Source organism: Neophocaena asiaeorientalis, unplaced genomic scaffold (genome assembly GCF_003031525.2).
Source record: "Neophocaena asiaeorientalis asiaeorientalis breed wild unplaced genomic scaffold, Neophocaena_asiaeorientalis_V1.1 scaffold82, whole genome shotgun sequence".
Lineage (NCBI taxonomy): Eukaryota > Metazoa > Chordata > Mammalia > Artiodactyla > Phocoenidae > Neophocaena > Neophocaena asiaeorientalis.
Window position 1 is genome coordinate 4972310 of NW_020173068.1, and position 61726 is coordinate 5034035.

Genomic DNA, 61726 nt, shown 5'->3' on the forward strand with positions numbered 1-61726 from the left:
CTTTTGCTGCCCTGAGGTTTCTGAGAGCTTGGCCCCCAGCCCCACCCCCCAAGAGCCTCCCGACTGCAAGGGCCACTGGGTGGAGGGGTGCTTGGGGAGCAGCCTTCACCCCTTCACCCCTCCTACGGGTGGGCGCACATCTGCTGCAGGCAGTGAGGCGGGCAGTGTAGATGAAAGCTGCTGACAGCAGGCCTCTGAGGAGGAGTCTGGAGGGGAGGAAATGGGGGGAAGGAAAAGGAAGAGGAGGAGGAGAGAGACCGGGTGAGGCCTGCTCCCTCCCCACGACCCACCCCGGACAAGCTAAGAAAAGCTCTGGGGGAGAAAAACCGCCAAAGATGCACAGTTGCCCTCCCCAGCCCACCGAGCTGGAGGCCCTTCCTTCCCTGGAGCCAGCTGCCCCCGGCAGATTAGCATTTGGCTCCGGAAAAGCAGGCCCCACACACCAACCCACGGGAGGCTGCCAGCTGAGTCAGACTCTCTACCTGTCAGGAAATCATTCATAAAATACGACACCTGCCCAGCGCCCGCCCTCACCCCAGCCACTGTCAGCCACCAGCTCCACAACCACAGTGCCTCCAGCCCCCCCTCCCGCCCCCACCCCCCAGCCACTTTACACATTTCTCCTGGGATAGCTTGAAATAAGGCCGGCTCAGCCTCGGTAAATCAGTATTTACGGGTCGCCTGCCCTGGTGATGACAGCTGAGTCTAGAAGAGCGACAACTTCACTCAATTATGAACAAATGACAGTGACACAGATTCCAAAGCGTTTTCAGTGTCACGGCCATGCCAGTAGTCGGTACTTCTTTATCTTCAGTTTATGTACAGACAGCTGGAGGCTCCCAGGACACCTCACTAGACATAGCTAGACAAGGACCATGTGGCCAATCCTCCCACAAAGGAAAACTGGGGGCCCCAGGGGGAGGTGACTTGCCCCAGGTCACATGGGAGTTCAAACTCAAAGCCCACATTTTCAAAATGCAGATGATATTCCATGTTCTTCTCACTTTCCATCACTCAAACCCTGATGCGGTCCTCCTGCTGAAGAACTGGATCCTTTATCACAGACCCTTGTGCCTGGGCCCTGCTACCCTCGGCCCTCATCACACTCCCCCTTGCTCTCCTTCTGCAACCACTCTGGCTTCCTTGTTTCTCAAACACACCAAGCATGCCTCAGGGCCTTTGCACATGCCACCCCTTCTCCCTTCCATTCATTACATGTCAGGCTCCCTATCATCCTGCAAGACGAGGTTCCTTGTCACCTCGGAGAGACCATGAGAACCACCCCCCGCCCAGCATTATTTCCTATCCTTGCATGAAAACTGTTCCCATCCTAACCCATATTACAAGTTGGTCGTGTACTTCTTCACCTGTCTACTGCCTGTCTCCTCAGGGAGAGTAAGCCTGAGGGGTTGGTTCTACTCACCATGACGTCCTCAAGTCCTTGCACAATGCTTGGTACAAAACAGACCCTCGGTAAATATTTGTTACACGAAGAACTGAATGATTTCTCGTTGTGCGCAATCAGAACCCCTCAGGCTGACACTCGAGTCCCTTTATCCTCTGACCATACCACTAAGTTGAGCAGTTAAATTATCAGAATACGTCTTCCGAGTTTATTATTCTTATTCGGTGTTCGTGACAGAGAGGCTAAGAAGAGGCCTGGAGTGTGAGAGTGGTGTCCAGGAGTTGGGAGCCCAGGTAAAGGGCCACTCGGCCCCACCCAGCCAGGTAGGCACCCTGACAGCAGGACACTGTGGGTACTGTAGGATGGTGTTCTGTAAGACACTCTGAAACTGCTCTTATTTCTATTCTCTGTGCCCCCAAGAGTGGCAGAGAGTCATCAAACAATCGCTGCTTCACGAGAAGGGTTTCAAGCCGCACCTGGGTCACCCTTCTGATCAATCTCTAACCAGTGCTGACCCACCAGGACTCAGACCTACTTTAGAAGCCAAGGCAAATATATCCAAGTGACAGGATCAAGGGTTCTCAACATTATATGTACATTAGAATCACCCAGGAAACCTGTGAGAAGACACAGATGCCCTGCCCACTCTGTCCCACGCTGATTTCACAGGTCTGGGCTGGGGCAAGGCAAGTGCCCAGGTAGATTCTGATGCACAGCGAAGGCTGTCAGTGATTCCAACCCTGGCCAGACACTGCAACGATCTGAGCAGCTCTCCCCTCTGCTGCAGAGATCCTGACTCAAGGGCCAGGGGTTTTCAAACATTCCCCACGTGCAGCCAGGGTTAAGAACCACTGCCCAGATGCTTGCTTTCTAGACTGTTCTAGCTGACCCAAGTCAGGGGACCTGGCTTTTCTTGTGGGTGGTGGATGTTAGGTGAACACTGATTGAGTGCTTGCTATGGGCTGCACTGGACACACCCCTGCCCTTAAAACTTCCACTCCCACTCGAACTGGGAGACCGCTGTGAGGGGGGCCAGGCGGGGAGGCAGGGCACAGATGCTCCTGTCCCTCTCCTGCCTAACCCCTGTCCATGACTCCCTTTAGGACCAAGTCCTAAGGCTCACCTGGTAGGATCTGGTCCCTGACTATCTTCCTATCTCCTCTCCTGCTGTTCCCGTTCCCCAGCACTCACCCAGGGGCTCCTTCATCTTAAACCACATCCAGTTCTTCCACAAGCGCCACGCGACTTCCCACCTCCCTGCAAAGGGAGCGCCGTTGCCCACAGCAGTGCCCTCAACCCCCACTCACCAGACTGCTTCACTCCTGCTGGGGCCTCACCCACAGGGCCGAAGGCTCCATCCGGGCTCCTAGGGCATGTACTGCCCACCTCCTCCAGTGGGCATCTATCACACTGCCCTGGAGTCGCTGTCCATCTCCCTGAGATGGACATCTAACACAGGCACGTAAGAGGCTGGGGAGCAGAGGGTAAGAAAGGGCAAGTTGTGTTTTTGGCTTACCTTGGCTAGGTTCTAAAGACTTCTTAGAGAATGGACAGCCTCGGGCAGAGAGGAGACTATTCAGTACCAACCCAGGAACTAGAAAGTTGCCACAAGAATAGAAACCTAGGAATTGACAGGCTAGAAATCACCAAAAGATGCCTCATCACTTGGTTAAAATCCAGACTCTACCACATACGAGCTGTGGGCATTTGGGCAAGCTATTTAACTCTCTGAGCCTCAGTTTCCTTATCTGTACAATGGAGATAATTATCGTGCTAACTCAGGGCTGCTAAAAGCAATGAAACAAGCCAAGGTATATAAAGCCCTTAATGCAGCAGTGCCTGGCGTAAGGAATCACTCAGTGAAGGTTGGCAATTATCACCATTATTATTACTCACGGAACACCCGTGCTGAAAACGCCTTTAGAGATCATCTACATTAACTCCTGCATTTTACAGTCAGGGAAGAGGAAGGTCTCACTGGCTCTTCTGCCCAGGCTTGCAAACCCAGAGCAGGACCAAGCCGATGGGGTCTCCTCCTGGGCCACTGAGGAGAGCTGGGAGGGTCTGCTGGGGAGCACTTGATGTGCTGGCAGGATTCCAGCCGGACTTTCTAAGGACTTGGAGCCTGACAGTCCCAACATCTCAGCTCTGTTTCAGGCAAAATCACTGAGCATATTTTAGGATCAGCAAAAACCCACAATGCCTTTGGCTGAGCACTTTCCCTCTTCTTGTTGAAGCCCAGGGGTATTTTCTAGGAAATTGAGTCCATCTGTTTCTGATTCATTTGTACTTATCTCATCACCAGGCTGTTTTGTAATAGCCCTTTGATGTGAAAGCAGCCTTATTCTATAAGCCTCTCTAAGCCTTTATTTAGTCAACAGTAGGTAAACGGGGCTCTCCAAAGAGGCCAGAGGCAGCTTCCTCATCTCGCTCAACACACAGGCCATGTGAGGCCTGAGGCGCGGCCCTGAGACCCCTCTCTTTGGGCCTGTTAGGGCAAAGCGACCACTCCCTGACGCCGGCCCAGCCCCCAGCACCTGGGGCGTCCTCCTGCTCTTCCGCAGCTCACTGCCTGTCCGCGTCAGTTTACGACTTCCTGCGTGTTGCTGGAGCTGCTTGGTTTCAATTCCTCAAGGGTGAGCGGCCGGTCTCCCCCTTTACGGCGCCCCTACCACCCGGCCCTGTGCAGTCACAGGGACCAGCACTTCCAAACCAAAAACCCACGGGAGAGGTCTAACACGTGTCAGGGTCCATCCCCAAAGGGACAAAGGGGTGGAATATTTGAAGGTGGGGCTGCCTGGAACTTAGCCGGCAGCTCAGAGAACCGCTGATTGAACTGGAAGTCCCAGAGTACAAAGGAGAGAGTCTGTCTCCCCTTCCCTCTGCCACCCAGACCAAAGTACCCGTGAAGTCTCAAACCTGCCTGCTTCATTCAGCAGGATGAAAAATCGAGGAACCTCCCAATCTAAGGAAACGTACGTACGAAACTCTTCACTGAGTTCAAGGCTGAGTCACAAAGTGCTCCTGAAGGGAAGCCAGGATGTTTAAGGGGATGTCCCTAACTTTGGGCTGGCTTTCAAGGCTCCACAACCCAATCCACAGGCATCTCTGTTAGAGGCAGGATCTTGGAGGGGCCCAGCGGGCTGGCAAGACCCTGTGTTTATTAAAGACATAGTAAGCAGTCTCTCAAACGCAGGGGATGGTGTAGCCCAGTGGCCTCAAATGCAAGCGTGTATCACAGTCACCCTCCGAGGGCTGGTTACCGCGTAGAGCACCGGGTCACACCCTCAGAGTTCCTGACCCAGCAGGTCTAGAGCAGGGCCCAAGAACCTGAATTTCTAGTGGGTTTCCGGGTGATGCTCATACTGTGGGTCCTGGGACTGCACTTTGAGAACCACTAGTCTAGCCACTCATTGAGTCCCAGGGTGAGAATCTCATGGGTGGAGGCGGCTACCTACTGCCAATGAATGTGTTTCGTTTCCCCTTTTCTCTGAATACTGGGCTTAGTACTAAGCTAGTGAGGGGCTGGCAGCGCAGGCTGTGAAGCAGGCCTTGGGCCCCATGCCCCACAGAGAGCACCTCATTCGGTCCTCACAGTTACCCCGCGAGGTCGACACTATCTCCATTTTACAGATGAACTGGAGAGGAGAAGGGAAGCAACCCTCCTCAGGGCCACACACTACTTAGCCCAGGAGCTCGCGCACAGCAAGAGGTCAACATATTCTCACCCGTGAACACAGATGGTTAAGAGACGGATTTGAACCCAAATCTGACTCCAAAGCTCAGACTCATTCTACCACATTAGCAGGAAGTATCAAAGGAGGTAATGTAAGCTCTCGGAGGGAAAGGACTAAAGCTTTTCTCTATTTCCTTCCTCCCTCCCTGCCCACCCCCCTTCCCCTCTCTCTTTCTTCCCTCTCTTTATGAAAGTAGTGATCTGACTAAAGCTTTTCTGAACCTCCTGTCAGGGCTCAGGGTCTGACCTAGTGCAGCAGAAATGAAAAGCAGTGTTGAGGAGCTGGCCCCGGAGGGGCCACAGGTGAGAAGTGGGACCACCTGCCAGAGGAGTGAAGACAAGGCCCAGGTTATGGGCCCAGATCAGCCCCAGGGAATCACCAGGGCCTCATTAGGGACAAGCATCTAGAAATAATTCAGGTAGTTGGGGTGGAGGAAGTTTAGTTGTTTTGGTTGAAAAAAATATATTTTTACCAAAAATAACCGATGTTCTTAGCAATCTGGGCGGGTAGAGAAGGAGTTCTCTTTGAATTTTTTAACTGTGCACCTTTCATGTATTATCTCTATAAACAGAGCACACTAACGGATGCTTACATTGAAAAACTTAGAAACTACAGATAAACAAAAGAAAAAATTCAAAACCTGTAATTCCATGACCTGGAAATAACCACTGATAATGTTTTCCCTTAATTTAAAATTTTTTTGAATTAGTTTTTATTGGAATACAGTTGCTTAATGTTTACGTTTATACCCATTTTATCTACTTACTAGTTTATTTCTATGTAGACATTTTTTACAAGAGTAGGTTCACCTTGATCTTATTGTTTTGTAGCCTCACTTTTTTTTTTTTTTTTTTTTGCGGTCCTCGGGCCTCTCACTGTTGTGGCCTCTCCCGTTGCGGAGCACAGGCTCCAGACGCGCAGGCTCAGCGGCCATGGCTCACGGGCCCAGCCGCTCTGCGGCATGTGGGATCTTCCCGGACCGGGGCACGAACCCGTGTCCCCTGCATCGGCAGGCGGACTCTCAACCACTGCGCCACCAGGGAAGCCCATAGCCTGGCTTTTTAAAGCAACACATCATGATCATGATCCTTTCATTGTCTTCAATATCCATTTCAATGGCTACATGCTCCTCCATTACATGCACACACCATAATGTATATAACTAATCTCTTATTGCCTGATACTAGATTATTTTCAATTATTTGCTATATTAATTTTAGTTTATTTTGGACTAGTACATTGTATTCATCATTGGGTTACCCATGGTTTGAAAGAGCCTCATTTGGATCAAGAGATGATATTTTAAGATTCCTCCTGTTTTAACACAGGCTGAGAAGTAAAACATTCATGGAGATGTTTCAGTGGGGGGTTGATTTTTGTAATACTTCTTAATTTAGGTAAGTTCTGTTAAAACCTTTCTAATTGGAACTTTATGGAATATGAATTGTATCTTGGTAAAAACCAAACAAAAATCCTTTCTAGTTGGGAGTTAGAAGACCAAAATTCCAATTGTTGCCATGTAACCTCATGCAGTGTAACCCTTGATGTGTCCTTTTTCTCAGATACTGGTGTAACAATACCCAACTCTCAGGGTGTCCTGAGCTTCAAACAAGATGGTGTGTGTGAAGGAATGAATGCTGTTGTCTATGCATAATCACCAAAGCAAGAAACAACCTACTCCATTGGTCACTGGTAAACAGATTTATAAACTGGGATGTATCTATACTATGGAACACAAGCCATGGATAAAAAGGAAAAAACTACTGACATGTCAATAACATAGATGAATCTGAAATACATTATGCTAAGTGGAAGAAGCTAGCCACACAAGGCTACATACTGAATTATTTCATTTATACAACATTCTGAGAAAGGTAAACTGTGGGGAAAGGGATCAGGTCAGTGGCTTCCAGGACTAGGAGTGAGGGGAGGGGACTGACTATAAAGACTCATGAAGGGATTTTCTGGGGTGATGGAAATATTTTATATGTTGATAACAGTGGTGGTTACACAACTGTATACATTTTTCAAAACTCATTGAACTGTACATTATAAAGGGTGAATTTTACTGTATGTAAACTATGCCTTAATAAATTTAACTCTTCGGCTTCCGTGGTGGCACGGTGGTTAAGAATCCGCCTGCCAACGCAGGGAACATGGGTTCGAGCCCTGGTCCGGGAAAATCCCACATGCCGTGGAGCAACTAAGCCCGTGTGCCACAACTACTGAGCCTGTGCTCTAGAGCCCGCGAGCCACACTACTGAGCCTGTGTGCCACAACTACTGAAGCCCCCACGCCTAGAGCCCGTGCTCCGCAACGAGAGAAGCCACCACAATGAGAAGCCTGCGCACAGCAACGAAGAGTAGCCCCTGCTCATGGCAACCAGAGAAAAGCCTGAGCACAGCAACAAAGACCCAACACAGCCAATGAATAAATAAATTAATTAAATTATAAATAAATAAATAATTAAATAAAATTTTAAAATGAAAAAAAATGACTCCGCTCAAAAAAACACAATATAGGGAATTCCTTGGCAGTCCAGTGCTTTCACTTCAGAGGGTGCGGGTTCAACCCCTGGTTGGGGAACTAAGATCCCGCAAGCCACGTGGCATGGCCAAAAAAAGAAAAAAAAAAGTATAGTACTGTCCAGGTATAAGGTATCATCCATCAGGCACTACCTATAGTACTTTTCACAGAAATTCTCAAATGCCTTTGTGAAACACGGCAAACGTAAAATAAAAAAAAAAAAGAATAAAATCTAGAAAAGACCAAATGTGCTCAGGAAAATATGTGTTGTTAGGCGGCCTTTTGGAACGGCCATTTCTACACTCTAGCAAATGCTCATATGTGAGGCAGCTGGTCCCACTGGGGAGCAGCTGACCACTTGTACTATTTGGGGGTTCTCCTTTCATCACCTGTTTGTTTGCTTATTTGTTTTTAACACCACCAGAGTAAAAAGAATCAACAGTGTCAGAACTGAACAGTGAACGCCTCCCCCAACCCAACCAGGACAGCTTTTGTCCTCCAGGGAAAGAATACAGGTAATTCTGGTTGATCTCCTCTTGGCCTGACCACTGCCATCTTAATGAACACCATGCTCCAAAAGTAAATAAAATATAAAATAAGAATAACCTGCAGCCAAAGACTAGGCTAATGGACAGCAGATTTCTAAGCAGAACAGAAACAAGAGGGGATCAGTACAAAGATGAAGTGCTAACAGTGAGAAAGAATCTGCTCAAACCTGCCAGCACTGCGTCAAAATCCCTGCCCCGCAGTCCGTGGCCCTGATCAATGCTGACAAAATTCCAATACAACCAAGGGACCGAAGTAGTTCCTGGAGTTCATAATGGGATCTGAACTACAGCAAATAGAACTGAGGATATAACCTCCTCTTGCACAGAAATAAGGTCGCTGAAAAGAAAGGGTCATCTATCTGTGTGCACCGCTTAGCACCTGCTCCCACAGGGCCCAGCGGAGCTCCGGCCCGTAGGAGGCGCTCCAAGAATGTTTGTGAGCAAGGCATTCAACTGCTCTTGGAAGATGGGTGCCCAGCCCAGCCCCCCTCACGGTAAAGACTTACCTCTAATCCATGTTACAACCGACCAACAGTCAAACCAACTTCCCCAGATTTATTCTTCTAAAGCCACGCAGGTTTGTTAACAGTCCTGCATGGAGGGTCTACACAGTCTCATTTCAAGTAACAACGGGGCCTATTACCCTGTTACCAGCTGGGGGTGGGGAGGAGTACAGCTGACTGATGCCAGGTGTTGGGGTTACTGAGCTGAAAAGCTTCTTACCAAGAAGCTCACATGCTAGTGTGAAAGAGAATTCTGGAAACAATTACAATAATTTGATAATGAAGAGCTCACCATTAGTTGAGCAGACATTGTGCTAAGTGATCTGTCCAATAACCTTGTGAGGTGAGAACTATACCCACTTTAAAACGAGGAAACTAAGGTTCTGAGAGGTTAGGCGCTTGCCTGAGGTCACAGAGGCAGTGAGCAGAGGGGCCAGGAAAAGAACCCAAGAGGTCTGACTCCACAGCCTGCACTCCTGGCCCCTGCCGCAGAGATATGAAGAAGACCTGAGACCTGGAGCTGTCAGAGGAGGCCCTCAGACCTGTCCTGGCCACTACATCCTGAAGCATGGGGGAAGCACTGCAGCCCGAGGGGAGAAGAGGCAAATGGCCTCATGGTGGACCAGACGCTGCGGTACAACGCGATGCCGCCAGGAGGCACGGGAGATGGAGCCCTGGGAGACACAGGCAGGGCCAGACCATGGGGCTTGGTGTGCAGGGAGTCTACACTTCACCCAGGCCCCCAGCAGAACCGTGAGCCTTTCGATCTGTCGGCCGACATGAGTCGCGCCCGTGAGAATGCTCATGTAGGGCCAGGCCACGCTGTAGAAGCTGGGAAATTGAAGACTGGGGAGGGGCCATCACAAAGCCACTGTGCCGGTCCAGTTGGGCAGGAGAGCCTGAACTGGGCAGGGCCAGGAGCTCCTTGGTCAGAATCCGCCCAGGGGAGCCCGGTACAGCTCTCGCAGAGCATCTGACACGGACCAACCCTGGACTGCTTGCTGGGCTGATCCCCCTCAGGTCTTTCAGGACCCCGTTTCTGAACCAAGCAGACCCCATGGTTCACAAGGCACCACAGACCACTGGCCAGCAGCCAGTTTCGATCTCTAGTCTCAGTTTCCCCATCTGTAATGCAAATGGATTTAACTAGATTGCCCTTTAGGTAGCTTCCTGTTCTGACATTCTGTGAATTCTTTTTATATTAGATTCCCATGGTATCAGGCAAACGAAACCTCATGGACACATTTGGAAGTTCTGTCCAAAGGCACTGATTTGCTCTTCTTTGGGACGTGTGGGCAGTAATCTTATATAAATTGGAACAATCTCTGAAGAGGTCAGTTTGGCACTGTCATGGTTTGGTTTGTGCGTTAACTTGGCTGAGCCACTGTGCCGGATGTTTGATCAAACATTACTCTGGATGTTTCTATAAAGGTGTTTTTGAGATGAGATTAACATTTAAATCAGTGGACTTTAAACCAGAGAAAAGCAGTTCCCCTTTGTAATGTGGGTGGGCCTCATCCAATCAGTTGAAGGTCTTATTAGACCAAAGATGGACTCCCCCACCTCCTCCAAGCAAGGAATTCTGCCAGCAGACTGCCTTTGGACTGGATCTGAAACTCTTCCCTGGGTCTCCAGCCAGCCAGCCTACTCTACAGATTTTAGATTTACCAAGCCTCCACAATCCTGTGAGCCAATCCTTTAAAATAAATCAGTCCTCTCTCTCTGTCTCTCTGTCTCTCTCCCTCTCTCACACACACACACACACACACACACAGCTGGTTCTGTTCTCTGGAGGACACTAATACCCACACTATTTATCAAAATTGTAAATGCTGGTTATAACCCATCCACACATCAGAATATATTGTAGCCACAGAAAACGATGCAGTCCCTTTAGGTACTGACATGGAAAGATCTCCAAGATATATTAATAATAATGTGTATAGTGTATAATCATCTGTGTAAACAACAAAAAAAAGAGTAAAAATTAAAACTCGTATTGCTTACCTGTGGGGGAAAAACTCTCTGGAAGGATAACTAAGAAATTAACAGCAGGGGTTACCTGCTGGAGGAGGGCAGTGGGGGAACTGAGTAATGGGAGACAGGGCAGAGGGGCTTTTTGCTTTATTCCTTCTATATTCTTTGATAAATGCACATATTCTTTGAGCCAGCAATTCCACATCCACATGTTTACCTTATAAATACACCCCCCCACATGTAAAATGGTGTATAAAATTCAGTTGTAGCATCGTTCATAAGAAAATAAGAATGGAGGGACTTCCCTGGTGGCGCAGTGGTTGAGAATACACCTGCCAATGCAGGGGACACAGGTTCGAGCCCTGGTCCAAGAAGATCCCACATGCCGCAGAGCTACTAAGCCCGCGTGCGCCTGTGCTCTACAGCCCACGAGCCACAACTACTGAGCCTGCACACCTAGAGCCCGTGCTCCGAAAAAAGAACAGCCACTGCAATGAGAAGGCCGTGCACCGCAACAGAGTAGCCCTCGCTTGCTGCAACTAGAGAAAGCGCACACACAGGAACGAAGACCCAATGCAGTCAAAAATAAATAAATAAAATATATAAATTTATATATAAAAAAAAGAATGGAAACAACCCAAACACCCATCAGCAGGAAAGCGGTTAAATAAATCATCCATTTGTTCAAAAAATGAGGCTGCTCTCTCTGTTCTGATGTGGAATGATTTCCAAGTGGGAAAAAGTGAGGTGCAGGACACGGTGTGTATACAGTATGCTACCATTCGTGTGGGAAGAAAAGTCAAACTCAGTGCCTGTGTATTTGCAAATGCATGAACACAGAATAAACTCATGACAGGTGTTCCCTCTGGGGAGGGGAACTAGGTAAGTGGGGAGTGGGGTGGGAGAAGGAATTACTCTACAATGTATTTTTTGAATCATGGGCATGTATAATCTACTCAAAAGTTTGGAAAATTTCTGAGGGGAAGGGGAGAGGTAGGAGGAGAACTTACGTGCCAGGGTGGTACTGAACACAAAGCATTCATCCACTCCGCTTTTTATGATGTTTTTAACCTCAGTTTCCCCTGAACTGATCTTACGAATTCCCACTTTGGACCACGGCAAATTTCACTGAAGACCCAGGGCCCTCACCAAAATCAGGAAGATAATTTTTTTTTTTTTGCGGTACACGGGCCTCTAACTGTTGTGGCCTCTCCCGTTGCAGAGCACAGGCTCCGGACGCGCAGGCTCAGCGGCCACAGCTCACGGGCCCAGCCGCTCCGCGGCATGTGGGATCCTCCCGGACCAGGGCACGAACCCGTGTCCCCTGCATCGGCAGGCGGACTCTCAACCACTGCCACCGGGGAAGCCCAGGAAGATAATTTTTGAAGATAAGAGCACTAGCTCTCTGAAAGGCAGGTGACTCTTTAATCCATGCATAGAGACGGCCAGATGCAGACCTGTTCTTCAGAACCTTTTTTATTCTTCTTCTAACCACCAGAGAAGGTCAGCTTGAACCAAAACAAGCTGAAATCGCCTCAAAAGGCCCACCTCATTACACACAACAGGGCAAAACCTGAAGTGAAGCCTCAGTTTTTTTCAGAGCAGACCCAGCAGGTATTCTTACACAGGTGTCCACTAAAGACTGATCAGCAAAGCACCACCACCACAAACATACAAACTCCGCTGGGGGCTCCCCCGTGTGTCATTCACGGAGTCCACCTCTTCCTCAGCCATAAATAAGTCCTCGTTCTTTTGCGGGGGAAGGTCATCAGTGCGTATCTTGAGCGATAGACCATTTGTTTACTCTGGAACTTTGAAAGGGAGGTGACTCGACTTATTTCCTCCCCTGCATCTGAGATGCAATCGCTTCTCTGAATATCTAAACCGTGACCTGGGAGATAGGTCGTGGAGGGTCCCTCAACAAAGACTCTTCAGGACCAGCCTATCAGGCTCCTTAAGTACTTAATCCTTTGTTTTTCAGAAACCTTTGCACCTGGGCTCCCAAGAGGCAAGCAGGCCCAAAGGAGCGGCCACAGGCCTGGGAGCGAGCGGCCTCTCTGAGCAGTCATGGGGGAGGAGGAGGGGGCAGGGAGGGGGCGAGGTGGAGATGCAGGGGGACAGAAATCAGCTGAAACACTCCATGCTGGTTCTGACTCGCTCCATCTCGTGCAGGAAGCTGTAGAACTGAGGCAAGGTTAATTCTGGGGAGAGAAAATGCAGCTTCAGGTGAGTGTTTCCAACTCCACAGAATCATCCAAGAAAATGAATTTCCACCCGGAGACTTTCTTTTTCTTTTTTGCTTTAGTACCTCTAAGCAGTTCTTGACAGGTAATTGATCACAATAAAGAACTGAAGCCTTAAAAAAAAAAAAAAAGAACTGAAGCCTTGAACATAGAAAGTTCTCAGCTCCACAAAAAAAAAGGAAGGGGGGGATTTAAAATGGCATTAACTCCCCAGCACAAAGGGATGAAAGGGGGTCATTCAGGACAGTAGTGGCTCCTACAGCAAGAGCTTCTTGCTCTTCGATATTCGCCATTCCTACCTCACCCTTTCCCTTTTGCAAAAAGGTCTAAAAGTCTTCAAACTGTGGGGTCTCCAACCTGCTGATGGCTTATTATTTATGAGAGCAAAGGCAGCAGAATGGTGACTCCACAGCTTGGTTATGACTTTTTCTTCTGGAAAAATGATTGGTGGCGGGCTTCACAAGCCCAATGACTGAAGAAAACATGGAAAAAGGGAAGGAGCTCTAATGGGAATTTGGACTCACCTATGTATAAATTTTCAGTTTGATTTCCTTTCTTAACCACCAACTTTAACTGATCCAAAAAGGAAAAAGAGAAAGAAAACATTTAAATTAAAATGATGACAACTGGGCAAAGAAATTCCTGAAACTTGAACTGCCACGTAAACATCAAAGTATCCAGCATCTCACTTGAGAGTTACTAGGGAGCAGTCTGGATCGTCCACCACCAAAACTTCTAACAATTTCCACGATTATATGAATAATCAAACTTTCAAGAATAATATCCCGATCCTATTAATCTGAAAGTAAGCGTGTTAGTGACTACATCTTTGGCTGACCACATTGCTCTGAGATACACAAGGCACTGGATATTAAAGAAACCCGATGTAGATTTAATACCAAGTCAAAAATCTCCCAATTTTCAGAGATCAGGAGAAGACTTACTTGTAAAAAAATACTTCCCACTTTTTCCAGTTCGCTGCTCCCAGACGTCACTGTGACACAAAAGAGAAAACCAGTAAGTGACTGGTTGAGGACTCACCCTGAAGACCCCAATCTTGTAAGTTGTACAGCAGAAGCCATGTGGGGGCCAGCAGAATGTGCTTTTCAGGAAGTGAACTTATTGAGACCCGCGGATAGGAAGAGCTGCCGAATGTTGACAGCGACACAGAGAAGCAGGTGCTGGACCCAACAGTCTTGGGGGACCAAGGACACCTCTTCCCCAGCAAAGTCATCTGAAAGCCCCTGCCACCCAACCCTACATCACCCAAATGACCCAGGACTGGCTCTAACTAGTTACCTCCAAATGTCCACTCCATATCTATAAGCTGGTTAATCATCAGAGTCTGACCTATGGCCCATCGAGCAAGGGTGGGGGCATTCTGTTTCCACTGGAACAAAAGCAAAAAGCCAAAGTCATAACAATGGGAAAAAATCCCCCCTCTTCATTCCGCCCCCAACACAGCATGTTTAGTCTTTATACAGACAGTGGTAAGCATGCAGAACGAAGGGCTCGGCCTATGTGCACAGATCTGGGGGCTGGGGGGAGTCAAGAGGGGCAGGAGACAATTTAAATGTTTTCTTTTATTCCAAGATTTAATCCAGGTTGGAACAAAAACTGTATGACATTTATATTCAGTCAAATCAGAGGGAAAAAAATTAGAGATGCACTGAATAGTGCTGTTTAAAAGCTACATGTCTGTCATTTGCATGAAACCAAATGAAAAACATTAAGCTGGGAGATGACACATGACGGATGACTGACGGTTTTTCCTTAGTCAGCGTTTTCCATTTGTTTCTTTTCATGAAATAAAAGCAAGCGATCTTAATTAACCTTGATTAGGAGGAATTATGATACCTTTTCAGAAAAGTAAGTGGCTTTCTCCTCACTGAGACCTATAAGAGAACAGAAGGAGACATGAACACGGTGAAGGGCTGCAGGGCCTGTCACCCTGAGCAGCCTTGGTGGTCACCTACCCAGAGTTATGAAATCAGCCCGGACCTGCTCAGCTGTGAGACTCTTCTTCAAGGCACCTAGGAAGGAGGGGAGAAATCAGTCAAAGAGAGCAAATCAATCAATCAGCTAGCAGTAAGTATTTAATGGGCGCAACCTAAGTGACCAGGATGACAACAGGAATGAGCAGACAGCTCCATCTCAGTCCAGTCGGGGAGGAAGGCGCCCCCGAGACCCGGGAGAACGAGGCAGCACATTTTGGGGCTTTTTTGGGGCCACACACGTGTTGGCCCCTCCAGAAAGTATGGATGAGGTCAGAGCCAAAAGAAAAGACTGTATGGACTTGGGGATGGGGCACCTGATCTGAGGAAATAAGGCCACAGACTCCTGGAGCCAAGCAAGGGAGTTCAAGGTCAGACAGGGTGCCGGGGTAACAGCCCAGAGCTGCGCTGTGTGATCCATAACCATTGACCATACGTGGCTCTTTTTATTTATTTTTCTGTTTCTGGCCGCACCACGAGGCTTGCGGGGATCTTGGTTCCCCGACCAGGGATGAAACCTGGGCCCTCGGCACTGAAAGCGCCAAGTCCTAACCACTGGACCGCCAGGGAATTCCCCTCTTTAACTTTTAATGAATTAAAATTAAAGAAAATGTACGATTCTGTTCCTCAGTGCTCAACAGCCACACGGGCCCAGGGGCCACAGCACTGGTCAGGGCAGATCATACCACCATTCCCATCTACATACTGGCCAGCCTGCCGCAGAGATCAGCCCTCAGGAAGTAAACCCAGGTGGACTAAGCAGTCTGGCCTCTACAGTTCCCAAGTCACTTGCAGAGGGGCTATCAGGACCTGCCCCCAGGAGCCCTGGGAGCCCCCTCCCCGTGGGAGCCGCTTTGTCCTGCCTGCAGCCTCCCAGTTCCTGAGAACAAACTGCTACCAGCAGTCCGGGCTTCTCAACCTTTAACCCGCAGGCTACAGCCTCGAGTCACGATCTGGCAGCGGCTTTAAAATTTTCCACTTCTTAGTCTTCCAGAAGATGACTCATCAAAGAGTAAGAAGACATCCACCACCATCCAGGGAGGGCCCCGAAGTAACACCCTAAACCTGAGCCTCCGCCCCCATCGCACTCCAGAAAAACAACCCTAAAGGCTGTTGTCCCCTGCAAAATAAACCATGTCAACAAAGGGAGGAAATCTTTTATCTGCAAAATCAGACCGAGCAAGGAAACCACCGGGAAATAAAAAAGGCAAGACCCCAGGAAACCTTGGCCATAAAAGCTCTCCAAGAAGGCGGCTACATTCCAGACACTCCAAAGAACTCCTGGCTACCACGGGTGCTGCTCCTTAGTTTATATCCAGTTCAAATCCAATATTCTGTTTGATGATCCCAAAATATTCTGAAGTAGAGATTATTATGGTAACTTTTAATTTACCAGGAAGTTAAAGATCAGAATGATCAAGCTTTTGGGGGAGAAGATTTGGCAAATCCATAGTCAACGACTGCACTGCCAAGAACTCAACTGCAGCTATGCCCCCAAATACACTGAGATCTACGTGGGCAGCTCTTCAGCAATGTGGGCAGGAGAGATGAAATGTCAGCAACAGCACGTTGGTTTTGGTGCATCCACATAACCGCCTGGGCGCCGAGGTGATTTTGTTAAAACTTAGGTCAGACCATGTCTCCCCTCTGCTCAAAACCCTCTAATAGCTCCTGTTTCACTCATAGTAAAATCCAAAGCTCTCACAATGCCTGGCAGGATCTGGCCCTCTTTAGAACCCTATGCTCTCTCCCCTCCCTTAGCTCTTCTTGTCATTTGCTAGGCAGGTTCCTACCTCCAGGCATTTGCCCTTGCAGTTCCCTCTGCTGGGAACACGTTTCCTCAAATACGTACATGCTCACTCCCTCACTTCATTCTGGAATCTGCTTGAATCGCACCTCCTCTGAAAGGATCCCTGACCATTCTTCAAGTATACTTTTCTGCAGCGCATTTATAACTACCCAACTTTATGTTACATATTTATTGTCCATTTTCCCACTAAAATGTCAGTTTGTTGAGAACAAGGACGTGGTCCATTTTGCCTACTGCTGTGTCCCAAGCTCCTAAAAAAGTGCCTGGCGCTGTTCATTGGTTGGCACTCAGTAAGCACATACTGAATGAAAGGATCCATACAATGGAATACTATGCAACCTTTAAAAAGAATAAGGTAGCTCTTGATGTGCCTATTTGCAAAATATAATTGAAAGAAGAAAAGGAAAGGTAAGAACAGTCTGCACAGTGTAATCCCTTTTGCATAAATAAAGAAGTATATATTATCTATTCTTATTTCTAGCTTTAATTATATCCTTATCTTATAGCTAAGTAGACAGATGTGAGGCATATTTTTTCTGAACATATCCACAAAAAACTTAAGAGTGGATATCTTTTGGGAAAGGGACTGGGTGGGACTTTTTCTTTGTGTCATTTAAAAATGTTCTAGCTGCACGCTGGTTTTTTTATGTGAAGACAGTAAAATTGTGAGCCATTTTTGTTTCCTTTCTTGTACTTTCTATAATTAAAAAGAAATGTCCCCCACGCCAAGAAAAAAAAATTATATGAATTGCTCAGGGCCACAACAGCTGGCAAGTGGCAGAGAAAGTCGCTTACAGGCCAGAGGGTCCCCAAACCCAGGCTCTTTCCACTCTAGGTCATTCTGAGATGCTGTCGGGGAGGCGGTACCAAGGCCACGCCTTGACAGTGACTGACAACAGAGGCTACCAAGCTGCAGGGGCCAGAGCAAGCTCTCCGTCCTGATGTCACCTCATTACCTGGGGCAGGCAGGAGCCATACTTTAGAAATATACATATGTATATATATATTTGCATTGTGCTAGGCCTCAAGCCCTTAGCTTCTTTTTCAGCTTTTTCCTTTGGTGATTCCTTTGTCCTAAACGCAAGACAGGCCTGCAGCCTTGACCCTATGTCAGATAGAAAACTCTGAACTCCAGGCCTGGAGTCACCAGAACATGTCACTAGGGGAAATCTGAGAATGTCCTTTAAACACAGATAACCATCTGGGATGGTTTATAAAAGTCCTTGAGCTCCACTTTTCACTGGAACAGTTGCCTTAGGCAAACCCCCATTGCCATCAAATAGGACGGGTGACAAGACAAAGACAGAAGTGTATGTGAGGGTGAGGGTTTCAGGAAACAGTTGGAAAATTAGCAAACACTATTCTTCCAGCCAAAATCTATGTAAGTTTATTCAGTATAATAAGGGAAGCCCAAGCAACAGAACTAAGCCTTGGTGAAGAGCCCTGGAGGAGGAAGCAGATGGGAGAGCACAGTGAGCCCCATTCATTCAGCCATTACTGACCCTGAAGGCTGACCAGCTGAATCCACCCCTGTGAGGTTCACGGGGAAACAGAGGTCACGGTCACTGTACACAGATGTACTGAGCACCCACTATGTGCCAGCACTGTGCTGGACCCTGGAATACATCAATGAACTGAATAGGCAACAACCTCTGTTCTCCTGAGGCTCACAATCTTTTGGGAGGAGAAAGACCAGAACAATAATGTAACAAGTAGGTAAGCCATATAGAGTATTATTGAAAAGTGCCACAGAGAAAAGTAACAGAGCAGGGTAAGGTCAGGAACCCTGGGGAACTTAGTTCAACGTTTGATTAAATACCATTTGTGACTATTGTTCAGTGCCGATTATTCCTTTTTTGGCCCAGCCAGACAGACTCCTTTAGGAGTGGGGAAAGGGAGTTATCACCTTTTCTTAAAAAACAACCAGTTACTGAGTACCCACAAGGGCCAGATATCTTGCAATGTATTAAAGTAAAAACCACTTAAATTATGGCCCTACTGTGAAGTTATCTGTGATCTTTTCTAGGAGACAACTCATGATGATAATGACAATCAATCATCATACCAGCGGCAGTGTAGCTACCACTCATTATTGAAGCAAGCGCTTTACATTTATCTTTCTCCATTTTTTGGGAAGAAATGGTTTTTTTTTATTTTAATTTTTAAATTATTTTCTTTTAATTTTTTTGGCTGCACCACACAGCTTGTGGGATCTTAGTTCCCCGACCAAGGACTGAACCTGGCCCCGGAAGTGAAAGCGTGAGTCCTAACCACTAGACTGCCATCTTTCTCGATTCTTGCAACAATGTATGAGCTACTAGTATTAGCTCCATTTTATTCCTGAAGAAACTGATTGTCAGAGTGGTTAAGTGATGTGGCTCAAGGTCTCAGAGCTGTGAAGGAGCCACAGTGACAAGTGAGCACACAAGGGCCACCTAGGAACCGAATGCAAGGTGGGGGCCCTCTATTGGGATCCTGATGAGAACGCCACTTACAAATAAAATGTACGAGACAATGGGGAAGTCTGAACACTGACTGCATATTTTGATTTTAGATACGATAATTGCACAGCGACTTGATAAGGGGGAAAAAGTCCTTTATCTTTTAGAGATACATAACTAGGAACTGAATGAACTGAATGAAACGATATGATATCTGAGATTTGTGTAAAAATAGTCCAGTTTGGAGAGCAATGAGGAGAATTAGTGGGGCACAGATGAAGCAATTCGTCCATGGGATGATAAAGGTTGATCTCAGGTGGTTTTAAGAATTACATACTAAAAAAAAAAAAAAAAAAAAGAATTAAATACTTAGTAAAAGAAAAACATTAAAAACAACAAAAAAAAAAACCCAAACCAAAAACCCCACAACCTTTGAGCTAATCAAGGGAGGTTCTAGCAGCAGCTTTTCCACTGTAAGATCTTAAGTCACTTCCCCTCTCTAGGGCTCTGTTTCTTTATCTCCAATACAAAGATCAGACCAGATCAGCACTTTACAAAGCTTTTACTTGACCCTCCCCCTGCCCCCCTCCCCCCCTCCAAAAAAAGAAGAGGTCCATGGTTAACTGTTTCACAGATACTGGTTAAGCAGGTTGCTTTACTGCAGGACTTTTCAGAGCCTGAGATATGTTAATGTGTGTGTGACTCTCCAAGATTCCAAGGCTGGTGCGGGGACAGTATTTTATGACCCTGTCTGGCCACTGAAGTCTTTTCTGGATGAAAACACCAATCTGGGGAAGACTGATCTGAAGAGTTCTCGAGATCCTTTCAGCTCTAACAAGCTGCACTTCTACAGTGAGGTCTTACTGCACAAGCAGGACCAGGATGAGGGAAGGGGAAGAGAATGAGGGCCTTACACTTCAGACTAGATTGGGGAAGGCCTTGAATGCCAAGTTAAGGACTACAGAATTTATTATGCAAAACAAACAGTTGAGAGGAACAGCAGGGTCCAAGGATCCAAGTTGTACTATACTCCAGGGCAAACTGGAATCTGGGATGGGAGAACAGAAGAGGAGATGGTGCTGCCGTAACAAGGCATGAAGGGCTAAGAACTAGTTCTGGGATGGCAGCCTTTGGGACTGAAAAGAAAATGGCACATTGGGAATTCCCTGGCGGTGCAGCGGTCAGGGCTCCATGCTCTCACTGCCGAGGGCCCGGGTTCAATCTATGGTTGGGGAACTAAAATCCCACAAGCCGTGCAGTGCAGAAAAAAAAAAAGGAAAAGAAAATGGCACATCAGGCCAAGGGATGAGGAAGAGGCCAAGAGACTTACAAGCTACCTCAGATGCTTAGGAGATGCTCTGGAAGAAATGGAGAATCCAAGCAGAAAAACTCTGCAGGAAGAGAAAAGGCAGATTGCATGAGAACAAAAAGAAGAGTAAAAGAAATTCTTGAGAGCTACTGGGAAGTACAGCAAACCTGAGACTTCCATTCTAGAACCTGAAAAGCTTGAAAAGCTTTGGGACATTAAATAGTCAAGAGGTGTATTCAGATCCTCTCCATTAGATGAAGGAAGGAACGTTTTACCTGATGATCTGATATCGAGGCAAAGGACTGAAATTAACTGAACAATCAATAAATAATGCTGAAGTTCAGCAAGCACTGTACTAGCTCATTCATCCCTAATGCCAACACCATAAACTGCTCTTATTATTCCGTTTTCCAGATGAGAAACTGAGGCGCCAAGAGGCCGCTTTGTCCAAGGCCGAATAGCTACATTAGGTGATATGATCAAGACTCAAATCCAAGTGAGCTTGCAAAGCCCATCCCTGGAACTCAGCATACCTCAGTGTTCTCTGCATCTATAGAAAGCAGTCTGCTATAAACATGGATAATCAATCCTGCTTGAAGAATATACACCCAGCATCCCCTGGGAGAATCACAGGGTCTCCCAAGTTCAGCTCAACTCACCTAGCATGTACTAAAATCTCCTGCTCTATGTCTTCACTTTACTTGTGACTGTGGCTTAGGAAAGTAGTACAGACATGCCCCTGACTTCAAAGAACTGTCTGTTAGGGCCACGAGATAGACACACACAAAACAGCATGATCAACAGAAAACAGAATGATTATAGTCCAAAATGAGAGCTTCAGATAAAAGAACCTATCTCGGTTGTTGAGAGGAAGGGGAGCTCACCATGGACTGAAATGGTTTGGGAAGACTTTCTGAAAGAGGTAGAACAGAGGCTGGAGCGCTAGGATTAGGAGGGATTAAGGCAATCTGGCAGGATGGAATGTGGTGGGGAGCAGAGATGAGAAGGACAGGAAAGAATGGAGGCAGGGACACCAGACAGAGATCTCCTGAAAAACCAGTATCCAGAACAGCTCACAGGTTTCCCCATTCCTACAGGTGTAGGCTAGACAATGAGAATAAAGAGAATAAGTACTCCTGGTTCTGCACTCTGGGCACCTGTCCTACGAAATGCTCACGTAAGTTGAGAACATAGATTTCCTAAGGACGTTCACTGTGATATTGTTTCTAAGAGTGAAGAGTCAGAACTAAAATGTCCAGCAACAGGAAATGGATTAACTAAAAGAAGATACATTCAGTCCAAGGTACACTGCAGTCATCAGAAGAATGAAGTTGATGTGGAGAGATCTCCTTGATGTACTAGGTATGAAAAAATGCAAGCCGCAGAGCAATTCTATGGTTTATTATCATTTTATATATAAAAAGATATACACTGGACTTCCCTGGTGGCACAGTGGTTAAGAGTCTGCCTGCCAATGCAGGGGTCACGGGTTTGAGCCCTGGTTCGGGAAGATCCTACATGGTTCAGAGCGGCTAAGCCCGTGTACCACAACTACTGAACCTGCGCTCTAGACCCTGCGAGCCACAACTACTGAGCCTGCATGCCACAACTACTGAAGCCCACACGCCTAGAGCCCATGCTCCACAACAAGAGAAGCCACCGCAATGAGAAGCCCGCACACCGCAACGAAAAGTAGCCCCCGCTTGCTGCAACTAGAGGAAGCCTGTGCACAGCAACAAAGACCCAACGCAGACAAAAATAAATAAATAAAATTAAAAAAAAAAAAAAAGGATATACACCAAAATTATACTGTGATTATTCCTAGAGACAAGAGTGGGATGAGAGTAAAAGGGGATTTTCCCTTTGACTCTCCAGAGCTCTGCAGTTTTATTGAAAATTTATTTGAAATAAATAAATAAATTTATATGAAAATTTATTTCTGTGTTAAAAAGACTGCAAGTTCCCATCCAGCCTTGTGGTTCTCATGCTTTAACCTGCCATGAGGGCAAAGAGTGCAAGAACTGCACAAACAGAGGATCATAAAATTTCACAGCTGGAAACCTCAGGGATGTTCTGATCACAAGACACGGCAAAGGAAAGGATCTGCACTAAGATATAACAGAAGGCCCGACAGGAACAAACAAATCAAGCACCCAACTTTTTTTTTTTTTTTTAAGCACCCACCTTTTAATGCACCTTTGAGCTGAGATCTTGGGAAGATCAGCTTATTACTGATTTTTAAAATATGCAAACTGGGGATGCTGTTTTATCTCCTCTCAGGCCGGCTGACATTTATTCATTCCTTAAGACTGGGCTCAAAGGTCATGTCTCTCTTTAAATAAAATTAACTTTTAATTAAATTGCCAAATTAATTCTTGCAACTTTTTAGACAAAACATAGCTAAAAATAAACAATTAAAACAACCTGCAGTCCTACTACCCAGATAGAGCCACAGTTAACTTTTTTTTTTTAATGCAAAAATAGGACGGTGGCAGACAGTATTCAACAGAATACTGTGAAAGGTTTTCCGTATCATTACATTTTCCTCAACAGCATCTTTTTAAATTACTACATAATTTGAAAAATAAGAACCACCTTTTGCTGAGGTACTGTGCTAAGCATTTTATTTATGTTATCTTAAGTAATCTTCAAAACAACTCCATGCACACACCAGAAACCAGCTTAGATGGAGGGGACCAACTGCTGGGGGACGGCTGTTGCTAGGGGCTGAAAGAGATCAGGTACTTAGCCAAAGTCACACCACTTATCAAAGGCCAGACTCCCACTCAGGTCCTACTAACTCAAACTGAATTCTTGACCACCGTGATGCTCCCCTCTTAACAATGGACCTCAACTCGTTACACCAATTTCTAGCTGCTGGGTAATTTGATTGCTTCTAATTTTTATTTATTTATTTATTTATTTATTTTGCTTCTAATTTTTCTCCGTCATAAACAGTACTACTACGGACGGCCCTATAGCTCAACCTTTGTGATCACCTCCCTTCTGACTAGACACTTTCTCTGATTGCTCTAAGGCAAACCCTGCTTCTCAGACTACCTGCAGCAGAAGACCTACCTTTAAAATTTTTCAATCCATCATGGACTGATATTTTTGTAAAATACAATGAAAATTAATTCCTAGAACTGAAAAAACACATACAAAATATACGGCCCAAATGGTTACAATGGTCAGTTACATGTTTATGTATTATTTTACCACAGTTTAAAAAAAGCCCCATTTAAAAAAAATTAACAGACTGAAGAGACTTCATCAAATTGTCATAAAAGTTTCTAAATTCTTACTCTCAGTTTCTGCACCTATCATGCAGAGGACCAGATAAGTCTGGGCATGGAAGCTGGGATGCAGACCGCCGTAACACTCTCCTATGGCTATCCGTTTACCTGGCTTCCCTTCCTAGACTGCAGTCCCGCCCATGTCTGGTTCACTACCAAACGCTCTGGCTCAGTGCCCAGAGCACACTTGCCAACTCAGTGGATTGAGGGAATGTTCAAGTAATGTCTCTGGCCTTGGCTGCCGGGAGAGGCTACTCACCATTTGGAACCAGGAGGAGGCTCTTCACGATGCTTCTGAGGGGGCCGAGACTGATCTGGTTGGTGGTGGCAAATTCAGAGAGCTGAGCCAGAAACCTTTCCACCTGCAGAGAAGGGGACAGCACAAACCAGGCCTTCACTTTCTAAGCATCTCAGGACTGTAGGCCCACACTCGGGAACGCTCCTTAACACAAGATACTTTACCTCTTTTGGCTCAGTTAGGAAGTGGAAGAGTACTTCCGTCAGGGCTGAGAACTTCTGTGAAGAGAACACAGAACATCAGTAAAATTCTACTCCTGGGTCAGTGTTCCCACATCCCGTCCTACTACAGCCCCTTAAGAGAGAAGAGGAACACACAGATGTTGATACCTGTTTTGATCACCCTAAAGTTACAAACATTCATAATTTGAAAATATGTAAGCACCCCAATGTTCATTGCAGCAGTATTTACGACAGCCGAGACGCGTGAGCAACCTAAGCGTCCGTCAACAGATGAATGGATAAGGAAGATGTGGTACGTATATACAACAGAATATTACTCAGCCATAAAAAGAATGAAATCTTGCCATTGGTAACAACACGGATGGATGCAGAAGGTATTACGCTAAGTGAAATAAGTCAGAGAAAGACAAATACCATACGATCTCACTCATATGTGGAATCTGAAAAACAAAACAAACAAAAACAAACTCACAGATACAGAGGGGAGAGGGGTGGGGTATGAAGCGGGCTAAGGGGATTAAGAGGTACAAACTTCCAGTTACAAAATAAATTAGCCACAGGGATGTAATATGCAGCATAAGGAATATGGTGAATAATACTGTAATAAGTTTGTATGGTGACAGATGGTTACTAGACTTACGGTGATCATTTCATAATGTATACAAATGTCAAATCACTGTGTAGTACACCTGAAACTAACATAATATTGTATGTCAACTATATTTCAATTTAAAAAAAAGTTACAAATATTCACAATACCCACCACCAGTGTCAATCTATCTGTACCACTATATTGTCTGAAAAACTCATGTATCTTATTGGGATACTTAGGAGATACATATTGAGAGATGGTGAGTGTATGCACACATGTTCACACATACATCTCAAGGGTCTAAATACCACCCCTCCAACACCTCCCCCGCCACAAGACCTGAAAGGGAAAATCACTGGAACATTCATAGCAGTTACTTTTTTTTTCTTTTCCCTTTTTGTTTATACTTTCACATACTTATTATTCAAACATGTCAATTCAAATACATTTCTCCCATTTTCACCCTCACAAATGGTAACATATTATATGAACTTTTTCTCTACCTTGCTTTTGAAAGCAGTTACTTCTGTGTGGCAAGATTTTTATTTTCTTCTGTTTTGTCTATCCATGTTTTCTGGGTTTCCTTCTCCCACAATAAACATCTTGTTGAGTATATGACAAAACAGTAAAGTTTAACATGTTATTATACACTGTCTTAGAAGAGTCTCTTATTCTTTTGTGCATGTGAACCTCTTTATCAGTACCATATTATTAAGAACTGAATAGATGTGTGTCCCCAAATTCATATGTTGAAGTCCTAACACCAAACACAGTGTATTACTGTATTTGGAGAGAGGGGCTGTGAGGAGGTGACAAAGGTTAAATGAGGTCATAAGGGTGGGGCGCTACTCGCATAGGGCTGGTGCCCTTGTAAGCAGAGGAAGACACCCCAGAGCTCTCTCTGTGAGGCACAGGTCATGAAGACACTGCGTGAAGGCAAGCCAGGAGGAGAGCTCTCACCAGGAACTGAATCTGGTGGCACCCTGATCTTGGAATCACCAGCCTCTGCTGTTCAAGCTGCCCAGTCTGTGGTATTTTGTTACAGCAGCCCAAGCAGACTGAGACACATGTCATTACTTTCCCATGTTCCCTCCCAATGGACACAGTGTATGTGGCATAGTGGGGAAAATCAACACACAAGAGTTTAAAAGACCCAGATGTGAATCATTGTTCTGCTGACCACCCAGTGTGACCCTGGGCAAGTCACTCAGCCTCACTGTGATTCAGTCCTCATTGGGAAAATGAAGGTAATAGTACATAGCTTCCAGAACAGTACTAATTGGCACATGCAAAGCCTCCAGTACAGCGCCAGGCTAGAGGCTAAACCAACGGTAGCAATTCCCACAGCTACAACTAAAGTCACTATGCCAATGGAGCCACCTTCCTGAAGCAAGATAACATTTAAACAAAGATTAGATACTTCAGCTCAGAGCCCCCAAAGCTATACGTGCAATATGACTGTCAAATGCATCTGCCCTTTTTCCCATGACACTAAACTCCATGTAAACCCCTGGCAAGGCTCTGTATTATTTTATTCTAAAATGTATTCTATTTTAAAATATAAAACTAGCGTTTGAAAATATAAAATATATGCAGAAGGTTTTAAAAAGACCCAGCTAACATAAAAGAATATAAAATAAAATGTCTTGCTCCCTCCCTGCCCCCTCCCACCTTAGTCACACTCCCCAGGGTAGTTACTGCTAACACCTCTGTGGCCTTCCCATCATTTTATTTTCATTTAATTTCTTTTAAATACAAATGGGATCATACGGAACCCACTCCCGGCACCTCACCTTTTTTTCACTCAATTACATCTTAGAGATCAATCATGTCAGCAAATATAAATCTACCCAGTTCTTTTAACAACTGCATGACATTCAACTGGTAAAGACTTAGCATAATTTATTTCCCTAGAAATGAACATTAATGGGTGTGTTTGTTGGTGTTATGTAAACGATGCTGCAATGAATATCCTCCCATATATTTCTTTGTGACGTGTATGTCTATAAGATATATTCTCGGGAATTCCCAGGAGGTCCAACGGTTAGGACTCTGAGCTTTCACTACCGAGGGCCCAGCTTCAATCCCTGGTCAGGAAACTAAGATCCTACAAACCTCACGGTGCGGTAAAAAAAGAAAAAGATATATTCTTAAAATGCATCCTAGGTCAAAAGGATATATGCATTTTTTATGTTGAGGTGTAGTTCAAGTACAACATTATATAAGTTCCAGGTGTACAACACAGTATTTCATAATTTTTAAAGGTTAGATTCCATTTATAGTTTTTATAAAATATTGGCTATATTTCCTGTGTTGTACAATATATCCTTATAGCTTATTTATTTATTTATTTAATTTATTTTTATTTTTGGCTGTGTTGGGTCTTCATTGCTGTGCGCAGGCTTTCTCTAGTTGCGATGAGCGGAGGCTACTCTTCGTTGCGGTGCGCGGGCTTCTCATTGTCGTGGCATCTCTTGTTGCAGAGCACGGGCTCTAGGCGCACAGGCTTCAGTAGTTGTGGCATGTGGGCTCAGTAGCTGTGGCTTGCGGGCTCTAGAGCTCAGGCTCAGTAGTTGTGGTGCACAGGCTCGAACCCGTGTCCCTTGCATTGGCAGGCAGATTCTTAACCACTGCGCCACCAGGGAAGCCCTTTATAGTTTATTAATTTTTTACATAATAGTTTGTACCTCTTAATCCCCTACCCCTATCTTGCCCCTCCCCCTTCCCCTCTCCCCACTGGGAACCACTAGTTTATTCTCTAAGATATATGCATTTTAAATTCTGAGAAAATATTGCCAAATTGCCTTGCAAAGAAGTCGCACAGATTTACACTCCCACTATCCAATGGCATAGAGGTGTCTGCTTTCTCAAAACTTCATGGATATTCCATGGGAACACTTTAACCAATGCTGGTCCAGGGGCTGTTTTTCTGCAGTATTTGTGATATTGGGTACCAGCCTTGCCCAAATGCTGATATAGTGAAAACAAGAGCAGTCAAGACTGGCTTGAGAATGTGTCCTCAAACTGTGTTTTCCTCTATTTCTTTCATTTTTAGTTTTATTTTATTTTATTTATTTTTTTGCTGCAGATCTGTGGAACTGTCAGATCTTTGGCAAACCGTGTTTGCTATGCCACCTGGGGCCTTTTAAAAAATGGGGTGATTGAGAAGGCCTCCAGTTGCTTTTCCATTTCCAGGCCTCAGCCTAGCACTCAGGCTCAGGCTCCTTGTGTGGTCTCATCCCTGCCTCTCAAGAGGGGCCTCAAGCTACTGTGGTCTGTAGGCTGTTACCGACCCCCATCCCTATCTCCACTCTTCCAAAACCTCCTTATCCTCAAAGCCCTGCCAAGATACCAGGACACTCCCAACAAGAAAGGGACCTACCCAAATTCTTAAGTTCTGAGGCTCCCTCTTGGAACCTCACCTGGGGGCACTTAGAATTTTCAATCTTGATAAGGAACACAAACCTGTCTTAACAGAGAAGGTTCCTCCTCCAGCTTTGTATGGTAAACTGCACCTTAATTATTGTAAGTGCACGGTAAGTATTTGTTGAATGAATCTTCCCTAAACACTTTCCCCATTCTTTGCCTTTGTACCTGCATAGCTGTCTCTCCCTGGAATGCTCACCTGCTCATGAATATCCATGAAATCAAAATCTTAACTACTCTTACCAGTTAAACATATGAAAAGATTCTCAAGATCATTCCAGATGAGAAATGCAAATCAGCAAAACAAGGCGATACCAATTTTTCACTTATCAGATCTTCAAACTAAAAGTCTGATGACATCAGTGTTGGTGAAAGTAACAGACATGCCTGCACACTGTTGAGAAGATAAACTGGGGCAACCTTTCTGGACTGTAACTTGGCAAAATCCATATCTACTTTTTAAAACAATCAGACCCTTTGACCTAGTAATTCCACTGCAAGAAGTATACCCTTCAGAGATGTTCTAAAAAGTAAACCCAGACACACACAAAGCAGTTTGTTGACAGCATTGTTCTTAAAAGTAAAAAACTGAAAGCAACTTACGTGTCTATTAATAGGGGACTGGTTAAATTATGTTAGATCTGTTTCAAGGAATATCACACTCCCTTTTGTGTAAAAAAAAGTTTTGAAAGGATACCCATACATACGATGGCAGATTGCAGACTTGTTTTTCTATAAAGATACATGAGAAACTATCAAAATGATTTCTATTTCAAGAGAAATAGGTGTTTTAATTTTATACCTTTGAATACTGTCTGAATTTTCTGTGTGTGTTGCTAGGTGAGAGACTGTAGACCATTTGTTTTCTTCTTTATATTTTTCTGAATATCCTCTCATAACCACTCTAACAGTGGTTTTTTTTTTTTTTTTTTTTTTTTAGTGATTACGTTACCTAGGACTGTCCACAGCATCAGAGAGCACATGCAGATCCACTCAGTGCTGTACCATGTCTCCATTTTCTGACCTGCCCCAGCAGATCACAACTTCCCCAGCACAAGAGGCCTCATTCATCAAGCCTTTGTAAATCTCACTCGGTTTAGTGGCTATTTGGTGCACAGTAGGCATTCAGATAAATACCCACCGAATAAGCAATAAATGGTGATGCCAGCATTAATACAATCATTCCTTTTCTCCTTGAGGCCTGGGCCTCCGACTTCAAAGTAAGTTCAGCTAACAGAGTGGCTACTCAGGGAAGTTTGATCACCCAAGTAAAGGGGGAAAAATGGCCCAAAGGACTCTGATAAGTTGCTCATCAGGAAAAAGCTTTCTGTATTAAAAACAAAGGTAAAGGTTTAAAGTGCATTTCAAGGTTAGAAAATGAGTCCAGCTCTGACCTTAAAGGAGGTGGATTATCTTTAGAATACCAAGTTGGAGGTAACCTTAGAGATCATACAATCCAGAAGCTTTAAAAAAAGTTTTTTAGCAGCAGAATCTTTTTTATTCTCCAAATGGAAGTCTTTCAGAAAGCCCCAATACATAAACAAGTACAAGCTAAACTACCTGATTGGGGAGATCACCTACAAAGCTCTATTCTAGTGTGTTTAATTCCCCAGGATCTGAAGTCAGGTGTCCGGTCCTGAATTCCTGGCTCCACCACTTCCTGGCTGACTGCCCTTAAACAGGTCAATTGATTTCCCTGAACCATTTTTTTTATCTGTGAAATGGGAATGGTAATAGTACCTGACTCCTAGGGTGGCTGCAAGAACTCGGTGACTTAATACACATAAAAGCACTTAGAACTGGGCTGTAAAATACAGTGGCTGCCAGCCATGTGTGGCTACTGAGCACTTGGAAAAGGCTAATTTCAGATGCGCTTTAAAGTACACACTAGAATCAGAAACCTCAGTACCAAAAAGTGAAATAGCTCAGATATACTTTATGTGGGTTACACATTGAAATGATAATATTCTGATACAGTGGATTACAGAAAACACATTATATTCATTTCCTGTTTCTTTTGAATTTTTAAATGTGGCTGCTAGAAAATGTAAAAGTAGACCTGAGGCTTGCAGTTCACTTTTCTTGGACACTGAAGCCGTAGAACACGACTGGCATTACAATTAGTGTTACTTCATGAGAAAACAGTAAGTTGTGAGGATGCTGAGATGAAAGACAGGGGCCCCACCTCCTGGGAAGTTACAACCTAGTGGGGGAAATAAATGCACCTTTGCTGTGGTGGTGAGAAGTGACATTTTAACTTGCTTAATTTGTCTGACTTAGTGGTATGAAAGGGGCATCCCAACCAGCACAGGAGCAGGAAGATGTCAAGGTTGACTGGAGGGCACCTGCAGCCTGAATAGTGAGAAAAAGCCTTTGCCAGCTCCACTACCATCAAGGACCCGCCCTCTACTGTGTAGGGTACATGGTTTCTTTCCTTGGGGACTACCAGTATCTCCCTTAATTGGGGCGGATGGGAGTGGCGACGAGGACAGGATGTCATCGCTTGCCCACAGAGCCATTCTGGCCTGGCCATTACCTACACACACATCCCACCCCCTGATGACCTGCCCCCACTCCAGGCTCCTTCAGCCTCCTCGAGATGCTAAGACCCCCCTGGCTAAGTCTCCCTAAGATCCCCGGCCTTCCTACAAAATGTCTCAGTCCCTCGCCTGGCCCACCAAATTCCACGGCTCCCCCAAACTCCATCAGCCCTTAGTCTATTACTTCGGTCCTCCTAACTCCCTTCGGCCTCATCAAGACTCCCCTCAGCCCCCCTTCCAGGACCCTGCAAACTCTCCTGGTTTCCAGGACCCCCAGAAGTCCCCCAGTCCCATTTCTGGGTCCCCGAGATCCCCCTGGGATCCCTCAGCTTGGCCTTAGGCCTCCCGAGATCTTTCGGCCCTCAAAACTGGCCTGAGACCCCAATTCCCCTCAGCCCCTCCCAGAATCCCCCCCTACCGCCACAACGCACAGCGGGCGGCTGCGGCCTAAACCGCCATCCCCTCCGGGGCCCCCGCCCGGATCCCGCGCCGCGGTCGCCCGGCCCACCTGCGCGCCCAGCTGGTTCAGCTGCTGCATGTCGCCGCCCACGGCCTCGGGCACGGGGTCCTGCGTGCAGTGCAGGCGGCCCATGGCGTCCGCTCGGCGCCGCAGACCGCCAGCTCCCGCGCCTCCCCGGACTTCCTCCTTCGCGCCGCCGGCCTCGCCGCGCTTCCGCAGCCGCACTTTCGCCACGGGCCGCCGCCGCCGCCGAGCTCCTCTCGGACCGGTTCCGGGTGCGCCCTCACGAGCCGCTGACGCGCGCGGACCCCGGGTGGGGCGGGGCAGGGGCGCCCTTGCGGAGCCCTGGATACCCGCGACCGCTATGCCCCGTCCAGGGCGCTGAGCAGCACAGCGGTGAAACGCGGGATTCCCTGCGTGATCTCCCCCTGGGCTCAGAGCTTGGCCTCTCGGAACCGGCTTCACTATCCGTAAAATGAATCCGGGGGTGGCGCCTTAAATGCGCTCACCCTCTTAAAATGTATAGAAGATAGCCTGGCACATTGGAGGTCCTCAACCAATGGCTAGCTGCTATCATTAACATCGTTACTAGGCATCAGAAGATATTTAGGGCATGCCTCCTAGATGCCAGGCACTGGGGATAGAAAAGTGAACAGGCAGGCCAAGTGTCTCTGGGAGAGCTTGGGTCAGAGCAGAGCAGTGAAAGCTCAAACTTGGGCTTGCACCAGCATCATCTGGAGGGCATGCCAATTTCTGGGCCCCACCCCCAGAGTCTCTGATTAGAAAAGCCTGGGATAGAACCTGAGAATTTTGCATTTCCAACAACTTCCCAAAGACCAGAGTTGGAGAAACTCTGGAGTGAAGGAAACACTGACCCAAAGAAGTGCAAGGAGTGTGATAGTGCCAGGCAGGAAGGTGGTCAGGTTGGTGGGGGAGATTATTGAGACAGTGATAATCACTGCAGCCCCTGAAACATGTTAACCCCCATGCTCTCTTCCCAAGGACCCCTTGCAGCCCGAGATAAGTATTAATTACCCTGATCCCCACTGGACAGATGAGAAAACCAAGACATGCTCCTTGGAATCTAAGACCTGAGCCCTGCAAGCCCCAAAGCATCTTCACCTACCCCTGAGCCCAGCCTTGAGGGTAGCGAGAGGGTTCCTAGATACCTGGGGTGGGGGAGTGTGGGGAGGATTGGCTGGCTTTCTCCACCAGACTTTTTTCTCTATGCTTTCCTAAAAATCCCTTCGGAAAGGGTATGAACAAATTCCTTCATGCATTCATTCAACAGATAATCCTGAGTACCACCTGTGGGGCAGTTGCCCTGACAGGTGCTGGGACACCACAGTGACAAAACCAGATGCAGTGCCTGGCCTGGGAGAAGTCAGAGTTTAGTCAGGGAGGTAGACACACACACGTGAAAAATCACGCGTGGGTGAAATTATGAAATGATGCCCAAAAGTACAAAGTGCTTTGAGAATGCATACAGGGCACCTGTCCAAGTCCAAGGTACCTGGAAGAAAGTAAACCTTCGGGTGACTGACAGACAGGGACTGAACTCAGACCCCCTGACTCACTGTCCAGGAATTTAATTAAAAAATAGTTTTAACCTATTAAAAAAGACCCCTATCAGGGACTTATATTTCTTCATATTATCTTTAAGTATTAAATCAACTTTGTTCAGGTATAAATTATATACAGTGAAATGCACCCATTTTAAGTGTGTTTATTTTTAACTTAAAAAAAATAATAACTTTGAGGAAACCACTGGATTTCCTTCATTTCTGCTCCCACAGTGACTGGTGCTGAGGCACTCAATAGATATGTGTGGAATTGAATGTGACAGAAAATAGAGGAAGGGAAAGAAATTCACTTGAAACTGCAGCCCAACACCGCAGTAGGACAGTAACTGTATTGTTTTCCAGTCTTTTTCCACATCACAGATCATTGGGGCCGCTGTGATTTGTTTGGTTTTTACATATTCAGGGCTCTCCCACTTTGCCAAGCTATTTATTTATTTATTATTAATTTATTTATTTTTCTGCCAAGCTATTTAATCTCTGGTACTCAAAGTGTGGTCCTTGGACCAGCAGCATGGACATTACCCAGGAGGTTGGAGGAAATGCAGACTCCCAGACTTACCCTAGACCAGCATTTTAAACAAGATCCCCGGGTGAGTCATGATCACATTCAAGTCTGAGGTACAAATAATCACCGTTTTAAAATGCCTACCACATGCTGGGCTTTATTTTATGCACCCAAAGACACCCTGTGTATAATGTTAATACTTTGCATTGTCTACCTCTTGTCTCTCATATTATTTCTATTTTAATGTTTATCACATTGTGTTTTTGCTGTCATTTACACGTGTCTCCTCTGCTTACTCATTATGTTGTCTTGGGCAAATTACTAACCTTTCTGTGCTTCCATTTCTTTTTTCATTTGTAAAAATGGAGACAATAATACAACCTACTAGAAAAGATGAAATGAGATAATGCTTGTAAAACACTTAGCTCTGCAACTGGCCCACGCTAAGTGCTCAATAAAATGCTCGTTACTAATAGTATTCCAATTTTTCAATCTTATAAAAAGAAGATGGCAATAAGAACCCTGGTACACAATTCATTTTCCACATCTGATTATTTCTTTAGGAGAAATTCCTAGAAGGGTTAAGGGATATCATGTTCTGACTTTCAGGGTTCAAAATAGCACTAGGATGACAAACTTTCAAGTTAGGGAGAGACTAGACCATGATTGATCTGAGAACACCCAGAAAATTAGCATTTCAGCCTGAACAGGAACCCGGTGGCAGGTTCATTTCCCTGATGAGGACCCTGCTCTCCTAACCCACATTCCTCAGCCCCGAGAAGAATTCCAAGTCCCCTAAGAGAAACTTCAAAGTCTCACACAACAGCATTCTTGGTTTCAATTATAAATGCTACAAAAACCTCATCATAAAATGCGGCATAATATTCTACTGAGCAAGAATATAATAATGCTCATAAGGAATCCCCATTGGTTGCCTATTCAGGTCTTTACAGTTTTTCAATTTTATTATTAAGAAGTTGGCAACTAGCAAGGACAGTAGATAAAAATTTTCTTTCCAATGTTGTCCTTCACGATCCACTCTCAGATAGAAAGGAGTGGTGATTACTGTTCATGAGATAACTTTGTAGCAGGAAATGCAGACCTGGGGCCAAGCCTCCTTCTAGAGAACCCCCGCCCCCAGCAGCTCCCATTTCAGCCTTAATGAGGGACCTTGCTCCCTTCATTCACTTTAAAATGTCCCTGCAGAGGGCAAAGGAGGCCCCCTCCCCCAACCCCTGCAAGTGAAAGGAGTTCATTAAGAAGTCCTTTCTCAGGCTGGAGGATTCCCACTGGGAATTTCACCAAGGGGCTAGGTTCTCCCTGGGAGAATTGTTGACACTTCAGGCTCTGAAATGCCAAAGGGCATCTTTTAAAAAATTAAACTTTTAATGCTGAGACAATTGTAGATTTACACTTACACTTTTAAGAAATCATACAGAGAGGCGCCTGTACCCTTTTCCCAGTTTCTCTCTGTGCACAGATCCCATCTTGCAAAGCTAGAGTGCAATCTCCCAACCAGGATATTGACTTTGATACAGAGATACAGAACATCTCCATCACCACTGGGATCCTGCATTTTAGCAGGAGGGACAAACTCCAGATACTCTTTCTACCAAAAACTAGGGGGAAAAGTACTGTGGATATTTTTATGTTTCCATTTGTGATTATCCTCATCATACCTTCAATATTATCTCCTTTATTATAAAAGATAACAAAAGCCACAAAATTACAGTTAGCCTAGACTCTTCAAAACACCTATGTCATGAACATCATTAACAAAGGAAGGCTAAGGAATTTTTCCAGGTTAAAAGAAACTGAAAGGATAAGGTGACTACGTAAATGTAATGTGTGATCCTAGATGGAGGCAAACAATTGCTATAAAAGGTACTATTGGCACAGCAATGTGAATATCCTTAACGCTACTGAACTGTACACTGTACACTTAGGCAAAGGGAATTCCCTGGCTGTCTAGTGGTTAGGACTCCGCACTTTCACTGCCTAGGGCCCGGATTCAATCCCTGGTTGGGGAAATAAGATCCCACAAGCTGTACAGCATGGCAAAAAAAAAAATGAAAGGAAGGAAGGAAGGAAGGAAGAAAGAAAGGGCTAAGATGGTAAATTTTATGTGATATATATATTTTTTAACCACAATTTTTTAAAAAGACATTATTGGGACAATTGATGACATTTGAACATGACTTTAGATTGGATATAATATTGTATCAATGTTTAATTTCCTGAATTTTATCATTGTACTTGATTTATGTAAGAGAATGTCTTTTTTCTTAAGGAATATATGCTGAACGTATAAGGTAAAGAGGGATAAAATGGTTCAAGAAAAAAATGAGGAGGGGGTAGTGCAAATATGGCCAATGTTAACAACTGGTAACTCTGGGTAAAGAATATACAGGGATTCTTTGTATTATTCTTGCAACTCTTTTGTCAATTTTGATTTATTTGCAGAATACATTTTAAAGGTTTTCTTTTAAAAAGTTAAATTATCTTTGTTCCCATCCTATGATGAGAGAAATGATTTTCTATTTTAACTCATATATCTTTGAGTACTCACTCTGAGAGAGGTGCCTGACATTTACATGCATTTTCTTCCTTAATCCTCTCAGTAACTCCACCAGGAGGTCATAACTCATCCTTGTTTTTATAGAAGGGGGGATGGGCTTAGAGAGGAAAGGTGCTAATCAAGGTCACTTGCTGGTTAGGGGCAGGACTGAGGTTGGAACCTCCCAAATGTGCTCTCAGGATCACTCCGGAATGGCCTATTAGACTTCTTTCTCCATGTTATTTATTTATTTATTTTGAACCATGGACTCATATATATATACTGTTTACACTATTTAGCATCTTGCCTTTTCACTTAGAAGCATGTCTTGTAGCTCTCTCCACATCAGCAGTTATAGACTTGCTATTTCCTTTTCAATAGCTGTATAGTCTGGATGAATTCTATCTGATTTAACCAGGCCCCTATTGATGGACACTGAGGGTTTTCCCATGCTCGCACTGTTACAAACAATGTTAGAGGAAACATTCCTCCCTGTACAGACACTTGCACTCTTATGAATGGAGTTGCTGGGCCTTAGAATGGAATTGCTGGGTCAGTACCTTTTTCTCTCTCTTTTTTTTTTTGGCCACGCCACGGGGCTTGCGGGATCTTAGATCGCTGACCAGGGATCAAACTCGGACCCTGGCAGTGAAAGCGCCGAATCCTAATCCACTGGACCGCCAGGGAATTCTCCCTGGGTCAGTACCTTTCATCTGGGGAGGATTTGCTTAATGCCCAAGAAGATTTGAAGTCAGCTTTGTGGAGACATTTGTCCATTCATGGGACACGTCTTTATTGAACACTTATTATGTACCCATCATCGTGCTAGATGCTGGTACAGAGCAGTAAACTAGAGACAAAAACTCCTCTGTTGGGAGGCTGCTAAGGGCAGAGGAAATGAGATGCTTAAAATAGGAAGATTTTAAAAAAAGAAAGATAGTAAATCAGGACCAGGTCGGAAGCAAATTCACCAACACATGGGGCAGTGGAGAGATTACTGATTAGTTTTCAAATTGGCTCTGAGCTTGTTTGCAGCCAGGGGAAAGGAGTCAATTCCACTTTTAGTTTTTAATCCTTATACATGTAAATGAATGTAAACAATCCTCTATTGTTAGACTCCTAAGACAGTTCCTATTCTCTGAGTTTTGTATGGGATGTGGTGATGTACTTGCTTGTCTGTTCAAAAATATTTCTCCAGATCTCAAGATTTTTCCTTGAGACAAATTTGAGAAGTGGAATTCCTGGGGTAAAGTTTAAGCCTGTTTAAGATCCTTGGCCTAAGCTCCAATGGACATTTACACCGTCCCCTCTAGAAATTTGCTTTTTAAAGGGCCCTTTGGCAGTTCCTAGTTTTGAGGGTGGGGGTGATAATGCCTCCACCTTTTGGGAATCTCACCCCTTATTTCAAATTCAAGGTGGGATTCACTTTGCCTGAGAAAATGAGGGCTTGGATCCCTATTGTCTGCTTTGTTTTTCTCCTCAGGACTATTATAAAGTGAATGCCTGCTCTGGGCCCTGATTTAGGACTGCAATGCAAATTGCTGCTGGGTGTTTGTGAACACAACCTAGGGGTAACCTTGCAGGAGTTCCCTGGGGGAACTTTCTCTTCTAGACCATTTTGATCATCTGAAGGCTGGAGGAGTCCATTGACTCCTTCAGACAGCAGATACTTATTGAGCACCTAATATGTGCCAGGCCCTGTGCTAGGTGCCGGGGACACAACAGTGAACAAGACAGGCTACTGTTCCACCCCTGTGCAGCTCCCAATCTGATGGAGGAGATACGCCGTATCTGAAGAGTCACTCAAAGACATTACAAAGCGATAAATGCTAGGAAGAGAGTGGGGGCTTGTGAGCAGGTTCAGTGGGGGTAGGGGTAGAGGAAGCCAGGCATGAGTAGACCTGAGAGATGAATGGAGGTTAAGCCGAGTCATCAGGCCTTGAACATATGAACTAAACAACCCAGGGGGAAAGCCCTGGGGTCTTAAGCATGTCACCCAGCCTTCTCCCACTACTCCCCAGGTCAGCACAACTCACAGTCATTTTCCAAAGCCCAGCCCGCAGGCAGAGTTATTGGCATGTTGTGTATATGGACTTCCTGCAGCTTGGAGGGAGAGGGCCTGCCAAGAAGAGATCAGGGAAGGTCTGGACATGGGGGAATCCATCCCCTCTATGCTATCCTGAAACAAAAGAGGAGGCGGAGTCCAGATGCAGAGCAAACTCAGGAAGTAGAATCCTTCCTTTCCAGTCCCTCAGCAGCAATAACAGTTGTTATTATTACTACATATCAGGCACTGTGTTAAACACTTTCCACATGGCTTCTTGTTTAACCCTCAATAAACTTCTGAAGCAGAGATCAGCAGGGCCAGGGAACTTGAGTGGCCTGCCCGAGGTCACACAGGTGTCTGAAGCCAGTGCCCTAAGCCACAGGACCTCTCCCTCTTCAACCTGTGGGCAGTACTCTATAACAGGCGTCCATGTACCGTCTCACTTCCACAATGAGGAAAACATTGGGACCCCCGCCCTCTTTTTTTTAAAAAAAATATATTTATTTATTTATTTTTGGCTGCATTGGGTCTTTGTTGTTGCACGCGGGCTTTCTCTTGTTGCGGTGTGTGGGCTTCACATTGCGGTGGCTTCTCTTGTTGTGGAGCATGGGCTCTAGGTGAGCGGGCTTCAGTAGTTGTGGCTCACTGGCTCAGTAGTTGTGGCATGCGGTCTCTGGAGGGCAGGCTCAGTAGGTGTGGCGCATGGGCTTAGTTGCTCCGTGGCATGTGGGATCTTCCTGGACCAGGGCTCGAACCCGTGTCCCCTGCATTGGCAGGCTGATTCTTAACCACTGCACCACCAGGGAAGTCCCGGGACCCCTTTTAAGGGAGGAATCCAAGCCTTAGAGAAAATGTGCTAGAGGTATGTCCCAAACCCCTGTTCTTGACTTAACCAAGAAATATTTCCTGAGCACGTACTAGGAGCTAGGCCCTGTTCTAGGTGCATCAGGAACAAAATATAGCAGTAGTCAAGCAGACAAATAAGCTGTCCCTCATGGAGCTTACACCCTAGTCGGGTAGACAGACAATAATAAGGAGGTGAATACATAGCAGATTGGATGATGTCAGGTGGAAGGGAGGTGCGGAGTGCTTGTGGAGGAAGGTGGAGGTTTGCTCTGTTAATGGTGGCAGTGAAGGAAGGCATCTTTAATAAAGTGACATTTGAGCAAAGACCTGAAAAAAAATGAAAAACTAAGCCACGCAACTGTCTGGGGGAAGAATTCCAGGCATGGGGAGAGAAACTGCAAAGGCCCTGAAGTCAGAGTATGCTTGGTGTGTTCCAGGAAAGCCATGAGGCCAGTGTGGTGAGAGCTGCAAGGACGATGCAAGGTGAAGTCAAGGTCGGATTGGGTCAAGATCATGGGGGCCCTTGTGGGCCATCAGAAGCACTTTGGTTTTTGCCCTGAGATGGGGAGTCATGGGAGGGCTTTGAACAGAGACGGAGGGTGGTCTGCCCTAAGTGTTGCAGAGACCCTTCTGGCTGCTTCAGAGGAGAACACAGGGGGCAAGTTGGAAGCCAGGAGCCTAGGAAGGAGCCTGGTGTAGTCTTCCAGTGAGGAGGACGGTAGCTTGCTAGCTTGTACCAAGGTGGTGGCAATGCAAGAATGGTGAGGGTCAGGTTTTGGATATGATTTGAGGGAAGAACTGTCAGATTTCCTGCTAGATCCAGTGTGGAAGCATGAGACAAAGGAGGCAAGAATGACACTAAAGTTTTTGGCCCCGTTCCACGCTCTACCATCTGCCTTCAGTGGAGGAAGCAAGTGCCCAGAGAGGGGAAGACCCTTGCACGAGGTCACTCAGTGGGTTAATGGGAGACTAAGACCAGAGCCCCAGGCTGCCGACCTTCTTACCCCACCTCAGGAGTCAAGCCTGAGCTTCCAAACATAAGGGAAAGCCCCGGGGTACTTGCTGGTCTGAGAGTGGGAGAAAGAGAATAATGAGTCAGAGCACCTACTGTGGGTAAATAGGGTCCTTGCTCTCAGGTAGCTCAAGGCCTAAATATGTGTATCCCAGAGAACGAGCAGTTAATTGTTTATTGGAACTCAGAGAAGGAATGGAACTCATCTGGCCAGGAAGAAATAAATTCCTTTAGGCATTGGAGAGGAGGTAGGATATTTTTTTCTCCCACTAAAATATGGAGAAAAAAAATACGTGAGTGTACAGGTAGTATTTTTGTTTCCTTCTCCTTAAAAAAATATAAAGCTCGAAGGGACACCAGAGAACTTTCTCGGGTGATGGTGATGTTCTATATCTTGACAGGGGTTTGGGTTACACAGGCGTGTGTGTATATGTGCGTGTGTGTGTGTGAAGGTTTAACAAATGTACATCTAAGATTTGTGTGTACCTTTGTATGTAAAATTTACCTTGAAGACAAAAAAACTGTAAACAAACATTAAACTTTAGTGATATGCATGTTGAAATGTCTAAAGGGAAGTGTATTGATGTCTGCAATTTACTTTGAAATATTTCAAAAAATAAGATGGATGGATGGATGAATAAATGGATAGATGTGTAACTTGGGTGGTGGGTATAAGAGTGTTCCTCATAATTTCTTTCAACTTTGCTGAATGTTTTCATAATAAAATGTTGGAAAATTATAAAAATAATTAATTGTTATATAGTCACCTGGGACAATTTAACAGTAACTCTTAAAACTGAAAATATCTGGGAGTTCCCTGGTGGCCTAGCAGTTAGGATTCTGGGCTTTCACTGCTGGGGCCCAGGTTCAGTCCCTGGTTGAAGAACTGAGGTCCTGCAAGCAGTGCAGCTCAGCCAAAAAAAAAAAAAAAAAAAAATTGTAATGGATTATAATGGGGAAAAGTTGCAAACACACTCATTGTCCACTAACAGGATAAACTGTTAAATAACTTGCAGTTCATTCATACTGTGGAATTCTGTGAAACAGTTTCAAAAGAATGACAGAGTCATAAGTGCTGACATAGCCATTTTCCCTTGGGTTGACCAAGGAAAGGGCAAAATGTGATACACACACAACATAACATGGCCTTCACCCTACCTCCGGGACTTTGGTTTTTGCTCTGAGGGCAACCTGTGTACGAGTTCTAAGCAGAGGCTTGAGGGTAGTTGGGTAGGGGGACTAACGCTTTATAATTCAACAGGACCCCTAGGCATCTGTCTGGTAGTAGCAAACAAATGGGAACTTCAGGTGGCAACCCTGGAACCTGGACAGCGGTTGGGGGAGGACAGACATCTCCTGGAGGCCCCAGAATGCAGCTGGAATGGGCACTAAGGCCTGGAACTTGCAAACAGTGAACATGGCCTTGTTCCTTGGCACCTGTATTCCCTGTCCCCATCACTACTACCATCTCAGTTGACGCTTCTTCAGGGAGGACTCGAGGCTGAAGTCTGTGCTGCTGTGTGTAAGGACATATGTGAGGCTCTGCATCATCCCCTTCAATCCTCACCAGCCCCTGTTTCATAGATGGAGGGAGTGAAGCTCAGACAGGTAAGCTCGTCAGGCCAGGTAACAAGCGGCCAAAACAAGACTTTTACAAAGAGCTTCCTAACACTAGAAACCTATCAACTGTGGATGAATCAAAATCAATGTTACCTCATTTCATGATCATCACAAAACTTGGAGGGGCCGTGGGGCACTCTCTAAAGAGTAAGGCACCGGATCTGTTTTTCTTTTTTTTTTTAAAGATTTATTATTTATTTATTTCATTTTTATTTTTGGCTGCATCAGGTCTTAGTTGAGGCTTGCAGGCTCTCTGGTCGTGGTGCGTGGGTTTAGTTGCTCCACGGCATGTGGGATCCTAGCTCCCCGACCAGGGATCAAACCCGTGTCCTTGCATTGTAAGGCGAATTCTTTACCACTGGACCACCGGGGAAGTCCCCCGATCTGTTTTAAGGCTCAGGATGGAGAAAGCCATCAGTGGTTTAGGCCTGGGCTCCCAGTCAAAAGCCACAAAGACCAATTATGGACAATTCTGCGGGAGTTTCTTTTCACAAGGGCCACTATGAGGGGTGTGTTTCAGGGCAGTGGACAGTAGGGCTACGTTTCCTAAATCACATCTATACCCTTTAAGACTCATCGTCTTGGGTAATTCAGGGGAGGCAAGTTAGGAGTAATGTTATCGTTGCTCCTACTACTAATGAATAACTTGAACATTCATTCATTTGATGTCTGGCGAAATGGGGATAAAATGTTATCTGGATCCAAAGACTATTGCAGAATGAAGGGAGGGCTTTCTTTTAAAATTTTGATTGAAGTATAGTTGATTTACAATGTTGTATTAGTTTTAGGTGTACAGCAAAGTGAGTCAGTTATACATATACCCACTCTTTGTTTTGTTTTTAGATTCTTTTCCCATGTAGGCCATTACAGAGTATTGAGTAGAGCTCCCTGTGCTATACAGCAGGTTCTTATTAAGTTATCTGTTTTACATATAGTAGTGTGTATATGTCAGTCCCAATCTCCCAATTTATCCCTCCCCTACCAAGGGAAGGCTTTCTTGCTTTCTGCTAGCTCCCACTGTGCCAGACACCATGCAAAATGCTTCATTCATATATGATCACATTACTAACCTGCCTGCTGAAAACCTTCCAATGACACCGCATGACCTGGCCCTGCTTTCTTCACCAGATTCCAGCCTCCTCTCCACTGCTCCAGCCACGTGGGCATCCCCTCAGTTCCTTGTGTGGACCAGGTTCCCTGTGCTCTAGGACATTAGCAAGCGCTGGTCTCACTCCCCCAAACACTTTCCTCTCCTGTAGCCTCCTAACTGCTGTGTTCCCTCAGATCGTTGCTTGGCCACCACTTTCCCAGGGCGGTTTTCTCAGACCCCGTCACTGAAACTCCTTCCTCTTATTATACCCTGTGCCTGTCTTCTTAGCATTTAACACAACTGTAATCTCATAATTTCTCATGAGAGAAATTTAATTAATGTCTGTTTCTCTTACTCACTCAATTGTAAGCTCCAGGAGGGCAGGACCAGGAAGGAGTCTGTTTTTGTTCTCTGTTTTATCCCCAGTCCTACTACAATAGATTCAATAAATATCCACACCCCTCCTCCTCCAAGGCATCCTATTCAGTGAGGGTAACAAGGAAAGAATTTCTAAGCTGGCTTTGCAGGGGATGGAGAGGGTGGGCTGTCAGGACAAGGAGGCAGGGTATCCCCCACTTCTTATCCCAACCCCCATCCCCACTCCAGGGCACTTCCCTTTTTTGGAGGAGGACAAGGAGGGAGAGAAGGGAGATGTCAGCAGCAAAGCTGCAGGATATTTTCCTGGCTCAGAAGATGGGGCAGATTCACCTCCCCAGGCAAAGGAAAGTCCTGGAGCTGTGCATTGAGCAAAGGGCTCTAGGACCTAAGGAGACTCAGGATCCAACCTCCTGCCCACCAGTGACTTGCTGTGTAACCTTGGGCAAGTTACTGCTTCTTTCTGAGCCTCATTTTCCTAAGTAAAGGGCCTCCTACTCAGTAATAAGAATACTAACAATAGCTAATATTTAAGGAGCACTTACCAGGCACCGTGCTAAGCCTTTTATGGGGTAGCAAAGTGGTTAAGACCATAGCTTGGCACTTAATACGAGTTTGCAACACACTTCCTGGAAGTATGACTTTGGACAATCGCTCTACTTGTGAACCTCAGTTTCCCCATGTGTAAAATGCAGATACCACTCCTTCCTACTTCATAAGACTGCTATGAAACTCCATGTGTAATACGTGTAAAACCCCCAGCTCAGCGTCTGGCACACGGTTATTTTCTCGATACAATAGCTACTGTTAATGTGATTATTTATTATTTTTTTGCCACACCACGCGGCTTGTGGGATCTTAGTTCCCCGACCAGGGATTCAGTCCAGGCCCTTGGCAGTGAAAGCGCAGAGCCCTAACCACTGAACCGCTAGGGAACTCCCCCTGAGACGCTTATTTAGTAATTATTATTATAAAGAATAATACCTGGCCAGATGCTGTGTACTCATCTAAGCAGGTATATTTAAAGCAACGATTTCAATGGCCCATTTGGGGATTTAAAAAAGCAGAAAAGAATTCCTTCCATCGTCAACTGGGGCAGAAAGGAGTCTGGGTGTTCCTGTTGAAAATGAAAGGTGAGGAACCCACTTTGCAAATGAACGTGGCCTATAATGACACTGCAATTAAGACTGAGTACCTTACAATGGGGTTCTTTCACATACATGGGCTCTGCGAATCCCTGCAGTCACTCCGGGAAGTAGGCATCACTATTATTATTATTATTCCAATTAGAAGGGGAAGACGACAGAGGATCAAACTCCTTAGCATAGTATACGTGGAGTGGGGGGGGTCACAGGTAGTGGGGGTCGAGCCAGGAGTCTAGTCCCTGAGCTGCCACCAACCAGCTGAGGCTCAGACAAACCGCCTCACCGTGCAGAGCCTCAGTCTCCTCGGCTGTAAAGTGGAGCTCATTATGCTAGACGTGGCTTGTTGAGGTGAACTGGGCTGGCCTCAGCAGCTGGGAACCCAAGGGACAGGGTTATGTCCCTGAGAAGGCAGGGAGAATGTTCATCTCTGCACCTGCCGTGAGCTGGGACGGACAGGAGCGTGGTGAAATAAGTACTCGTTACCAATAACAATGTATTTTTTTAATTTAACAAGCACTTTTATGGTGGTTTCCATGTGCCAGGCACTGTTCAAAATGCCTCACATTTATTTTTTTCTTTTTAGAAAAATTTTTTGGCTGCATTGGGTCTTCATTGCTGCGCGCGGGCTTTCTTTAGTTGCGAGGAGGGGGGTTACTCTTATTTGCGGCGGGCTTCTCATTGTGGTGGCTTCTGTTGTTGCGGAGCATGGGCTCTAGGCGTGCGGGCTCAGTAGTTGTGACATGTGGGCTCAGTAGTTGGCCTCACATGTATTAACTCATATAATTCTCACAACAACCCTACAACGTGGTACTATTACTACCTTCATTTTACAGGTGAAGAAATTGAGGCACAGAGAGGTGAAGTCACTTGCTCATAAAAATACTGACCATATATGGAGAAGTTAACTGCTCATCAGGCACTTTTCAAGTGTTATTAAAAACCTGTAGCTGCTCTAAAAGCTGAAAAGATGATGGTATAATTCTATACAAATATAATATTTAATCATAACACAGGCAAAAGTCCATCAATGTGTTGACTTATTAGCACGAGGGCATCAAGGATGTCTGTATGTCTGTGTTTTTTCTTTTTAATGCTAACCTTTTGGGGGGGAGATAATCTTTTTATTTGAGATAATCTCTAATTTACAGAGGAGTTGTAAGACTAGCACAAGGAACTCATGAATGTCTTTTTAACCATATTCTCCATTTGCTTACATTTTTGCCCCATTTGCTTTCCATTCTCCCTCTCCCATATACATGCATATTATTGTTTCTGAACCATAGAAGGGCAAATTGGTGACATTGTGCCCCTTTATGCCTCAATACTTTCGTGTTTATTTCCTAAGAGCAGGAACATGCTCTTATCTATGGTTTTTTGACGACAGAGCAAATGTCCTTTAAGCACAGAATTTTTGTCGTTTCCTTAATAAATATTGATTGCCATCACATAATGATTGTGATCTGTTACAATAAATTTTTAAGTAAGCACTGTTGCACCTGTATGCAACCAGAGGAAAATCTGAAATCTAGAAAAAAAAGTTTGTGTGCATGTAGTAACATCTATATATATATTTTAAATATCAAAAAGCAAAATCTTGGGGGTCTGGGAGAATAAAAAGCAAAATCTTTCTTAAAAATATTTCACTGGGGACCAAAGCCTTGTCTGCCTAACTGGGTAATCCAGTATCAATGTGTTCATTTAAATGCATTCAGTGGTCCCAGCAGCAATCCCCTGAAGTCTTCTCTCTCTGCGGCTGAGGAAAACTGAGGTTCGGAGAGACCAAGTGACATTTATCAGATTCATATGATCTTAGAGGCTGGATTCAAATCACAGTATCTGGTGAAAGGTCCCCCTCTTGGATATGGGGCCAGTCCCTCTGAGAATGGATGCTGGGGGTGAGGGTGTGGTGTGGGAGATGTATATGGCACACCCTACCACAGAGACAGTGTGAAGAGCACTGGACAGAGAGTTGGGGGACCTGGGTGCCAACCCAGCCCATGCTGTGACTCCACATTCACACGGCCAAGGCAGACCCACTGTGCTCCCCTCCAAATCCACAGTCTGCAAGCCTTCCTCATTTAGGTAAATATACCACCCTTCGCGCTGGTGCTCAGGCTAAAACCCCAGGGGTCATCCTTGATGTCACTCTTCCCTTTACCCACTGGAGCCAGCAATACCACTTGGCTCATCCTCTACAATCTACCCCAAATCCAGTCACTTCTCTCCACCTCCTCTGCTCCCACCACCATCCGTAGTCTTCCAGATCAGGCACCAGACTTCTCCCCATCCACCTCCCTACTCAGGTCTGTTTTAAACATCTGAGTCAGAACATGGCTCACATGGTGACATCCCCGCCATGGCTTGCCAGGTCTCACAGGACATGGCCACCCTGTTATTTTTTCCCTCCTTACTTCCTGTGCTCTGGCCACACTGGCCCCCTGGCTGTCCCTCCCACATGCCAGGCTGGATCCTGACCTGGGTCTTCCCCAGGCTGTCTTTCCAGTCTCCATTTTACAATATCTTCTTCCCAGATTTATCCACAACTGACTTTCTCTTGTTTGTTTATTTGTGTTTCTTGCCTGACACTCCCTAACCAGCGTGTAAGCTCTGAACCTTCCTGTCTGAATTCCTAGCCAGGTAGCTGCCACATAGCAGATGCTCAATCAAGGTCAGGCTGCATGGCTGACTCACTTTGCACAAACCCTTCTCTTCTGTGGGCCTCAGTCCCCTCATCTGAAATGGGGCCCCCAATTCTCCTTGCCCTGGCTCCTCGTGGAGTGGCTGAGAGGCTCAAATGAGGTGGTAAATATGACCAAGGAACTTTGCAAACTATAAAGTCCTGTGCCATGGGGAAACATGCCATTTTTCTTTCACCTCCTTTCCAAATGACAGGACAGAGACCATTTGCTTATTCAGACCTTATATGATTTTCTTCCTGGAGTTAGGTGGTCTGCTGTCCCTAGAAATGCCTGCCATGTCCCCCCAAGCCCTACTCTTTGGCATCTTAACTACACCTTCCAGGCATTCCTGGTGGTACACAGACATCCTTTGCCATGTGGCAAGTCTTAGCTTATGGATCAGAAAACAGAGACCCAGCAGCCCTCTCCACAGGCCCACGAACTTCATATAATTTCTTTCCTCTGAAGACTTACCACAGATGGTGGGCACAAGCCACAGGCCCTCTTGAGAGATCTTCTTCCTGCACCAACTGACTGGAACCCAATTTTGGATGTTTGTGCCAGAAGGTCAAGGAGTTCCTGCCACTCATTCACATGAGGCTTTCCTGGTTGCTGAGCCCATTTCACTTTCGAATCTCCTTAGCCTCTCTCTGGGTTCCTAGGTAGAACAAGATCCAGTAAGTTTAGAAACATTTGCCGCTTCCAGAGAATTTACCATTTACTTATTTGCAAATACCTGGTAAGAGACGAAGGGAAAAAGCTGTGGTTTTCGGAGCCCAGGAGTCAGGAAACCCGTGTTCATTCATTCAACAAACTTGTATTGAACTCCTCCTTGTAGGCACTAGAAACAGAGCTTGGAACAGGACAGACAGATGCGGTTTCTGCCCTCATGGAGTAGAGTTCACAGTGTGTGTGTGTGTGTGTGTGTGTGTGTGTGTGTGTAAAACAAGAGTAAGAAAGATGTAAACAAGGAAATATGCAAAGCAATTTCAAATGGCTATACGTGCTACAAAGCGAATGAAATAGGAGTGAAGGAGGGAAGACTGTTCAGGCAGGTTGGTCAGAAAAATCTTTCCAGAAGGTGACATTTTGGGAGAAAACTGAATGGTGCAGAGATCTGGGCATAGAACATCCAGAAACATGCTTGATGTATTTGAGGAAGAGCAAGGAGGTGAGATTAGATGAAGTGAGGGAGGGGCGAGGCTAGGAGCCACCTGGGAAGGCAGGCTGGAGCCTGCTCACCGAGGGTCTTTGTGGGCCATCTTGTCATCATTCATTTGTTCTTTCATTCATTCAACATTTATTCATCATCTAACTGTGTGCTGCGACACACTGAGACCTTGCCCTCACAGTCTCATACCTGGAGACACACAATATGCAGGTAAACAAATAAATACTGTCAGCGTAAATACCAGGTATGAGAAATATCAGGAAGTGCTGTTTTCCAATAGTTCAATGCCCCTTTAAGGGCAGAGGCCGTCGAGACCTCTAACAGACTGGGGCTTCTCCTTCGGGTGATGCCAGCTGTACCCCAGAACCCAGCCAGGGACCTGTCTTCGCTCCTCTGCTCTCCCTCCCCTCCCCTCAAGATGGCCGACAAAGGGCCAGCGGGGTAGGAGGGAGGGAGGAAGGACTAGTCCGAGGGTCCAGAGCGGGGTGACTGACCCCCGGGGACACCGCAGGGCCCAGGTGGCACTGTGGCTGGAGTGGGGGTAAAGGGGAGACCCAGCTGCTGTGTGACTCCGGTGGGGGCTCTTCCTTCTCTGGGCCCCCACATCCAGACCTGCGCGTCTGTGTCCGTGGTCGGAGTGGGGGGAGGGGAAGACGGGCCCTGGGAGGAGTCTTGAGGGTTGCGGGACGTCTGCGGGGTCCCCTTGAAGACCTGTTATCCCGGGGGTGATTTAACCTGCCGGGGGGGCGGGAGGCGGCGCCTGTGGAGGAGGAGCGGAGGGGTGGCTCCGGAGTGATTTCAAATTTCCCTCGTCCCCGCCCCCCGCCCTCCGCGCCCGAGGCCCGGCTCTGAGTGGCTGCGGCGGGGGCGCCCCCGGGCGGGGGCGGGGCGAGTATCGGGCCGGGGTTACAAGGGGACTCGGCACCGCCCCCTCCCCACCCACTCCAGCTGCCAAAAAAAAGAGGGAATCCCGTTCCGGGACCTCCTGTGGAGGCGGCTCCCATCCGGCTGGAGACCAGGCATGCTTGGGGAGGAGAAGTCCCTGATCCTACTTGGGGGAAACGGGCAAGGAGGATAAAATGGGCGGGGAGCATGTGTCTTACAGCGATACGAGTGGAAGGGATACTTGCTGTGTTCCCGAGACGCAGAGGAGCAAAGAGGTTCGTCCCCAGGGAGGGCGATGGGCGGCCTTCCTGGGGTCTACAGCCGAGGGGAGGAGGTCTCCCATTGGAGAGAAGTGGAGTTAATGGGGAGGGGTATTCTTACCTGGCCTCGGCTTGAGAGGGAGCCTCCTTGGGGAGGGGCACGGAATAGAAGAGAGTTCGGCCAAAGAGGTGAGCGTCCGTCCTTTATGACTTGTACCTGGGGGTTCTTCTGAGGGACTTTTTTTTTTTTTCTTTTTCTTTTCCGTCCCAGGGCTAGGAGAGAGCTTGTGGATGGGTGCGGGCGAACAGGTGGGCCGGGGTGTGCGCGCTTCTCGGGGGCGTGTGCCAGAGGGGCGGGCTCGCGGGGTACTCCCTAGATGAGCTACGGAGAGCGAGGCGCTGCGGGGCTGCCGAGATGCCCTCGGGAGAGGCTGCCTTCTCCCTGTGCACACCTGGCCCGGGAGGCGCCGGTCCGGGGCGGCGCTTCCCTGCCCCGGCCACGCTGCCTGCCCTGGGGGCTCACTTTCTATTTTCCCCTCTTCCAGAGTCAGGCTGGTCCCACTTCCCAGACTTGCAAACTGAGCCTGAAAACTTCCAGCCGTACCTCCGTGCCCGTGTGATTGTTCGGCGAGGGAGGGTGGGTGTTGAGCCCCACTTCACAGGGGAGAAAGTGGAAATTGGGAAAGAGCCGGCCAATTTAGCAAGTTAGCAACAGAGAGTTGCTTTTGGGCCTGGGTTTTCCCGTTGGAGTCACGCACCTGTGGCAGGGAAGGGCTGCAGGAGTTCTGGGCCCAGCCCCAGGCCTGGGCCTCCACTTGGCCTCCTTCCCTTATCTGGGCTGAAAGAGGCTGGCTGGGCGGTTGTGCTTCCCCATCCCCTCAAGCTGAGATGTGTATGAATTAAAGAGAATTAAGGACAAGACTATGATTTCTGACTTTGCGCCTCCTGATTTCTGGATGCTGTGAGTTTTGGTGAACTGGTGGTAACTGTTTTTGGTATCCCTGGTGGGGCCCTTGCTTCCAGGGCCCAGGACGCCGACCTGCCTCTGCCCTCCGCCTCCAGGACTGCTGTGACTTCTTGCACCCCAGCCATTGGAATCCCCAGGTGCAGACTTAATTCTTCCAGCGTTGAGATGACGCTACCTATTTTATAGGGCTGGCATACAGTAATCCCTCAATAAAGGCTTGGCATCATTATCTAGTGTGTGGTCTAAGCAGACTGCCCTCTTTTAGGGGAATGCATAGGTCTTTGGCATGTGTTTAAATCTGTCCCTGTAAATCTGTTGCCCTGTGTTCCTTAGTTATTACATCTGTGAAATAGGAACAATCGTGCTGATAACCCCAATTTGTGTAAGAGTGAAACTAGTTTTTACATGATTTAACCTCTAACCCTCAGTGTTTCCTCAGATGTCTGACAGGGGTAATAGCCCCTATCACATTAGGCTTGGGTTAGGACTCAATGCGATAGTGCTTGGCATAGCAGGTGGTGAATGTTGACATTGTACTAATTAACCGCTAGCCCCTCTTTTTAGGGTGGCCATTAATGAGAATTGGGGATGAAAGGAGGCACCTCCACTGGCCCCTCCTTTCCTGCCTTCCTCCACCAAGGTATTCCTCTGAGCTGTGAAAGCTTTTCCAAATCATTGTCTTCAATTTGGGAGTTGGCAGGAAGGAGTGCCTTTGTTCCTTTTTGAAAGCAACATGTTTTTGTTTTATGGGTTGGGGCCATTTTTACACCCCCACCCAAGTTTGGGGCCTACCTTGAAGGTGTAGAGCTAAGTGAGATCCTTTCCCTTTCCCCATTGGGGTGGAGAAGGCTGAGACAAAGGGCCCAGGGCTGGGGCTGGCTGCATCCCACTCCTTAAAGCCATAAGCAATACCTCCACCCCTTGCAATGTTGGCTAGGAGGGGAGGAGGGTATCTGGGAGCTGCAGGGGGCGAAGGGGAGGAGCAAGGGAGGTGGGGCTGGGAGAAGCTGCTTCCCCTCCTTCCTCTCCTCCAGCCACGTGGGGCCTGCAACCCAGAGGGGCCTGTCGTGCTTTCTTACTGCAGCCCCAAGCTTCCTGACTGGGGGGTGGGGGGTGGTTTGGGGCAAGTTCTCCTTCCCAGAAAACTTGCCGTGGGACTGACTTCTTTGTCTCAGACCAGCACTCCTGCCAGCTGTCCCACCTCCAGGCTCAGATACTTGGAAATTTCACCTGAGATGGTCCTCACTAAATCTGAAACTCCTCTTGGTCCAACAGCATGGCAAGTGCCTCCACCTCAGCCTTTGAGAGGTACAGGATCTCGGGTTAGGCACACTCTTGGTGTTGAGTGAGTTTTAAAATCATGAGTTTAGGGTGATTTTTCAGTTTCATGATGGACCAGGGCTGGAGGACTACAGAATTCCTCGTGTTGTCAGCACCCTCTTTGTAAAGTGATGGGCTGATGTTCTCACTGGGCCGAAAATTTGCAGCTGATGGAACTCAGGGAGATCCAGGTACTTTGGCAGCTTGGTGGTTAGTGCTTTTCAGAACTTTCATATCTGCCAGTATCCCAGGACAAGAGTTTGTCCTTCCAGAAGGGAACAAGCCCAGTCCAGATGTTCAGATGTGTCTGCCTGTGGCTGGAGGGAAGTGGCCTGGTAAATGCAGAGGGAGCCCACACGTGGGGCTGCTGTGCTGGATTACCTTTCTGTGTAGTGGGTACAAGTACACACACACCCAGTAGAGTTGGTAGGAGGATGAAATGGAATCCAGGGACCTTTTAGCTTAGCAAGCCTTAGGGTGCTCTTTCACAAAATGAGTTAGGTGGGGGCCCTAAGTATTGTAAAAAGCCTGTTGTGCTCTAGGTCATGTTAGTCATTGGAGTCAGTATGCTCATGGGGCCTGGGCTTTGGAATCAAATCTGGATTGGTATTCCTGTTCACTCAGTTTATAAGCTGGTGGTGAGCCCCAGTTGCTCCATCTGTAAAATAGGGATGCGTTGTTGGCCAGTTCCAGGGGATGTTGAAGTCAGTTGAGATGCTATAGATTAAAAAGTGCACATACTGAGGATTCAATAAATGTCGCATTATGTGGTAAATACTGAAATATTAGCAAGTGGTCATTATTTACGTCTTGAGAGAAACAATCCTGGTTAGCATTCCTGAGATTTTCCTCAGAATAAGCAAAAAGTGAGGAGGACCTGTTTTGTGTAGGGAATTGGAATATTTCAAAAAGTGACTTTTATTGTGTTAGATACAAATGAAAATCAAATGTACCATCTTCAGATGCCAAGAAAAAAACGGGTCACAGCCTATAATCTCACAGTCCCAACGTAATGAATGTTTTGCTTTCATTGGGGGAGAGGGTCCTCAATTTCTTCTAGAAATGGAGAAAAGCGTAGAGAGGACCAGCAGCCCTTCCTTAGTGAAGAGATGAGAACGCAAGGAAAGTACAGAGTGGTGAGGAAAGGTGCTCAATCGGGGAAGGTGCCCACTGTGGTCACCTTTGGGGCCGGCTTCCCAAGCAAATGGAATTGGCCATTGAAAGATTATGATGAGCGGGAAATTAGAAGTGCATTTTCAGAAACGACTGATAATTGATGGGTGTGAGGGATCCGTGGGGAAACGTTCTTGACTAACAAATTTCCTTTTGGGGACAGTTTGATGCTGACCAGGTGTGTGGGAGGAGGAGATAACGGGAGAAGTGGGCCCAACAGCTTTGGGGACTCTTCTCCTGAAGTTGAGGGAATGAATTCCCTTGAGCCATTATATGCCTTGTTTTTTTCTACTCTTTCTATGACTCTTATTTATCAGATGTGGTGCCTCCTGGCCTGGTAGAATTTTGGCCATTTGTGTTTAAGTTCTGCTTTCTGGTGTCCTCAGCTTTTATGTTTTGAAGGGTTCTTGTCCTACAAATTCCATTTGTAATGATGTCTTCATCTTGTTTTTTGGACACATCCCTTATCTCCCTGAGAATCTTTGTTTAGCTTTCAGTGCTCCCTCCAATGTTTGAGTATGTCTTTTTGTTTGTTTTCACTGTTTTCATTTCTCATATTTAAGTTTTGAAACTTATCTCCGTATTTGAGAGAGACCGAAATTATCTGTGGGACTTAAACTGGAGGGTTTCTTTGTGGGATAGGGACTTGAACATGTCTTCGGGTCTCCCAAAATCTGAAGGAAGTTCTCTGATATATTGGTTTGTCTTATTCCCTGGAGCAGAGGAATCTTTAGTGCCCTGCCCAAGAGAGATGTACAGGCCTGGCTGTGAGAGAAAGGTACCGGGGAGTTCACAGTTTGGTGTTAATCTCTCCCCCTGATCAGGTCTCCTGTGTAGCAGCCCGGGTGGAGAAGTGGTTGCCTACCTGTTTCTTTTCCATCCCTCCCTGCAGCCCCACCTTCTGAGGTTAACTGGGCTTCCTAAGCAGCATTTATTTCCCATTGCGTTTGCTTCCTGTAGCAAATGGTGGCATGCTGGGGCCAGAGCCAGGGCCTTCCACTGCACTTCAGCTCCTGGGAAGGGATGATGCCTTCTTGGTCAGTGTTCCCATTCCTCAGCACAGTGCTGGGGCCCCTGACGTCCTGGCTCCGTGAATGTGTGCTGTGTAACTTGAGTAAAGCAACAAAAGCTGGCCTCAGTCAAGCCTGAGTGTCCTGTAGCTGCGGCACTGAAACCCAGAGGGGACACCGCAGGTGAGCAAGGAGACCTCACCTGGGACACGGTGAGAAATGCAGTGGTAGGCGAGATGCCTGAACAGGCCGGTGCTGTCCGCAGGGATTTTATGGGTTGTTTTGGGTTATATGGGATGCAGGATGATAGGATTTGGAAAATTCTGAGCAAATGTACATAGAGGTGTGGGTGAAATCTTGTCCTCTGTAGTGTAAGAGAAGAACAGGTTTTGGGGGTGAGCCTACCTTGTTGTTATCTCCACTGTCCCCTGGCCCTCCCTACCCCCCAATTCCTAACCTCAACCCCATGAGGGCAGGGGCTGGCTGGCCCTTGCCTGCCTTTGACGCTCCTGCAGAATGAACATGGTTCCTGAAGCATAGCAGGAACTCCTATCTGAATGGATAAGAGTGGCCTTTTCCAGGGTCCTGATCTGTCCTAGGATGTTATGTGTGTTGGGCTGAAAGCACAGTACAGAGTAACTGCTCAATATTAAAATTGTCACCCTTCCCTAAGGCCACACAGCTAGCAGGGAGTGGACTCTGCATTGAAATGCTGTGAAATTTCTGAGCCCTTTGCCTCCTCCACCTGGCTTAGACCCACAGAACTGGCAGGATGCAGTTGGGTTAAGATGCTCTGGAGTTACCTGTCTGCTGACTGCTTTGTCTGCAGGCCTGATTCACCACTGCATTGAGGTGGGCGGGCCCAAACCCCTACTAGGTAATTGTGGCTGGTTTTTCCAAAAGCCGTTTATGTGAGATATCATGGGCTTTTATAAAAAAGCCAATTTAGTATGCAATTCCATTTTAACCTCATATAGTTACAACTTCTTTTCTTGTGAAAGAGGACCCTCTTTTTTTTTTTTTTTTTGGCCTCGCTGTGTGGCTTGCAGGATCTTAGTTCCCCAACCAGGGATTGAACCCGGGCCCCCACAGTGAAAGCCCCAAGTCCTAACCACTGGACCGCCAGGGAATTCCCAGGATGGGAACTTTTAAGATCTACTCTCAACAACTTTCAAAGATACAATACAATTTTGTTAACCACAGCCACCGTGCTGTATGTTACATCCCATAGTAACATACATAGGGACTTAGTTACATACATAGTAACATACATAGGGACATAACATAGGGACTTAGTTATAACTGGAAGTTCATACCTTTTCATCACTTTCCCTACTTCCCTCATACATTGTACCTAGTTTTTCTTTTTTGTCTTTTTTAAAAATAAGTAATGCTCAAGGACTAATTTTCTGATTAATCTGTAAGTCCTCTCACGGAAGCAACTAGGAATGATGTCTAACGTGCATGCTAAGCTCCCTAGAAAAGAAATCTAAGGGCCAGAAGAGGGAACTAGAAACAAGAAAACCCAAACTGGGGCTTCCCTGGTGGTGCAGTGGTTGAGAGTCCGCCTGCCAATGCAGGGGACATGGGTTCGTGCCCCGGTCTGGGAGGATCCCACATGCCACGGAGTGGCTAGGCCCGTGAGCCATGGCCGCTGAGCCTGTGCATCCGGAGCCTGTGCTCCGCAACGGGAGAGGCCACAACAGTGAGAGGCCTGTGTACAGCAAAGAAAAAAAAGAAAAGAAAACCCAAACTAAGGGATGTTCAAGACCTTTAAGGAGAAAATCAATGAAACTTCTCAATAAGGTTGGCAGGCTTGTCCTAGCAGGTATGAGCATTTATTATAAAGCTACCACGATTAAAAGAAGTTGCAAGGGGTGAATACCAAAAAGAGAAGTGAACCCAGAGACATCCCATTTATATACAGGAACTTTATAAAAGAGGTGGAGTTGGGACATACTAGTTATTATGTGTCTGGCTTTCCTTATAGGGAAAATTGAGATCCCTACCTCAAACCATATACAAATAACTTCAGGTTAGCTAAACTTGAACATTTTTGAAGGAAAAAATGTTTCTTGGACAGTGACATTTTAAAGTTGACTTTCTGCTTGTGAAAGTAACATGGGGATATGGTTGTCCATTCCCCCACAAGCTACCTTCCTGAGATACCTAACTTTTTACAGTCAGAGGAAAAATGCTGGAGGAACTTTGCTTAATGTACACGGTAATGAATTAAAAAATGGGATTGTATTGGGGCAGACTTTCACTTTACATGGCTTCATCTAGCAACGGTTGCCCCATTCTTTGCTTCTCAGTGGTCTCCCCGGTGTGGCTGCATATAATTTAGTCAGTCTCCAATTGATCATTTGTTTGCAGCTTTTGCTACAGCAAAGAAAGACAGTGCCAATCCTGCCCACAGGTTTTGGTGAGAGCTTTGCGCCGAGTCAATTCCTCGCAGTAGAATCCTGTGTAACAGGATGCAGACACTTGGCATGTGAGATCATACTGTCAGATTGCCATTTTCAAGGCTGAATCAATATCCCCATGGCATTGGTATGTGGATGGGCTGAGATTTAAGGCATAGGCTGAAGCAACGGGTGCAGCCTGCTGTGAGGGGCAGAACTGAGGGGGTAGCTTTTCAGAATAGTGATCTCCTTTCTTCCCTTACCCCTTGGGAAGAGGGCAGAGGGCGCTTTGGCTCTGGTTTTGCCAAGAAGGACAAGGTCACAGGAGTGGGCATGGCAGCTCCCAGAATCCTCTGCGTCTCATCATGCCCCACCTGTCATTCTGGGTGACCTGTGGCTTCCTTGTCCACATCTGCACGTCCTTCCTAGGGCTTCCCAAATAACTTGTAGGGGAAGGGGGCTGTTTGCTTGCATTTTGTTTACATAGGGTAAAAAGTTTGACTCCAAACTCCAGTTTAATCTGCCATATCTTTCGGATCTTTCTGTACGTTCCTAGGTTTTCCTGTGAATTATCTAAAAGGTAATGATATGTGATTTTACTACAATCCATTGGCAAACATCCAGGTATTTGTTAGTATTTTGCTATTAATGAGCAATGCTGCAAGGAACATCCTCATAGTCAACTTTTTTACTTGTCCAATGTGACCGCTGCTGGGATCAATTCTTATGATGATTCTGATAAATATGCCAAGGGCCAGCTATCACTGTACAATGACAGTGGTGCATGTAGCCATGACCCAGAGGCACTGAGCAGTTCTCCAGACTTCGGAATCATCGTGGATGAAGGGATGCTCCCCTTGGTGAGGCAGAACTGGGATGTCTGGCAAGACGGTACACGAGAAAGCGTAATCTCCAGGTTTTTTTTTTTGTTGTTGTTGTTTTTCTTTTTTTGCAGTACGCGGGCCTCTCACTGTTGTGGCCTCTCCCGTTGCGGAGCACAGGCTCCGGACGCGCAGGCTCAGCGGCCACGGCTCACAGGCCCAGCCGCTCCACGGCATGTGGAATCTTCCCGGACCGGGGCACGAACCCGTGTCCCCTGCATCGGCAGGCGGACTCTCAACCACTGCGCCACCAGGGAAGCCCAATCTCCAGGTTTTAAGGTTTTGTCATCTACTTTGGGATCTGTAGCACCAACCACCTAGGAATTAGGTGGGGTCATTTCATTTCACAGACTATAAAACTGGGGCTTGAGGAAGACAGGACTTTTTCTTCCTGCTTTCCTGTGAATCTGATCTCTTAGGAATTTAGTGGAGATCCCTGATCAGGCAAAGGCACTGAACTGGGACCCTGTGCTCTGTGTGCAGCCAGGTGGGCAGCCTATTTCTGGCCTCCTTGACTTGGTACTGTCCCTGCTGCCTGGCTGCCTCCCTCTCCACTCACCTGGGTGAGCTGTCCCTCCTGGGCTTACCTTTTATAACTATGCTTACTGCATCGTTTTAAGATGTCTTTAAGATCTGACTTCTGGACTAAGGCCTCAATTTCCATCACTTAGTCACTCTGGAAGCCTCAGCAAGGAATCTGCTGATCTGTTTCCTCTGAGCTTGTTTACGCATCTGAAAAATGGGGATCGTAAGAGTAGCTCTTTTTGTGAGGTACATATTGATTGCTCCATCTCAGCTATTTCTGGGGAACAGCTAAGAAAGGCTTGAGTAGTTCAAGGGCAGGAGGCAGGAGTCAAGATATCCCTCCCACAGGCTGAGAAGGAGTTTGGTTATTTTTTTTTTTGAGAAGGAATTTTTTAAACAGGGGAGGTGGGATTATCTTTCAGCCTCTCCCTTTTGTTTTATATTTTTGTTTTTGTTTTTTTTTGCAGTACGCGGGCCTCTCACTGTTGTGGCCTCTCCCGTTGTGGAGCACAGGCTCTGGGCGCGCAGGCTCAGCGACCATGGCTCACGGGCCCAGCCGCTCTGCGGCATGTGGGATCTTCCCGGACCGGGGCACGAACCCTTGTCCCTTGCATCGGCAGGTGGACTCGCAACCACTGCGCCACCAGGGAAGCCCAGACTCTCCCTTTTTACTTCACCAAATCTATAAGCCCTGGGTGGACTAACTATGGGTAGGGATGCCCAAGTGGCCTCCCCGCTTCCACCACTTCAACATCGTGCCCACCTTCCCCCACTTCCTGCACTGAGTTTAATTAATGCAGTTAACATTTACAAGGTGCCAGTGAAATAGTTCTGCTGCTGGTGCCAGCCTGGAAGAAGTGAGTGACATCACTTCTCAGCTTTATAGCTGGGTTGGGGAGTCCCTGAGCCTCCTCCCTGAGTCTAATTAGGGGTGCCACCCACCCTTCTGTCTGCCACATTGCATTTGGATACGTCTGACCTGGTTCAGTCGGACACAAGCACCCTGCACTAATGAGGCAGGGCCTTGCAGGGGAGCCTTGTTGGTGAGCCCACCCGGCACTGCTGCCCACCCCCAAGTCACGTGCTGGACCCCAGCCTCTGGGAAAGGGTCAGAGTTCACCTGCATCACGAGGACGGACCACTACCTCCTGTGAAGGTGAACGCTCAGCTGGTGTATCATGTCCCTCAGCCATAGGGCTCCCGTAGCCCCTGGGATAGATGGTGCATTGTTCATAACTTGTCTCAGGCACAGCAGTTACAGGCACGTGCCCAGGACTGCCTGGACATGAGTTTGGTGCTTCCACTTTGCTGGGTGACTTAATTCATCTGAGCCTGTTGACAGCAGGTTGATGAGAGGACTTGCCTCAGGATGGGGTAGGGGTTAGAGGTTTGTGCTGCCTTTAGCTTACAGTAGGGGCCTGGGAACTGTTAGAACAGCCAAGCGGCAAGGCTGTCCTGAAGCTGGTATGTGAGTCCCTCTGAAAAATCCCTTAGGAAGGCGCCACCTCTGTCAGGGAGGTAGTCCGGCCAGTTTATCTCCCAGCGCTGGAGCCATCAGTCTAGATGAAGCAGCTAACTTGTGTTGGCCATGCTATCTGGGAAATGCCGATTCTGACTCATTACAAGCCAAACAGCTTCATGAGGGAGATTTGTATCTACCATTAGAAACCAATGGCTGGTGCTAATTTCTTCCTGTTGCCAAGAGCATGTAGCTAAAATTCGTGTGTTCTTATTTAATTTCCCTGGACTCTTTGAGCACCTTTAAACAAATCTCACTGGTCAAGTATGTGTTATGTTGCCTAACCTCAGTTTGCCCATGTGTTATACAGGGATAATAATATGTACCTCATGTAAGGATTGCATGAACTAATACAAGTAAAGCACAAAAAGGTGCCTGGCATATAGTAGTAAACGCTGAAAAAAATGATCAGGTGAGAGGATTTGTATATCTACACAGAGAGGGCCAGATCATCACTTTTTGAAGCAGAGACCTATGAGAGAACCCTTCCTGGCTTTTGAACTGTGGTTTTTGAAATCTGAGTATGTGATAGGGAGAGATGGGGAGGGCTTCCAGGCCCAGGCCCAGCAGCAACACACGCCTGGAGCTGGATCTCTTTGAACTTGTGTGTAACCTGGGCGGGAGAGAAACCAAGCTGGGCATCTTTCAATCATGCCGGTTCTGGACGCTGGTGCGTGTGGTGAAGCTAATGTCATTGCAAATCCAGGTAATGAAAACTACAGGGAAGGAATTTTTAATGAAATCACACTGAATTATGCCACTAGAAGTAATTATTTTACACGCCCAGCTCACTCCAGGGCACCCAGGTAGCTGCTGACACAGCTGGTTGGTTTCCTTTCCTGAGTCTTCCTCCAGTGCCCATGTGTTTGGTTCTAGGGGCAGGATTTTTCCTGAATGTTGAGATCTGGCTTTGGGAAGGAGCTCTGCTCACTTACTTGTCCATCCCTCTTGGCAGGCTGGTGGACAAGTTAGCACTGCTGAGGCCCTGGGGAAGCCTGAGGGTGGTTAGTCATAGTTAATCATTGTCAGCTCCAGGCTGCAGGCCCCAAATGGGTCTGTCTAAGAGGGAGACTCCCATTGATCCAGTTGGGGGCTGTCTTAGGGAATCCTGGGTCCCAGATGAGAGAGAAGTCTTGTCCCTTGATTTCAGCCTCTGACCTGATACCAGCTCCTCACTTGAAGCCCTGTCTGCCCCTCCCCCCTCTACAGAGCTCCCCTTGGACCCTCCTGGTATCTTGTACCCCATGGCCCAGCCTCCCACCCCCTGCCAGGCCACCCAAGTTATTTAGTTCACTGGTTTGGCCTGAGGCGAAACGCTGGAAATTAATCATTACTTTGAACCACACTCCAGCAGTTTTCCTGGGATACTGGCAACTTGGACTCACAGGAACTGGTCATAGGTCAGACAACCTGTTCTTCCGGGTCAGGGCTTGAGAGTGAAAGGGGCCTAGAAGTAGCTGGGTCAGGTGCTCTTCCTTTTCCCTGGGGCTGGTGAGAGTCCTTAACATGTGTTGAGAGAAAACACCAGGAACTGTGAACCTGCATACATACCCTGGACCACATGGGGTGGTTAAACTATATCAGTGTATACATTTGTGACCCAGGCAGTGTTTCTTTTCTTTTCTTTTTTTTTTTTTTGCCGCTCCGAGTGGCTTGCGGGATCTTAGTTACCCGACCAGGGATCGAACCCAGGGTCCCGCAGTGAAAGCGCTGAGTCCTGACCACTGGACTGCCAGGGAGTCCTGCAGTGAAAGCGCTGAGTCCTGACCACTGGACTGCCAGGGAATTCCCAAGGCAGTGTTTCTTTAACGTGCATATTGATCACCCAGGGATCCTGTGAAAATGTTGATCATGATTTAGTAGGTGCGTGACATTCTGCACTTCTAACCAGCTCCGGGGTGATTCCCTGGTCCTTGGTCCGTATGGGGACTAGCAGAGGTCTAGTTGTCCCACACCCACACCTGGGGGATGGACCGGTGCAGAGGACTGAATTGAGAACCCACGTGACATCGCAAATCCTCAGTGGGACACTGCAGGCCTCATCAGTGAGCCCCACAGCGCCCCCTGGTGGGCATGGTGCCTGTGTCACCACTGCAGCTTGCAGCCTAGACGGTACTTCTGGAAGGTACCCTGGAGGCTAGCCTGGTCATCAGGCACCATGTGGTGAGTCTCCAAGATGGGGAATAGGGGCTGGCAGTGATCAGGCCCCATAGGCAGCCGGTTGCTGGGGAAACTCTTCCCAAGCAGGGGTCCAGGACAGGACAGTGTGGTACCAAATACTGGAGCTGTTTGGGGGAAACAAAGGAATGGGAGCCTGGGGGCCTCACCCTTCCGATTACATGTGGTTTCTTAAAAAAATTGTATTTTATATTGGAGTATAGTTGATTAACAATGTTTCAGGTCTATTACTGTGATTTTTTGACTTTGGAGACTAATCAGGTCTGTGTGTCAGTTTTCCTTTTCTATAAAATGGGCCCACAGTCACATTAGGAGGAATAAATGAGAGCAAGGTGCAGGTTCTTGAGGCCAACATGTCCCAGGCAGTGGGCCAGGTCGCAGGTCGCACAGCCCTCCAACGCATCCCTGAAGACCTGGCCCATCCCTGAAGACCTGGCCCATCCCTGAAGACCTGGCCCAAGCTGGTCTTAGCTGAATAGCCTAGTGATGTTGTGGATACCAGGGTGGGCAGCAGTGGGGAGGCAAAGGCCCAGAGGTGGGGTGTGGCTGGAGCAGATGGGGAGCATGCCCCTTGTTAAATGCCCCGGTCCTTCCTGCTGTGTCTCCTCCATCCCTTCCCTTCTTGGGAACTTGGGACTCTGAGCCCCAGCTGGTAAGGGAGGAGGAGAGTGAGTGACAGGTGAGCAG

At 46.7% G+C, this 61726-nt stretch overlaps 1 protein-coding gene across 1 annotated transcript; it reads right to left on the minus strand.

Annotated features, from left to right (window-relative positions):
* Window positions 1–12154: 12154 nt before the first annotated feature.
* Window positions 12155–31629, minus strand: COMMD7 (COMM domain containing 7). The gene is made up of 9 exons (XM_024743166.1): window positions 31336–31629; window positions 24252–24305; window positions 24049–24151; window positions 14916–14972; window positions 14797–14834; window positions 14239–14329; window positions 13884–13933; window positions 13464–13512; window positions 12155–12897 (listed from the first exon to the last, which is right to left on the minus strand). Exons 1-9 carry the CDS (start codon window positions 31417–31419, stop codon window positions 12821–12823), a joined length of 603 nt encoding a protein of 200 aa, XP_024598934.1. The 5' UTR covers window positions 31420–31629; the 3' UTR covers window positions 12155–12820.
* Window positions 31630–61726: the final 30097 nt, after the last annotated feature.

Coding starts and splice junctions, on each gene's coding strand:
- COMMD7 (XM_024743166.1), bottom strand. CDS start 31,419: ATGGGCCGCCTGCACTGCACGCAGGACCCCGTGCCCGAGGCCGTGGGC. Junction 14,835..14,915: donor GGCTGATTTCATAACTCTGG/GTAGGTGACCAC, acceptor GTTCTCTTATAG/GTCTCAGTGAGGAGAAAGCC. Junction 13,934..14,238: donor TATGGAGTGGACATTTGGAG/GTAACTAGTTAG, acceptor TTTGTGTCACAG/TGACGTCTGGGAGCAGCGAA.